At 45.0% G+C, this 72,089-nt stretch overlaps 1 protein-coding gene across 7 annotated transcripts; it reads right to left on the reverse strand.

The window, feature by feature from the left end:
• Positions 1-28,180: 28,180 nt before the first annotated feature.
• On the reverse strand, positions 28,181-33,846 carry LOC125555853 (uncharacterized). 7 transcript variants are annotated; one of them, XM_087525747.1, is made up of 7 exons: positions 33,219-33,846; positions 33,097-33,135; positions 32,905-32,998; positions 32,713-32,799; positions 28,867-32,635; positions 28,660-28,764; positions 28,181-28,570 (listed from the first exon to the last, which is right to left on the reverse strand). In XM_087525747.1, the coding sequence occupies exons 5-7, from the start codon at positions 29,052-29,054 to the stop codon at positions 28,270-28,272; spliced, it is 594 nt and encodes a 197-aa protein (XP_087381873.1). In that variant the 5' UTR covers positions 29,055-32,635; positions 32,713-32,799; positions 32,905-32,998; positions 33,097-33,135; positions 33,219-33,846; the 3' UTR covers positions 28,181-28,269. The 7 variants fall into 7 exon arrangements, with proteins under 7 accessions (XP_087381873.1, XP_087381872.1, XP_087381874.1 ...); XM_087525746.1 differs by having other exon boundaries at positions 32,905-33,135; XM_087525748.1 differs by lacking the exon at positions 33,097-33,135 and having other exon boundaries at positions 33,197-33,846.
• Positions 33,847-72,089: the final 38,243 nt, after the last annotated feature.

Below are 72,089 nucleotides of genomic sequence, written 5' to 3' on the forward strand. Positions count from 1 at the left end.
GAGCAGCGCCACACCTCCCTCTTCTTCCCCTGCTCCGGTCAACATCGAACCCCGTCCTCGGCTACCCCGTTCCCGCGCGCGTCGTGGCGCCCTCCAGCCGCGCCGCGCCCGTCGTTCCCGCACCACTGTAGCGCCATCTTGCTCCCTCCTGCCGCGAGCTCCGCCTCCCATGGCGCCCTCACCTGTGCCACCCACCTCCGAACGCCGTCAAGCTCTAACACCAGGACCCTCCGTGCTCTTGCCCGTTCCACCCCGCAGCCGCTTGCTAGCAGATGCTCCACCACCGTCCAGGACCCATAGCGACTCCTTGCTGCTCCCTGCATCACCCCACGTTCGCTGGCGTCTTCAACCACCCAAGGTCCTCCCCCTCGCCACCGCTGCTCCGGCGAGCACCACCCGAACGCCGTCGCCCTGCCATCTCTCTTCCCTGCTCTCGCTATCTCTCTGCTTCTCTAACCCGCAAATGTCGATGCCGTCATTTCCCTCTTTTGACAGGAGTCCGTCCATGGCGCCGCCCTTTCCCCGCGCCCGATCTGCTCTAGCCGCCGTCGGTTTATTCACTGCTGCTGCTGTTTTGTTTCTATTACTACATCTCTGGCCGTCCCCGTCGTCTGTAGGAGACCACGCCCGTAGACTCCTGCGATGCCTACTATTGCCGCTGTTTTCCTTTGTCAAATGAACGAACACCTCCACCGGAGACCACCAAGACCGTCCAGGGTTCGCAAATACCGGTTCGAGTACGACTACCGCCAATGCCCCAAGGACACCAAGTGTACGACTACGCCCGGCGATGGGACAACTATCTCTACCATCAACCCTCGAAGGCATCATGGACGTCAAGTTCCTCGCCATGTACCACTACCGTCGATGTGTACGACTACTATGTGAATGTGTAAACGACGACCTCGGGGACCGATGTTGCGCCAAGTACCATGATGGCCGGAGCCCTCGGATCCATCAAGTTCGACTACCTTCGTGTGTACCACTACCGTCGCCCTGAAGACGTTGGATTCATCAAGTACCTCTTCGAACGAACGTGAACGACTACCGTCACAAGAACGGGACCGGAAAGTCCGAAGACCCCAAGTACCACGACACCGATGACATGAACATCTACGGAAACTTGTGCTACAATAAACATGTACCACTACCATCATCAAGATCGCGAGAACCTCTATCCTCGACCCTAGAGCATGCGAGAACGACTAATTCCACTACGAACGTCCCGAGAATGTCTACTTCCCCTACACCGCATCAAACTCGAACCCCTCCGATAACACATGCTTTGAAGGTATAACCCCGAGACGACCGCCCGTGAATGAATGCATGTGTGATGTATGAGATGCTTGTGCTTGCGCCGTGCTCAAATTGTCGGTGCACGTTGCCCCTCTTTTGCCTTGTCACCGTCGTCGACCCGTGGGAACCCGGTAACCGGGATCACCCACCATCTTTTGCACGCTCCCGCCACACTTTCTTTGGCACCGATGTCTCAATGAGTTGTCGGAACCGGAACATTGCTGTGGCACCGTTTCGTTATCGTCGTCGTGGCACACCTTTTGTTTCCGCCACGATGACAAATGCCTCATATCTTATCATGTCAACTTTTCCTTAAAACTTGCATAAACTTGCACATGTCATCCGCATCATGATAACATGTAAAATGGTTTAAATTGTTGTTTGCATTAATTTGCTAAATGTATATGGGGATTTACCGGAATTGTTGTTTGATATTTCCGACCTCATTTAATATGCCTAACTGTGTAGTTTACTTTTGTTTCACCTCTTGCCATGTTAACCATATTTTAATTTTGTTGAGTGCCTAACCAGGAGTGAACTAAATATTCGATGTGGTGTTCCGTCAATATGCAACTCGTTGCATATTGGGCTCCACTTAACTTGTAGTTTTGTTTGTGCACTTTGCCATGCCATGCCTCTTTAAACTGGACATGCATCATACTTGGTTGTGCGTCATGCCATGTTTATGTGATGGTTGTTTTACTATATTGTTTTCTTCTTTCCGGTGTTGCTTGTTCGGGTTAGTTCCGATAACGTCGCGTTTGTGAGGATCCCTTCGTCTACGTCTGTTTGTCTTCTTCATGGACTCGTTCTTCTTCCTTGCAGGATTTCAGGCAAGATGACCATACCCTCGAAATCACTTCTATCTTTGCTTGCTAGTTGCTCGCTCTATTGCTATGCCCAATACCTACCACTTGCTTTATCGTGCCTCCCATATTTCCATGTTAAGCCTCTAACCCACCTTTCCTAGCAAACCGTTGTTTGGCTATGTTACCGCTTTGCTCAGCCCCCTCTCTTATAGCGTTGCTAGTTGCAGGTGAAGATGAAAGTTTGTTCCTTGTTGGAACATGATGTTTTTGTTGGGATATCACTATATATATTGTTTACTTTAATGAACCTATATACTTGGTAAAGGGTGGAAGTCTCGGCCTTATGCCTGGTGTTTTGTTCCACTCTTGCCGCCCTAGTTTCCGTCATACCGGTGTTATGTTCCTTGATTTTGCGTTCATTACGCGATTGGGTTATAATGGGAACCCCTTGACAGTTCGCTTTGAATAAAACTCCTCCAGCAAGGCCCAACCTTGGTTTTACCATTTGTCACCTAAGGCTTTTCCCTTGGGTTCTGCAGACTCAAGGGTCATCTTTATTTAAACCCCCGGGCCAGTGCTCCACTGAGTGTTGGTCCAAACCAGAGCACCGTGTAGGGCCATCCCTTGGCAACTTGGATTATGTCGGCTCATGTACGCTTAGCTTATCCGGTGTGCCCTAAGAACAAGATATGTGCAGCTCCTATCAGGATTTGATGTAGGGTAGAACCCTAGTGGCCCGATATTTCATGAAAGGAGCGGATCCCGCAAAGAACATGAAGAACACGACGGGAATCACGAGGGGAACACATGAGAGAAACAATCAAACCAACAAGTATGATCACACATGTGCTAGATCCTCGAAACACAAAGAGATACACGGTCCAAATCCAACAAAGCACGATACATAGGGTAGCCGGTTCTTCTCCGTAGAGGAGGTCTTGAATCCACAAGGGGATCTTCCCGTAAAGGGGTCTTGAATCCATGGGGGGATCTTCCCTTAGAAAGGGGGCTTGAATCCAAGGGGATCTTTTCCGAAGAGGCCGCGGTCTCTCGCAAGGAGGAGATCCGATATGGATGAGTGTAGCTCTATCTCTCAAATGAGCTATCACAACGCTACCCCTAACTAGGAGGAGGTGGGGGAGTATATATAGTGCTAGCCCACGAAGGGGTAAGTGAGAGGGGGGATACATGGGCCCTTGGCCCGAGTCTTTGCACGCGGGTAGGCCGGAAGTTCTGGGCTCCGGAGTTCCGAGCAGGTTCCGGCCGGGTTCCGGGCTATCCAGAGAGTTGGCGCGCTCGGGGCTGGTCTGGACTCCAGGGCCGGAGGTTCCGAGAAGGTCGGAAGGTCCGGGGGCCGGAAGTTCCGGGCGGAGGCCGGAAGTTCCGGACTTTCCAGAAGCTTGTCCTTGCTTCTTCTTCCTTCTCCTCTTCCATGCTTGGCCTTGGTCCTTGGATCCTCCATGGTCGTCTCGGTTGTACCTGAGTATATGCAAGGTCCATGCATGAGGTAGTAGCCATGTCTCATATGTGGAAAGTGACGGTTCGAAGAGGAGTGAGTTCACCTTGTGTCCAATGGCGTTTGGTCAAGGTCTCATCGTATGTCCTCTTGGGGCTTGGGGAGTAGTCGAAGTGTACATGGGATGATTGTAGGATGCTCCGCATCATCTCCCCTCCCTTGGGAAAGATCCGACATCAGATCGAAAACCTCATCACCATGGAAACAGTTGTGGTGGACGGACTTGTAGTTGGATGGAGTGGAAGACGTTGCGCAATCCAAGTACTCCAAGGTGTCGCCGGAGTGGTATACATGCAAAAAGAGCAAACACAAAGGACACTCAGAAATACAATGGTTAGAGCACACAAAGTGTCCATCATGTAAGAATGAGTCCGTGCAACAAGATTGGGCATGACAAGGTGCATGAAGCTTATCCAAAAGAGATGGAATAGTATGGAAAGCATTCATGGGAGCGAAAACATTCATTATGCACACAATTGTGTTGTGAAAATGATAAATGCAACCACGGTGCAAAATGATGTCATAGAGAGACGGTGTATCAAAAGCATGAACATGGTAATTGGCGCTCAATGTGACTATGTGATCATGCAATTGATGGTGGGAAATATGATCATGATGTATGAATATGCCATCAAGAAAGATCACAACAAATTTGCTAAGGAAATGTACAAGCTCATATATCATGGATGACATATAAAGACAAGATGCAACATGGCAATTATAATATGAGTCAGTCCATGCATAAGGTGCAAATTTTTTATGGGGATTGTTGTACCATAGCTCGATGTCGTGGTAGAAGTGGTGGTCCGGAGGCGCATCCACTAAGTCCAAGCACTCCTCAACTTGAAGGTCCATGGGGTCCATCTCCAATATCGCTCCTCCGTTTGCAAGATGTATCATGTAGACAACAAGAAGGAGACAACAATGAAAGAGTGACCCATCCAATATGAGTAATTGAGGATTGCTCAAAGGGAAGGAGTTCACCGTTAGTAGATTATCGCAAATGTTGGTGTTGCACATCGTGTATGCCTTCACATGACCAAATTGACTCATGACGGTATCGCCTTGTGAATCCTTCAAAAGGAAAGAACATGACAAACACTCGGAAAAACAAATGAGGTTAGCGGAAATGCAAAACCAATCATTCGTGTGGTAAGATACCCAACAAGTGTATGCATCATGCTCATCATAAGAAAGGACAAGGGAGCATTTCATAGTATGGACGCATATGATGCAAGAACAACCAAATACAATAGGCGCAATCAAGAAAGCATGCATCACAAGTAAAGTGTCTAAGTCTCCAAGATCAATAAGCATATATGCAATAATTGGAGGCAAGCGACAATGAACAAGATGTATCATGTGAGAGGCACGAGCATATATGTCATCAACCCAAGAAAGCATGTAAGAGTTGAACATGGGTGATGCGACAAAGCAAGCAATCATAGTGATCAAGTCAAGCAAGCTAGTAGTGCGAAGATGCAACATACTAGAAGGAATCATGGCAAGCATGTCATGGGTGCAAATAGTGTGCATGAATAATTCACATGACATAGCACAAGCATGAAAGGAGGATATGAGCAAAATAGCATCAATAGCTTGAGGCACATGATAAACATGGTAATAGCAACAAGGATCTCCACCAAGCATGCAAATACACATAGGAGTAGCATAATGGTGAATCATGGGTAGATGCAAGCAAGGGTCACAATTGCATGGGAAAGGCATAGAAGCAGGCATAGAATGCAAAGTGAACACGATAAAATGAGCAAGAAGCCAGAAGCGGTATATAGCCCATAGACGTGTGAGAACCAATTGAGAGAGATGCGCGTAGTCGTTGCGGGAAGAGAGCGGTGGGAAGGGTAGTTCACGGGATCCCAAGTCATCTATGCTCTCAAGAGCTCTTTTCGTCAACTCTTGGGATTGAGAGGTTGATGAGTATACATGAGTACCTACACAAAACAAAGACAAAGGGAAAATTGTGTGTGCGTGATAGATGTACACATCATCCATCATGATGCGCACGTGCTTGTGTTGGTTAGCACAAAATAGCCCATGCTCAAATAAATGAGATGCGTGATATAGAAACATGTCATCCATCATGATAGGTTTGTTGTTATGTATAGCATAATGGAGACTCAAATTGTGTAATGCATCACAAGAAATATGTAGAGCATTGTTATTCATGGAATGCATACGGTGCAAGCAATTATGAGAATCATGCAATGTATGGAATGCATCAAAATCTCTTAATATGTATGAGGAAACTATGGGAGTCTCCTCATGATCTTTAATGGAAACATCACATGGAGAATATTGACAACATCCAAAACAATGCATATTTGGAACAATGTGATCATGGCATGGCATAGTAGATGAATTGCACAAATCATGTAAAGGAAGCATGGCAATATCATCACATGAAAAACAAAAGCCAATGACCATCATCTCGTCATCTATGCCGTAAGTGCAAATGGGATTTATGTGAATGGGGCATGCATAGTCACTATGTTGAGATTGAAAAGATGCAATATGGGATATCTCACGCATAGCATATGTAACGCCCTCGATGCGGCTATATCTCCCACGTGTCGAAGCACGACTTACAGGCATAACCGCATTGAAAGCAATGTCGCAAGTGAGGTAATCTTCACACAACCCATGTAATACATAAGGGAAAGAGATATGTAGTTGTCTTACAATCGCCACTTCACATAATTACATGAATAAAGAATTACATCATCCAAATACAATCAAGGACCGACTACGGAGCCAGAATAAAATAAGACTACCCCAAATGCTACACAGATCCCCGATCGTCCCGACTGGGCTCCACTACTGATCAACTAGCACAAAACAACACAAAGGACAAAATCTTCATCGAGCTCCTCCTTGAGCTTGGTTGCGTCACCTGCTCGGTTACATCGGCACCTGCAAACTGGTTTTGGAAGTAACCGTGAGCCACAGGGACTCAGAAATCTCACACCCTCGCGATCAAGACTATTTAAGCTTATAGGTAAGGATAAAAGGTATGAGGTGGAGCTGCAGCAAGCGACTAGCATATGTGGTGGCTAACCTATTCGCAAAAGAGAGCGAGAAGAGAAGGCAAAGCACGGTCGAGAAATCTATGATCAAGAAGTGATCCTAGAACAACCTACGTCAAGCATAACTCCAACACCGTGTTCACTTCCCGGACTCCGCCGAGAAGAGACCATCACGGTTACACACGCGGTTGGTGCATTTTAATTAAGGTCAACTTCAGGTTTTCTACAACTGGACATTAACAAATTCCCATCTGCCCATAACCGCGGGCACGGCTTTCGAAAGTTCAAAATCCCTGCAGGGGTGTCCCAACTTAGCCCATCACAAGCTCTCACGGTCAACGAAGGATATTCCTTCTAGCGGGAAGACTCGATCAGGCTCGGGATCCCGGTTACAAGACATTTCGACAATGGTAAAACAAGACCAGCAAAGCCACCCAGATGTGCTTACAAATCCCGATAGGAGCTGCACATATCTCGTTCTCAGGGCACACCGGATGAGCCAGACGTCGGGTGGGCCAGCCCAGAGTTGCCCCTGGTACCTCCGGACAACGCTCAGTTTGGACCAACACTCAGAGGAGCACTGGCCCAGGGGTTTAAAATAAAGATGACCCTTGAGTCTGCAGAACCCAAGGGAAAGGAAAGGCTAGGTGGCGAATGGTAAAACCAATGTTGGGCCTTGCTGGAGGAGTTTTATTCAAGGTGAACTGTCAAGGGGTTCCCATTATGACCAACCGCGTAAGGAACGCAAAATCCGGGAACATAACACCGATATGACGGAAACTAGGGCGGCAAGAGTGGAACAAAACACCAGGCATAAGGCCGAGCCTTCGACCCTTTACCAAGTATATAGATGCATTAATTAAATAAGAAATATTGTGATATCCCAATAAGTAAACATGTTCCAACAAGGAACAACATCTCCATGTTCCAACAAGGAAAAAACTTCAATCTTCACCTGCAACTAACAACGCTATAAGAGGGGCTGAGCGAAGCGGTTACATAGCCAAACAACGGTTTGCTAGGACAAGGTGGGTTAGAGGCTTGGTTCAACAATATGGGAGGCATGATAAGCAAGTGGTAGGTATCGCAGCATAGGCATAGCAAAAGAGCGAGCAACTAGCAAGCAAAGATAGAAGTGATTTCGAGGGTATGGTCATCTTGCCTGAGATCCTGCAAGGAAGAAGAACGAGTCCATGAAGAAGACAAACAGACGTAGTCGAACGGATCCTCACAAACGTGACGTTATCGGAACTAACCCGAAGAAGCAACACCGGAAAGAACCAAACAACATAGTAACAACCACCACATAAGCATGACATGATGCACAACCAAATATGATGCATGTCCGGATTAATGAGGCCTGGCATGGCAAAGTGCACAAGCAATCCTACAAATTAATTGGAGCTCAATATGCAACTCCGTGGCATATTGACGGAACACCACATCAATTATTTAGTTCACTCTCGGTTAGGTACTCAACAATATTAAAAGTTGGTTAATATGGCAAGAGGTGAAGCATAACAAAATTATACTATCTAAACAATTTAAATGGGGTCGGATATAACAAACAACAAATCCGGTAACTCCCCATATGCATTTAGCAAATTAATGCAAACAACAAATTAAACATTTTAATTGTTGTTATCATGATGCGGATGACATGAACAAGTTTATGCAATTTTTATTAAAAGTTGACAAGAGCATTATGAAGCATTTGTCACCGTGGTGGAAAGGAAAGGGGTGCCACGGCAACGGTAATGAAAACGGTGCCACGGCAACGTTCTGGTTCCGGTAACTCGATTGAGATACCGATGCAAAGGAGAAGTGTGCGGTTGCGTGCAGAAGATGGTGGGGCGCTCCCGGATACCGGGTGTCCCACGAGTTGGCGACAAGGAAACGAGTGACAAATTGGACACAGTGCAATCACAAGCATCTCAAACATCACAAGCATTCGTTCACGGACGTCGTCTCAGGGTTATACCTTCAGAGCGTGCAAAGGGGACGGTTCTCGTTCGTAAAAGGAAGTAGGCGTTCTCGCGACGACGGTAGTGGAAGTAGTCGTTCTCGCTTCGTAGATGTTCACACTCCGTAGGTGTTCGGGGTCAACAAGGAACTTGTCGTCCACGAGTCTTCGAGGGTCGACGGTACATGTTCTGTAAACGTTCGAGCGGCGGTAGTGGTACACATTCACGGAGTAGGTCATACACGTCGACGGTCTTATCAGAACCTCGTCAATGTTCGCGATCCACCCTGGCGATCCGAAGGGGTACTTGGCGTCATGGTACTTGGGTCTTCGGACTTGCCGGTCTCAGTTCTTGCGACGGTAGTTGTACAAGGTCGTCGTGGGAGGTAGAGGTACTCGCGAACTTGTCGGATCCATGGCGACGGTAGTGGAACCTCACGGCTTCGTGGTCTCCGGGCGGTCTCAGTCTTGACGATGGGGTACTTGACGCATCCCGGATATGTAGTCGTACTTGACGAATCCAAAATACTCCTGCTCGGCATGGGTGCAACGGAGGCATCGTCTTGCGTTTCGAATCTGGGTCATGTTCGTATAACCATTGGCATCAACAAAAAAAGGGATTCGTCTTGAGGTGCTCGGCCATGGGCGATGGAGCACACTGTGGACAAGGAGGCAGGGCGCGTTCATGGCGATGCAGGATGCTCGGCGAGGGGTGCCGGCCACCAGCGGGCAAGGCAGCAGAGCAGCTGCTACAGAAGACGGCGACTCCAGCCGGTTCGGGCACCCACGCCGAAACAGAGGAGGGCCGGCACAGGCAGGAGCTGCATCGGACGGCGAAGGCGCACGGGAGAAGAGCTCCAGTGAAGAAGCGGAACGGGGCTGCTCGGGTTCGAGCCTTTGCTCTCCCGAGCAAGGAGGCGGCGATGGTGGTGGTGCGCTCCGGCGCGACGGGGACGCGGGGAAGGGGTAGAGCACGGCAGGAGCCTCGGCATGACGACGGCGGAGGTAGCCAGCGGTGAAGGAGCTGCGGTGGCAGCGTCGCAGGTTTGCTGGCGACCGGGAAGGAGGTGCAGGAGAGGAGAGTCCCGCGAGGAAGACCACTGGCAGGGGCGGCGACCGCCATGGACGAAGGAGGGGAGCTGCTCGCTGGCGACGGCCGGATGCAAAGGCACGTCGAGGAAGGAGGAGAGGCCGGCGTGGTCCTGGTGGTGCTCGGCGGTGGCGTCGCAGGCCGGCATGGCAGAGCCAAGGGGAGGGTGAGGATCGAGGAGAGGGTCTCCTCTGGTGGCGCAAGAGGAGGAGGGGGAGACGTGCGGGATCGAGTGAAAGAGAGAAACGCGAGGGAGGGAAGATGGGATCGAGGTATATGGCTGCGGGCGCGGGCGCTCCTGGCAGCGCTGGGAAGATGCGAGGGAGGTGGGGGTTGGACCAGGGAGAGGTTTAGGGTTAAGTAGGAGGCTGTTGGGCCTAGGGGAGGTTGGGCCGGCGTGGGAGGTTGGCCTGGGCTCTCTTCTCCCTCTCTCTTTAAAAACTTAAACCTTAACAGAAAAGAAATTTGAGAGAGGAAAAGAAAGAGAGGGTTAGGGAAGGATTTTGAGCATGGGGATAATTTTCCCGAACTCACAAAAATACGCTTGTTTCGAGAAAATATAAAAGGCCAAGATTGGAAGATGTAAATTCAAACTCATTTGAATTTAATTCAAATGGGTTTGAACTAGGACTAGGTTTTGGAAGTGTCCAAAAATGTTGAGAATTTAGGTGGAGCTCCGGAAAATGACGAAAGGATATATGGGCAAAGTTTGGAGACCAAGAATTGAGATAACAAAGGCATGGGATATTTGCAAGTGTGTTGCGGTAATTTCCAAGGGATGGAATATTTATTATAGCCCCCTAATATTGGGAGGATATGTTATAAAGAGAAATCACCACGTGAATTCCCTCGGTTTAAATGGATCAAAGATCCATGCCATTTATTTAGTTGAGTTAAGAAAAAAATGACATGATGGCATGATGACATGATGCAATGCACATGATGCAAAGATGAATGCAACGAACCAAACAAAACACCAACGAAACTCGGAACCCATGGAAGGTATCTGAAGCCCCGGTCTTGGGGCGTTACAACACTCCACCACTATGAGAGGATCTCGTCCCGAGATCTAGAATGGCACCGGAGGGAAAACGGAAGATAAAGAGAAGAGGTAAAACTAAGTTGCTTCTTTGACAAACGAGTGAAACCACGAGCCTTGAGAGGTTGAACAAATAGAAAAGAATAATACAACGGAGATAAAGAAAGTGGAAAACACTCCGTTAGCCAAGGAGTCAGAAATACGACGAAATAGACGAGCTTAAGTGACAAGATAGACATTGAAGCCACTCGGGTCAAAACAAAATAGAGAGGGAATAAGAATGATATAATTTGGACAGCACTCTGACTGAAAATGGAAGGAATTAACTAGAACTTTACAAGACGAGAGGATACTTGATGAAATCAACAACACACTACCTTCAGAACTAATGAAAGAATGGAACAAGGGGTAAGAAAGATCTCAGACAGTACTCCGGTTGAAAAGAGGTGCAAGGCTTGATAAGGCGAGAAGAACTTGAGCAAAAAGGTCACAACACTCCGGTTAAGTAGGATAAGCATGAAAAGATCATGATCTTGGCACACCAGATGATGGATTGAAGAGAGCAACATCACCATGCCTCTGGAACAAAAGAATAGACGATAAATAATTGAAATACAAGAATGGGGAAGAAAATGCCAAGTTGTGCCGGAATTGAGCTTGAAAAGGCATCCTTAGGAGAATGGTCGAACGGAGTTATTGGAAAGCCAACAACAAAAAGAATAAGCTTGATATGGTCTTATGGAGTACATCTCAAGTTATGAGGTGACAACCTGCCACTCACGAGAAAAAGAATTGGATTGATAAGAACAAGGAGGCGAGAAGCTATCTCACCAGGAGGATAAATGAAGAACTTGGATCATTGATAAACACCATAAGAGCGACAATCCTTAGGAAAAGCTTTAGGTTAAATATAACCCAAGGTAACTCCAATGACGAGATTGATGGATTTAGAATACCTCATTCTTAATAATATGTGAATCATGAAACATGAACTCAAATTATCAAGAATGACATAATACCACCTCTGATAATATGGTAGACAGAATTTGCACTCCGGATTGCAAGATGAAGAATCTTAAGCTCCTTAGAAAAGAATCTTGATGAACGCTTCGAGAAGGAAATAAATCCTTGATGAACCATCATGTTGCCCCTTGATGAAGAACTCCGGTAAACAAAAGAATGGTCCAACAAAAGGAAAGAGAAGTTGAAAACACAAGTTGAATCCTTGTAACGATTTAGATGAATCTCCGTGGTGAAATGATTGAGAGAACTTGGGACTCCGGGAAAGAAAAGATGAAACAAATGAAACTGAGAATTTGATAAGCCTCCGGAGTAAGGAATTAATCTCTTGGATGAAACAAGAATAAGAATTACATTATGCTTATCCTTCACTAATTTAAATTGATGACAAGCAGCGGATTTGACATACTACTTATTCTCGTAGAGAGCATTAAGATAGATATAGCGCCAACTTGGGAAAATATTGAACGCACCACCGGTAGGATAGAAATAACAAATGAATCGATACAATAACAAAGGAAGAGAAATCTTGAACGAGCCACCGGTAAGAATTAAAAACGAACGAAGTAAAAGGGGTGAATCACCGGTAAGAATTTGAAAATGGAATTGGAAAAAGGCACAAATCGCTGGGAAGAATTATAAAATGAACGAAGATGCTTGAGAGGATTTAGATACATGAGAACGAAGAGATCACGAGCCGATTAGAGATCACTTGAACGAAGCACCGGTAAGAATTAGAGTTGAGAGCTGAAAGCTGGAATGAATAAATCTTAGATGGTGGGCTCCGGATAATCAAACTGAAAAGACTCCTGAATTACTCCGAATAGGTGAAAAGGATTCTCACAATCGAAACAATTATGAGAGCATGGCAATAAGCTAGAATGACGAATCTTTGAGAGAATGGATAAGATATGAAGGAAAAACTCTTCTTCGGTCTTCAATACAGAGAATGACGACGAGAAACAACACCAAGAATTGTAGAGGCACTCCGGAATTAAAATTGGAAAGTTTGAGCCAACGATGAAAAGAATTCGACAGATCTTGGAGAAAAATATGAGACTGATGATAATTCATTCTTACGTTAAACTTTGAAATGAAATTTGAAGATAGCTCCGGGAAAATAAGAAGAGTCAGGTAAGATCCTGGGAAAAGACCTGTGGGTTAGGGCCCACTCAAAAGAAACACCGTAGAACGATAGCTTGGAAGAGAGATTTGCACCCGTTGAATTAAAAGGCTTAAATGATATAACATCCTTACAAGAGTTTGAACGAAAGCAGAGTGGTAACATGAATCTTCGAAATATCTTGAGCACTCTGGAACAATTGAATAGCGAGGAGTAGATGATTAAGAGATGCACCGGTATGAGAAGGTATTGAAATGAGGAAAAGATATGAACAACACCGAAAGCTTGAATTGAATCCACCGCAGAAGAAAAAGAATGACGAATGATGAACTTGGAGCTCCATTAGAATCTTCATGAGAATCACCGGATAAAAACATTGACAGAAAAGGAATGGAGAGGCTTCCATCGATAAAATGGATAGTTGATTAAGAAATCCGAGTCCTTGAAGAAAAAGGGTGGGAGGGAAGGAAAACAAAGGCAACTTGGGAAGGATGAAACAAACACTGTTGAGAAGAACTGATACTTGATCTTGCAGGTGTTGAAAAATGGACAGGTCCGCTTGAAGAGAAGCACACCGGTTGAAAAGGTTTGGCATGACAATCTCGATTAATATGAAGGGGTTTGGTATACACATAGGAATATGAGAACACCGTTTAGAAAAGGTATGGAATCAACATTTGACTTCGAAGCAACTCGAATACCACAACTCAAAACAAAACAAAGGATTGGCTTGCAAAATAGCCGGAACAAACATATGATAGAGATTTAGTCCGAAGTTTTCGTGGTGGGGCCTACACGGGCTCGATCGTACAGCACCATCATGTACAAGGCAGTGCACATGACATACGAAGCGTCCCCGAGTCGGCATAGCCAAGGAATCTTTAAGACACAACGAGACCACTGTAAAACCAACCATGGATAGGCGGACCACTAGACGTCGAACCCCCAATTTCATATCATACATGTGTCGCAAAGATATCCTAAGAGCTACTTGAATTCCCACTTATAAACTCCTGAAATTTTCCGGTTATGCAATCAGGTGTTGGGGATACAGGGGAAGCATAATATCTCACCCAAAACTAGCAAATCCTACATCCAGTTGTATCCATCCTTCAACACATAACCAAGAAACCTTCGGAAATCGTCTACCTCAACCTTCGAAAAGCATCCGTTATAAAAGTTATGGCAATACTCCCGAACTCCCGCCCTAGTACTGGGTGGCGTCGAGGTTATCTCATCAACAACTGCACAAAAGAGATTTTTGATGTCGGCGAAACTAAACTCAGGTATTCCAGAACTGCAACGATAAAATTGTGATGACAACACCTCGGAGCTCAACTCCCCGGGACACTGCCACAATCCCTAAATGACAGGAGGCACCAAGAACAATGTTCTCGTCACAAATCGATCAGAATGATTCCAAGATACCCGCGTGATCCTAAAAAAATTTAGTGAAATTTGAGAAGAGAAGAGTCAAAACTCTACGTCAGGATGCCTTACCAGAGCGATGAAGGGACTGGGAAGTAAAAAGAATTCCTAAACTCTCAGATATATAATTCCGAAATGACTCAAAACATTTTTCTAGACTCAACTCGTCAGCTAATTCGATCAAGCAGTGGGGGCTCCTAAGGTCGGGGAAGGCTCTGATACCAACTTGTAATCCCTCGATGCGGCTATATCTCCCACATGTCGAAGCGCGACTTAGAGGCATAACCGCATTGAAAGCAATGTCGCACGTGAGGTAATCTTCACACAACCCATGTAATACATAAGGGAAAGAGATACCTAGTTGTCTTACAATCGCCACTTCACACAATTACATGAATAAAGCATTACATCATCCAAATACAATCAAGGCCCGACTACGGAGCCAAAATAAAAGAAGACTACCCCAAATGCTACACAGATCCCCGATTGTCCCGACTGGGCTCCACTACTGATCAACTAGCACAAAACAACACAAAGGACAAAATCTTCATCGAGCTCCTCCTTGAGCTTGGTTGCGTCACCTGCTCGGTTACATCGGCACCTGCAAACTGGTTTTGGAAGTAACTGTGAGCCACAGGGACTCAGAAATCTCACACCCTCGCGATCAAGACTATTTAAGCTTATAGGTAAGGATAAAAGGTATGAGGTGGAGCTGCAGCAAGCGACTAGCATATGTGGTGGCTAACCTATTCGCAAAAGAGAGCGAGAAGAGAAGGCAAAGCACGGTCGAGAAATCTATGATCAAGAAGTGATCCTAGAACAACCTACGTCAAGCATAACTCCAACACCGTGTTCACTTCCCGGACTCCGCCGAGAATAGACCATCACGGTTACACACGCGGTTGGTGCATTTTAATTAAGGTCAACTTCAGGTTTTCTACAACCGAACATTAACAAATTCCCACCTACCCATAACCGCGGGCACGGCTTTCGGAAGTTCAAAATCCCTGCAGGGTTGTCCCAACTTAGCCCATCACAAGCTCTCACGGTCAACGAAGGATATTCCTTCTAGCGGCAAGACCCGATCAGGCTCGGAATCCCGGTTACAAGACATTTCGACAATGGTAAAACAAGACCAGCAAAGCCACCCAGATGTGCTGACAAATCCCGATAGGAGCTGCACATATCTCGTTCTCAGGGCACACCGGATGAGCCAGACGTCGGGTGGGCCAGCCCAGAGTTGCCCCTGGTAGCTCCGGAAAACGCTCAGTTTGGACCAACACTCAGAGGAGCACTGGCCCAGGGGTTTAAAATAAAGATGACCCTTGAGTCTGCAAAACCCAAGGGAAAGAAAAGGCTAGGTGGCGAATGGTAAAACCAATGTTGGGCCTTGCTGGAGGAGTTTTATTCAAGGTGAACTGTCAAGGGGTTCCCATTATGACCAACCGCGTAAGGAACGCAAAATCCGGGAACATAACACCGATATGACGGAAACTAGGGCGGCAAGAGTGGAACAAAACACCAGGCATAAGGCCGAGCCTTCGACACTTTACCAAGTATATAGATGCAGTAATTAAATAAGAAATATTGTGATATCCCAATAAGTAAACATGTTCCAACAAGGAACAACATCTCCATGTTCCAACAAGGAACAAACTTCAATCTTCACCTGCAACTAACAACGCTATAAGAGGGGCTGAGCAAAGCGGTTACATAGCCAAACAACGGTTTGCTAGGACAAGGTGGGTTAGAGGCTTGGCTCAATAATATGGGAGGCATGATAAGCAAGTGGTAGGTATCGCAGCATAGGCATAGCAAAAGAGCAAGCAACTAGCAAGCAAAGATAGAAGTGATTTCGAGGGTATGGTCATCTTGCCTGAGATCCCGCAAGGAAGAAGAACGAGTCCATGAAGAAGACAAACAGACGTAGTCGAACGGATCCTCACAAACGTGACGTTATCGGAACTAACCCGAAGAAGCAACACCGGAAAGAAGCAAACAACATAGTAACAACCACCACATAAGCATGACATGATGCACAACCAAATATGATGCATGTCCGGATTAATGAGGCCTGGCATGGCAAAGTGCACAAGCAATCCTACAAATTAAGTGGAGCTCAGTATGCAACTCTGTTGCATATTGACGGAACACCACATCAATTATTTAGTTCACTCTCGGTTAGGTACTCAACAATATTAAAAGTTGGTTAACATGGCAAGAGGTGAAGCATAACAAAACTATACTATCTAAACAATTTAAATGGGGCCGGATATAACAAACACAAATCCGGTAAATCCCCATATGCATTTAGCAAATTAATGCAGACAACAAATTAAACATTTTAATTGTTGTTATCATGATGCGGTTGACCTGAACAAGTTTATGCAATTTTTATTAAAAGTTGACAAGAGAATTATGAAGCATTTGTCACCGTGATGGAAAGGAAAGGGGTGCCACGGCAATGGTAACGAAAACGGTGCCACGGCAACGTTCTGGTTCCGGTAACTCGATTGAGATACCGATGCAAAGGAGAAGTGTGCGGTTGCGTGCAGAAGATGGTGGGGCACTCCCAGATACCGGGTGTCCCACGAGTTGGCGACAAGGAAACGAGTGAAAAATTGGACACAGTGCAAACACGAGCATCTCAAACATCGCAAGCATTCATTCACGGACGTCGTCTCAGGGTTATACCTTCGGAGCGTGCAAAGGGGACGGTTCTCGTTCGTAGAGGGAAGTAGGCGTTCTCGCGACGATGGTAGTGGAAGTAGTCGTTCTCGCTTCGTAGATGTTCACACTCCATAGGTGTTCGGGGTCAACAAGGAACTTGCCGTCCACGGGTCTTCGAGGGTCGACAGTACATGTTCTGCAAACGTTCGAGCGGCGGTAGTGGTACACATTCACGGAGTAGGTCGTACACGTCGACGGTCTTATCGGAACCTTGTCAACGTTCGCGATCCACCCTAGCGATCTGAAGGGGTACTTGGCATCATGGTACTTGGGTCTTCAGACTTGCCGGTCTCGGTTCTTGCGACGGTAGTTGTACAAGGTCGTCGTGGGAGGTAGAGGTACTCGCGAACTTGTCGGATCCACGACGACGGTAGTGGAACCTCACGGCTTCGTGGTCTCCGGGCGGTCTCGGTCTTGACGGTGGGGTACTTGACGCATCCCGGATATATAGTCGTGCTTGACGAATCCAAAATACTCCTTCTCGGCATGGGTGCAACGAAGGCATCGTCTTGCGTTTCGAATCTGGGTCATGTTCGTATAACCGTTCGCATCAACGAAAAAAAGGGCTTCGTCTTGAGGTGCTCCGCCGTGGGCGACGGAGCACACTATGGACAAGGAGGCAGGGCGCGTTCATGGCGAGGCAGGATGCTTGGAGAGGGGTGCCGGCCACCAGCGGGCAAGGCAGCAGAGCAGCTGCTGCAGAAGACGGCGACTCCAGCCGGTTCGGGCACCCACGGCGAAACAGAGGAGGGCCAGCGCGGGCAGGAGCTGCATCGGATGGCGAAGGCGCACGGGAGATGAGCTCCAGTGAAGAAGCGGAGCGGGACTGCTCTGGTTCGAGCCTTTGCTCTCCCGAGCAAGGAGGCGGCGATGGTGGTGGTGCACTCCAGCGTGACGGGGACGCGGGGAAGGGGTAGAGCGCGGCAGGAGCCTCGGCATGACGACGGCGGAGGTAGCCAGCGGGGAAGGAGCTGTGGTGGCAGCGTCGCAGGCTTTCCGGTGACCGGGAACGAGGTGTAGGAGAGGAGAGTCCCGCGAGGAAGACCGCTAGCAGGGCGGCGACCTCCATGGACGAAGGAGGGGAGCTGCTCGCTGGCGACGGCCGGATGCAGAGGCACGTCGAGGAAGGAGGAGAGGCCGGCGTGGTCCTGGTGGTGCTCGGCGGTGGCGTCATAGGCTGGCATGGCAGAGCCAAGGGGAGGGTGAGGATCGAGGAGAGGGTCTCCTCTGGTGGTGCAAGAGGAGGAGGGGGAGACGTGCGGGATCGAGTGAAAGAGAGAAACGCAAGGGAGGGAAGATGGGATCGAGGTATATGGCTGCGGGCGCGGGCGCTCCTGGCAGCGCTGGGAAGATGCGAGGGAGGTGGGGGTTGGGCCAGGGAGAGGTTTAGGGTTAGGTAGGAGGCTGTTGGGCCTAGGGGAGGTTGGGCCGGCGTGGGAGGTTGGCCTGGGCTCTCTTCTCCCTCTCTCTTTAAAAACTTAAACCTTCACAGAAAAGAAATTTGAGAGAGGAAAAGAAAGAGAGGGTTAGGGAAGGATTTTGAGCATGGGGATAATTTTCCCGAACTCACAAAAATACGCTTATTTCGAGAAAATATAAAAGGCCAAGATTGGAAGATGTAAATTCAAACTCATTTGAATTTAATTCAAATGGGTTTGAACTAGGACTAGGTTTTGGAAGTGTCCAAAAATGTTGAGAATTTAGGTGGAGCTCCGGAAAATGACGAAAGGATATATGGGCAAAGTTTGGAGACCAAGAATTGAGATAACAAAGGCATGGGATATTTGCAAGTGTGTTGCGGTAATTTCCAAGGGATGGAATATTTATTATAGCCCCCTAATATTGGGAGGATATGTTATAAAGAGAAATCACCACGTGAATTCCCTCGGTTTAAATGGATCAAAGATCCATGCCATTTATTTAGTTGAGTTAAGAAAAGAAATGACATGATGACATGATGCAATGCACATGATGCAAAGATGAATGCAACGAACCAAACAAAACACCAACGAAACTCGGAACCCAAGGAAGGTATCTGAAGCTCCGGTCTTGGGGCGTTACAGCATATGACAAGGTTAATGAATTGTCAAACATGATGTGACCAAAAGAATTTTCACATGATATCCTATGGAGCATAGCATCACAACTAGGCAAATCAACATGCTCATCATCATATTTATCATAAATAGGTAAGTCATGACATGAAGAAGTCGCACTAGCATGAAGCATGGGTATAGGTGTGTCAACATCATGCAAGCAATCATTCGTAAAATAGTCCACTAGTGGGACAAGAGAAGCACCATCACCTATGTTACCTTTGGAGCATCGCTCATGTGTTGTAGGTGAGGTGTCGAAGACCGAATCGTGGTCATCTTCATCTTGATGGAACCATGTGGGGGTGCATCATCGTCCACCATGGCCATCATTGTCTCCATTTGAGGTATGGACTCGTCGAGGGTAGGCATGTCGTCATGTAGGAGACCTAGCACCAAAGAAGAAAACACACTAGGAGTAGAGGTTAAGTCGTTAGAAATCAAAGTGGCCTCACATGTCGTGTCAACTACCTCACTCACATGTGGCTCACTCACTCCCTCTCGGATGCTCTCACTCATATGGTTGGTGGAGTCACTCAAATGGCTCTCAACCTCACATAGGATGTGTGGCATGCTCTCAAGTGTGGGGCTAGTGGTGGTCACACTCATCCTCTCATAGGAAATGCTCTCAATGTCACGTGTGGTGGAGTCACTCATGTCACTCATGTGGTGGTGGCTCTCCTCACATGGCAATTGGGGCATCTTGTCACATGTCGTTGTCGGAGAGATGTTGGTGCAAATGTCTCCATGCTCAATCATGTCGTGGTCGTAGCCGTGGATGAAGGCCGAATATGGCACATCATCACTCTCCTCGAAGACCAAAGATAAGGTCTCATGCGCGGTCTCGTAGCTTGACTCGGAGTATGAGTCCAATATGGGCGCCGTCTTCATGTTGTTGAAGCGGTTAGTGCGCGTCGCCGTGGTCGAAGGGGATGGCCCTTGCTCGACCTTCTTGTCATCGTCTTGTTGTTGGAGGTCCATATGATGTGGCACCTCATAGCTCGTCTCCATGACCGAAGGGAAATTCCCATGCTCGGCCCTCTTCCTTGAGGGGCTTCCGAAGATGGAAGTGTCGCCCTCACTTGTAGGTGGTCGCCTTGGACTTCATGAAGTCAATGTATGTGTACTCGTGGGATGTAGGCGAAGATGCCGTACGTCCAAAGGCGAAGATGCCTTGATAGCACTTGGCGAAGATGCCGAAGTGGTTGTTGTAGCCGTAGCGTGCTCTTGGTGGTGCTTGTCTCGCGGTCTTCTCTTGTGGTCACGAACTTGGCGTGAAGTAGGGCTTGTTGGGACTTTGGACTTGGCGTGCTCTTTGGACTTGGCGTGAAGTAGGGCTTGTTGGGACTTGTAGGTAGGCGCATCTCGAGCATCTTCATGTTGATGGTGGCGTTGTCGCACTTGAGCTCGTAGTAGATGTCGTTCGTCGTCGTCGTGCACATGTTGCTTGGAGGTGACATGCCCTTCATGACGAGATGGATCACGAACGTGATGGTGGTCGCCATGGAGTTGTGGACGTGGACAACTTGCGCTTGTGTCGCTTGGGCGCTCCGAAGAGGATCGATGTGCTTGCCGCCGCCTTGAAGATGACGAAAGGGAGGTAGACTTGATCAAGGCCCGAATCTCCTCCATCCTTGCATCTTGCTCCTCCTTTTGTGCGGAAAGCTTGTTGTCGATGTAGTCCCTTTTCCTCGCTTCGGAGTGGCGAATGTCAATGGAGAGGTTCTCGATGCGCTCTCGCAATCTTGATTGTGTGCCTTGCATTTGTCGTTGTAGATCGAAGATTGACGCTTTGGTGATGTCGTTGTTCACACCGTCGTTGTTGTCGAAGACCGGAGATGAAATGCCTTGCCTATCCATCACTCCAAGAGAAAAGTGTGAGTGGTAGAAAGAGAAGAACGAATACCAAATGTACCTTGACCGAAGTTGAAAGTGGATCAATGATCACTCCAATGTGGACAAGGAAATATCACAATTGGTACCAATTCTTGTCGGTTTCTCACACCTACACAAATAAGGCTTATGGCGGAGCTCGGTGAGGATAGTGGCACAAAAACTTTTATGCAAAATGTTAGCAAGATTCCATAATGTTGAAAGAGATTCACAAATTCGCAAGTGAAACAAGTAGACCAATAGCAATATGTGGCACACGGAAACACACACACGGATAGATAAACGGGGTCGTGCAACCAAGGAATGAGCTCAAAATGTGGAATTCACGAAAAATGCTCTTGTTGCACAACTCTAGAGAGACGCTAGCACGATTTCTCAATAGGCGGATACGACACTTGTGCACAACCTATAGGAGACAAAAATGCAACAACTTCTATCCCAAGTATGCTATGTATATATGGTTCCCGGTGTTATGATCCAAGATGATCTTATATGACAATGTGGTGTGATGCTATGGCACTTGCTTACAAGCTCTTTGTTCACTCTTTTTCTTTGCTTAAAAGCTTTATTCTCTTTTTTTGTATGGCCACTTTTGCACAATGCACAAACCAAGATAGCTATTGTGTATATGCGGGAACAAACTTGAGGCACACGAGATGATATGATAACAAGATGATACCTATGGTATGGTATGTATGCAATGGGAGGTGTAGCTCGATGATCACTAATGTGCACAAGTAACATTTCCGGCAATACTCAAATGGCTAGTCTCGATAGGCAAGTGACGCAAAATGGGCTAGGGGTTATCAATGCAATGGCAAAGGAATATACAATGGATGGATACCACGATACCAAGATGATATGGAGGTTACCGTCCGTGTCGATGATGAGTGGCGGTGATCTTGATGGAGATACCAAGATGATGGAGACTCGTCCCTAACTAGCCGAAACACCTTAGGAAACGGAAAAACCGCGAACTCAAAATCTCAAATGTCAAAATGGTGGTAGCGGGATACGGCGGTGGTGTTGCGGAAGCTCAATGGGATTGCGACAATGCAATGATGGGTTAAGCGAGTAGGCAATGCGGAAGTGGAGGGTTATTGGGTTATGTGAGTCGGAGTTGGAAGCACGGTCCCTAAGTAGCCGAAACACCTTAGGAGACACAACTCACAACACAAACAAAATTGGGTTAAGTTGGGGTGTAAGAAGTGTATGGTTGGTAAGCCTATGCGGAAGTTATGGTGGTGGTGGTGGTTGATGAAGAAGCAACCGTCCCTAAGTAGCCTAGACACCTTAGGAGACTCAAATCACTCCTCAAGCAACCACATATGCGACGGGGAACAAAATTGGTTAGGTTGCGGAAGTCTGCGGTGGTGTAGCGGATGATGTGGTGGAAGCCCTAGGCAAAGATGCCAAAATGCACAAAATTTGATGGTGTCAAAAGGTGGTGAAACCAAGGTGAGGTCCTCGAGCACATCGATCGCTTCAAAACGAGCCAAAGAACACTCAAATCGGAGTTCGGAGCGAAAAGTTGTGACCAAAACGGTGAAAGAGGCTGATGCTGAAATTTCAGGGAAAGTTTCTGGTTAGGCCGGAAGTTCCGGGGGTCGCAGAAAAAGTGCGGGGAGTCTGGGGTTTTTTGGGGTAAACTTTCTGCTTAGTCCGGAAGTTCCGGGGCTGGGATGGAAGTTTCGGGGAACGGAAGTTCCGGGGTCGTGGAATTTCTTCCGGGACGAACCCTAAATTCCAGATCTAAGAACGGGGGCGGAAAAACTCGATTTCCAAGGTCAAAATTGGGAAGATTTCATGGATAGAAATGGGGGAGAAGATGGTGAATGCTAGATCCACTTATAACACAGCGAATCCATGGATCAAAATCAACAAAACATCATCAAAACCAACAAATCACAAAAAAAAATTGGGGCTATTTTTGGTGGGGATTTTTGAATTTAGGACGAAATCAACAAAATTAGGCTAGCAAACAAAGAGGGGAGGCTCCGAAATCGTGATCAACGTGGCTCATGATACCAAGATGATGTAGGGTAGAACCCTAGAGGCCCGATCTTTCACGAAAGGAGCGGATCCCGCGAAGAACATGAAGAACATGAGGGGGAAAACGAGGGGAATCACGAGGGGGAACACGAGAGAAACACTCAAACCAACAAGTATGATCACACATGTGCTAGATCCTCGAAACACAAAGAGATACACGGTCCAAATCCAACAAAGCACGATACATAGGGTAGCCGGTTCTTCTCCGTAGAGGAGGTCTTGAATCCATAAGGGGATCTTCCCGTAAAGGGTTCTTGAATCCACGGGGGGATCTTCCCTTAGAAAGGGGGCTTGAATCCAAGGGGATCTTCTCCGAAGAGGCCGAGGTCTCTCGCAAGGAGGAGATCCGATATGGATGAGTGTAGCTCTATCTCTCAAATGAGCTATCACAATGCTACCCCTAACTAGGAGGAGGTGGGGGAGTATATATAGTGCTAGCCCACGAAGGGGTAAGTGAGAGGGGGGATACATGGGCCCTTGGCCCGAGTCTTTGCACGCAGGCAGGCCGGAAGTTCCGGGCTCCGGAAGTTCCGGGTAGGTTCTGGCCGGGTTCCGGGCTATCCAGAGAGTTGGCGCGCTCGGGGCTGGTCTGGACTCCGGGGCCAGAGGTTTCGGGAAGGTCGGAAGGTCCGGGGGCCGGAAGTTCCGGGCTTTCTAGAAGCTTGTCCTTGCTTCTCCTTCCTTCTCCTCTTCCATGCTTGGCCTTGGTCCTTGGATCCTCCATGGTTGTCTCGGTTGTACCTGAGTATATGCAAGGTCCATGCATGAGGTAGTAGCCATGTCTCATATGTGGAAAGTGACGGTTCGAAGAGGAGTGAGTTCACCTTGTGTCCAATGTCGTTTGGTCGAGGTCTCATCGTATGTCCTCTTGGTGCTTGGGGAGTAGTCGAAGTGTACATGGGGATGATCGTAGGATGCTCCGCATCAGGATTTGTCGGCACAGCGGGTGGTCTTGCTGGTCTTGTTTTACCATTGTCGAAATGTCTTGTAACCGAGATTCCGAGTCTGATCGGGTCTTCCTAGGAGAAGGAATATCCTTCGTTGACCGTGAGAGCTTGTGATGGGCTAAGTTGGGACACCCCTGAAGGGTTTTGAATTTTTGAAAGCCGTGCCCGCGGTTATGGGAAGATGGGAATTTGTTAATATCCGGTTGTATAGAACTTAACACTTAACTTAATTAAAATGCATCAACCGCGTGTGTAGCCATGATGGTCTCTTTCCAGCGGAGTCCGGGAAGTGAACACGGTCTCGTGTTATGTTTGAACGTAAGTAGTTTCAGGATCACTTCTAGTTCACGAACATGATTTGCCTTCTCTTCTCGCTCTCATTTGCGTAAGTTAGCCACCATATATGCTTAGTGCTTGCTGCAGCTCTACCTCACTACCTTTCCCTACCCATAAGCTTAAATAGTCTTGATCGCGAGGGTGTGAGATTGCTGAGTCCCCGTGACTCATAGATACTTCCAAAACCAGCTTGCAGGTGCCGATGATATCGTGCAGGTGACGCAACCGAGCTCAAGGAGGAGCTCGATGAAGATCGTGTTCGTTATGTTGTTCCGTTTCCAGTTGATCAGTAGTGGAGCCCAGTTGGGACGATCGGGGATCTAGCATTAGGGGTGGTCTTCTTTTATTTTGGTTCCGTAGTCGGACCTTGATTGAATTCTGGATGATGTAATGCTATTTTATGTATTGTGTGAAGTGGTGGTTGTAAGCCAACTCTTTATTCCTTTCTTATTCAGTACATGGGATGTGTAAAGATTACCCCTCTTGCGACATGCCTACTATGCGGTTATGCCTCTAAGTCGTGCTCTGACACGTGGGAGATATAGCCGCATCGTGGGTGTTACACTCGGCGCCCGCGACGCCCCTGGCGTCCCTGACCTCGACCACTCTGGCAGCTTCGCCCACCTCGCCCGCGACGGCCTCGCCCGCGGAAGTTTCGCCCGCCGCCTCGCCTGCGGCCTCCCCCATCGCGGCCTCGCCCGCCGCGGTCTCGGAGGAGGCGGGCTCTTCTTCGTCGTCGCCCATTTCCACTCCGGACCCGCTGCACCGCCCGATGACTCGCTCTCGGGCTGGCACTCTCCGATCGAGCACGCGGTACCCCAGCGATGAGTACCTTCTCGCTGCTTCTGTCTCTGAGCCGTCTCCTCTCCCATCGTCAGCTTGAGCCGCCCTTTGGGATCCTCATTGGCTCGCTGCGATGCAGGAAGAGTTCGATGCGCTCCAGCGGAACCGTACCTGGCAGCTCGTCCCTCGGCCGCCCCGTGCCAACATCATCACGGGCAGGTGGGTCTTTTGGCACAAGACTCGTCCGGATGGCACTCTCAAGCACTATAAAGCTCGCTGGGTGGTTCAGGGTTTTCGGCAACGCGCGGGCGTGGACTTCACCGACACATTGCCCCGGTTGTTAAACCGGGCACGATCCACGCCGTGTTCCAGCTAGCCGTGTCCCGAGCTTGGCCTGTGCATCAGTTGGATGTGTCCAACGCCTTCTTGCATGGCCACCTGGCTAAGCAGGTGTTCTGTGAGCAACCCACCGGCTTCGTCGACGCCACGCATCCAGATCATGTGTGCTTGCTCTCCCGTTCTCTCTACGGGTTGAAGCAGGCACCTCGGGCTTGGTACCAGCGCATCGCCGCCTTCCTGCAGACGCTCGGATTTACATCGACTCGCTCTGATGCGTCCCTCTTCGTGTATCATCACGGAGTTGGCACAGCCTACTTGCTGTTGTACGTCGATGACATCATTCTGACGGCATCCATTATCGCGCTCCTTCAGCGGCTCACTGCTCGTCTTCGTGATGAGTTTGCCCTGAAGGACTTGGGTCCTCTGCATTACTTCCTTGGCATTGAGGTCGTTCGGCGGCCAGATGGGTTCTTCCTGCATCAGCAGCGCTATGCCCATGAGCTTCTCGACCGAGCTGGCATGCTTAACTGCGAGCCCGCTCCCACGCCCGTCGACACCAAGGCCAAGGTTACCGCTTTGGAGGGTTCGCCTGCATCTGATGCAGCATTCTACCGCTCCATTGTCGGCGCCTTGCAATACCTGACCCTGATGCGTCCCGACTTGCAGTATGTTGTTCAGCAGGTCTGTCTTCACATGCATGCTCCGCGTGACTCTCACTAGACTCTGGTGAAGCATATCCTCCGATACATAAGTGACACCAGCCCTTGGGACTTACGCTGACGGCCTCCGCCTCCACCGACCTCGTCACCTACTCTGATGCGGACTGGGCCGGCTGCCCGGACACACGGCGCTCCACCTCGCGGTACTGCGTCTACCTTGGGTCGTCCCTGATCTCTTGGTCCTCCAAGCGACAGCCCACCGTCTCCCACTCGAGTGCCGAGGCTGAGTATCGAGCAGTGGCTAACGCCGTTGCTGAATGCTCTTGGCTCCGTCAGCTGCTCCAGTAGTTGCTTTGTGATGTTCACAAGGCCACGCTCGTCTACTGCGACAACGTCTCCGCCGTCTACCTCTCCGCCAACCCGGTCCACCATCGTCGAACAAAGCATATTGAGCTCGATATACACTTCGTTCGTGAGCAGGTGCCTCTTGGGCGCATCCAGGTCCTCCATGTCCCGACGGCACAGCAGTTCGTCGACGTCATGACCAAAGGACTGCCTACTTCTGTCTTCGAGGAGTTCAGGTCCAGTCTTTGTGTCTCCGGCGACGCTTCGACTGCGGGGGGTGTTGAATATATGATTTTGTGCATGTATATTGTATAGCCTGGCCCACCTCCTAGTCATTGTATAGTTGAGGTTGTGGCCCACCTTGTACTCCATATATATGTGTGTGCTTTGCACCGATCAATACATCGTGAAGCAATGCCAAACTCTCGTTTCCAACACCGCCGCGGACCCGACACGTCCAACTCGTCCGGCGCGCACCCGTACACGCGCCCGACGTGTTCGATGCATCGCCGCGGCTTATTGCCCAACAATCAAAGCCACTAAGTTTCAAACAAAATTAGATTTGGTTTGCTATTTTTTTCTAGTTTACTAGTGGGTGCAGATTGCCTGGGTGTAGCCACAACTTTTCCTAAAGGACGGGGCGGTAAATGCCATCAGAATGATGGTGTTGTGACCTAACATATCAGCATGTCCAAAAATGGATTTTATGAGTATAGTAGGCATACAAAAAATACAGTGAATCGTATAAGAATTTTCATTTACAACATTATCTTCCGGTAGACTTTTTACTCAGAACATGTGGTATATAAAAAACAATCAGGGGGACTGATTAGTGACTATAAATTTCCATATAGTACATACATATGATATATGTCGTTTGATAGATGAGTTGCCATCTTTTGAACATATCAAAAACTTCATATCTTAATTGAACCCGAGAAATTGGTTATAAATGATAGAGCAAAAAGTTAAGTATATGTTATTGGATAAGTGTCTGGTTGTTTATTCGTTTGATGCTCCTGCAGGCTCAGTAATTTGAATGACCGGAAGCTTTTAAAGATAACTAGTCAAAGCATATCTAGAAAATCAGGGATGAACAATCTGCAACGAGGGTGATCTGAATATGGCATGGCATATTTTTGGACTAAAATACGGCTATATTTCATCCACTGCAATATCAGTATGTGAGGTTTGCACCATCTTATTTTTCAAGATATTTTTTACACTACTGAGAGTTTGCAATGAAAATAAAAGGATCTAAAATAGTGGTAAATTCATATGTGGAAGTAAAATGTAAATTACAGCTGTTCTTACATGAACTATAAACCTGCCTAAGGTACAAATAGCATATCCAGAATCCATTTTTAGAAAAAGCATGAAATGGGAGTTACGATCCCTGTGAATGAGTAGTATGAAAAGTAGCTAGGCACACAACACAAGCAATATAACTTGGCACAGTTAGTCCAGGAACACAGAACATCGAAGATGCAGATCCAGATGCACATACAATATTCTTAGGGAAGGCAGAAAACATGCATGTCTAACTAGTCTCGGTGCATAGAAAACAGTGCCGTATCTCAGTCATGATTGAACCAAGGTATACGTAACAGGAACTGAAGCAGTAAACGAAAGCACTGCACTGTTTAGGATCACGAATCTGAAGCAAAACGTGAGATAAAATCATAATACTGCTGATATTTATTAAGTATTCCGAGACACAGACAGTAAAATAGTCGATTGCAATCGGCAGCTTATATATTTGGCTCAGGGACTTGCCGGGGGTGGCGGCACGTCACCTTCCACCCCCTCGGTGTCTATATCTATCTCTTGTGAGGCTTCGGGAGGAGCAGGATCGGCGGCAGGCATAGGCAGCATGGCAAGCTGGTCCAGTGCAGCCAAGATCACTTGGTGGGGCACTGGGGGAACAATCTGCATTTCTATGTCGAGCAGTGCTCCAACAGTTTCCAGCCTTTGCATAAGTGGGTCCGCATAAATTTGACCCTGTCTTAATGCCCAAGCCAATACGTCTGCTGGGTCTGGGTGTTGATCATCAACCGCTGGCACACTGGACAACGGACATTAATTAGGAATCGCAAATACCTGGTAAGTAAGAAAACAATGATGAAGAAGAAACTTGAGCATCCAGGGGCTAACCTGTTGACCTCAACGTTGGCGACATCAGGGAGTACACCCTCTGGATTACCAGCCGCACCAGCAGCACCGAGCTCTGGCTTACTTGGGGAATTATCCATCGCAAAGCTATATAATATGCATGGGATGGATCAAAAAATAAGTAAATCAAGCAGCAGGAATAAATAAGAACAAAAAGAAATCAAGGACACTTTGCGATAGGTAAATAACCTGGACAAGCCCGTGACGGAGACCAAAAGCTGGATGTTGCAGATCAAAGAGAGGAACACCAGTGTTGTAGCAGCTAATGCGCTAACGCTCTGTGGTCTCATGGAACTTTGCAAGGTTAGGGGTTCAGCTGGGTTGAGAAATGAAAGATGGAGATTTATACAGAAAATCAAGGTAGATTGTAAACGCATTTAAATGCAATTTCTAGTAGTACCAAATAAAGCACTTTATTTAGCACATTTAATACTGGTGGCATATATGTTCTAAATCCTCCTCACTGACACTGGGTGCTAGCTAGGCCATTTAATACAAAATATAATTTTCATACTTCATATAGCGATGGAACCTGCAGTTATATTTTCTACAAAGATCGCATGGTGGAGACGACTGTGGCGTTTTGGTGGCCGAGCTACCTGAAGGCCAAAATCTGTGCCATCTACTATAGCATTGCGATGTGTACTTTGTTTTTCTGTGGATATACGCTGGCTGTTAAATTGCAATACAATGGTCCCATGGGCTGCGGCGCTGCGATTGTACATGGGCCTCGGGTACACAGCGCTATGCATGCATGTCATGTGCCTGCTGGGCTGTTTTCAAACTTGGACATGTAGCTCGCGGTAGGTTGGGCTGGTGGGAAATTTTATATTTGTATTATGAACATGTGGCGCTACAGATAGATTTACTTTCACGCAGTGCAAAACTTTTTTTGTCTGGTCAGACCATTCATCGCCTTCGCGTGGTAGCTGGGCGAGCGACCGTTCGCCATGGATGGCCTGGAGTTCTTCTTTGAGGTAGCGGATTTAGGGCAAAATATTGCTGAGTCTCGCAATTTAATTTATGTTTCCCCTTGTAACACTTTCGAACAAAAAATGTGTTTAGCTTGTATTTGCCACCGGATTTTGCTGCCATTTCTTTGCCTGGTTTGTCTGCATCTTGTTGTTGGATCTGATTCTGATGAGATGATAATCTGGGATGTGTTGCAGTTTGGTTCCTAGTCCTAGGGTGGATGCCGCTGACATTTTGGGGGCTGAAATAGCTGTCGTGGAGTCCATTGTTGCTTTTATCCACGAATCTCGTTCGTCCTATGTTGATATTCAGGATCAAGAGATACTAGATTCATGAACCTCTCCAGAACATCATTTTTTTGTTTGAATGGTTCAAAACTAGCAAGTAGTGCGCGGCGGCACGCCGCGCCACTTGAACTAATTAGCTATTTATTATAATATTTGATAAGTCGGTCCAAGACCTTTTTTGGCAAGGTAGTTTATACAAAAAAAGATAGATCTATTTGGTACATAATAGGTAGGAGATTATGATAAAGTAGTTCATAAAAATGAAACAGTTCATCTAGTCGGCACATACATAGAAGAACTACAACACGTAGTAATATAGTAGATACTGGGCATAGAATTGGGAAGGTCTCGTTCTCTTCTTAAAAGAGTGATGTTGATCCTCCGATTGGGTTTGGGTGATGTGCGGCTGGGAGGCCGTGAGTGCGAGATTCGGAGACTCGTGGCAGCTGGGAGGCCTTCTATGAGCGCATTGAGCGGGAAGCGGGCACAGGATCCTCCCAGAGAGACAAATCTAGAGAACACTATGCAAAATATGTGCAAACCATCATTGTCCAGAAGGCCCGGCTAAAACGGCAACCGACCTGAAAATATAAACGTACAAAGAGGGCCACGGTCAAAGCGCCCACATGTACCTATCCATCACACACGTCATCCAAACATGAGCCGTAAAGCCATTGAGACCCTATGCAACTTGTATCTGGTGATCGTTTGGCTGGTGATAAGGGCATCTCCAGCCGTTGTGCCCCTAGGATTTCGGCCTTTTGGGAAGGCCCCGGCAAAAATTTTACACTGGAAACGAAGATTCTTCCAGCCATTCCTCATTCCAGCACTTCTTTCTCTTCTTTTCCCGTGCGCCATCTCTTCTTCCCCCGTACGCCCCTGCAACTCGCCGCGCCCGCACGCCCCTACAGCTCGTCCCGCGCGCGCCCGCTCGTCCCGTCGCGCCGGCCTGCTCGCCCTCCGCCGCCAAACTGCCTTCGAAGCCTCACGCGAGACCGCCTGGCCTCCACCACCGTCCCATCTTGCCCTGCTACATCCACGACCGTATCCCTGAGTCCCAGCTCGCGTTGACTCGAACGACGGCCGAGGCGTCTTCTGCGTTGAGCTACTTCACCCAGGCGCCACGGCCACGCGCGCCGCCTCTTCGGCGGCTACTCCTCGCCCGGCCACGCGCGCTCCTCCTCCGCCCCGGCCACGCGCGCTCCGGCCAGCGCCCGCCCCGGCCTCGCCAGCTCCCGCCAATGGCCTCCTCGAGCTCGCTGTATGGCGGCTCCAGCCAACGGCCTTCTCGAGCTCGCCCTGTGGCAGCTCCGGCACGCCCGGGCCGGCACGCGACGACCAGGGCGGCAGCGTGCAGTGCGCAGTGAGCAGAGGCCGCGCCTGCCCCGTGGCCGCGCGCGCCCGTGGCCGCCCCGGCCTTGCCTGCTCCAGCCTCGCCCGTCCCGGCCTTGCCAGCTCCGGCCACGGCCCCGCCTCGCCAGCTCCGGCCAGCGCCCGCCCCGACCGCGCACGGCGAGCTCCTGCCTCGCCCGCCCGTAGTACATGGAGAGTAGAACCAGGGAGAGAGGGAGTGTGGGCGTGGAGAAGAGAGAAGGAGTGTGCTGCACGTGGGTGGGCCTGGAGAAGAGAAAGGAGGAGAGAGAGGCTGGCAAGTGGGGCAGCGCCTGCAAAAAGCTAATGCCGGCGTCCCAGCTGCCCCCGGCGGGCTGGGTGCGTGGTGGGCGTGCCGACGCTAACTTTTGTTAAATCCGGCGTAAAACAACGTCTTGAGGCCCTGACTGGGGCATTTTTTACTCACCAGCGTCCAAAAAAGCGCCTGGGGGCTTCTTGGGGGCCTTAGTGGAGATGCCCTAACAGCATGCTATACTGGCAACTGGATATATGATATATTATGTGTCAATAGGAATATGATTGTATTTTAGAGACTGCCTTGGGCTTCATGACACGCACTACTAAAAATAGATACACACACAACCTACAGAAAGCCGAGTTCCACACACAATGCACTTGATATAGGATGAGTTTGCACTCCATACTGGGACCTCCTAATTTACTTTAAGAACTGACATTAAATAAAAATAATATACTTTTCTTCTCAGTACATGAATGCCAAAATAGATATTAATACTGCACCTACGATTGTAACTTCAGTTCCAAAGAAGTGATATCATTCCCACTTCCGGTTTGAAAAATTCAGAGCAATGCAGCGTGTATAAATTTGCATTGCATTCAGAGCAATAGCTACCTGCAAATGAAATTGATCTGAAGAAAGAACATCATTTCTTCACGACAGTCATTCAGAAAGTGTTTTTCGACAAAATATGTTTAGGGAGAGTGACATTCAAGACTGCTAGATGCTTACATGATCATCGATTCGAGGAGGCTGGTGTAGCTTCACTCAGTAAAAACAAAAAGATATTCCTAACAACTGCGGTTCTCATTCCGGTTACAATCAGCCTACAAAATCGGAACAACACTATGCAAAGAACCAGAGTGCCGACCAGAAGAGAAACAGGGACGGTACAGCACGGACATGTCAGATGCTTCTCTTAGTACATATAAAGGAACGGAGGGAGTAGATTATAAGATCACATTGCACAGGGAGCAGAGATCACCCCAGACCATCAGAACCGGAAACCAAAGACGGAAATAAAAAAATCGTCAGGTCACACTACTCGACTGCACAGCCGGTCAAATACCTGTAAAAAGGATTAAAACAAAATAAGAACCCAAATAAAGAACAGTCACATTTAAATAGAAAATAGCCCGTATTCACCACGAAAGGAACCAGCTGGTCGCTTTCCACGCCGAACTTCTTGCCATCGCCAGCGCGCTTAAATTGGAGGCATATCCAATGAAGAAACTACAAGACCATCCAAGGACAAAACAAAGAATCACCGATGAGGAACCATACTAAAACAGACACCACTAATGAAGCATTTTTCTTCAGAAAATCAGGACAGCATACCAAAAGCAGCAGCAAAATACCCACGAAGAAGGGGCGCCTCAGAGTCCCACGTCCGGAACAATCCCCGGCCACTTCAACGGACCGAAGAACGAACCTATGGTGGCCGACCAGAGCGTCGTTCAGCAGGCGAACCATATGAACTCCAAAAGGAATGAAAGCACAGGATACAAAGACAAGAAAGGCAGCATGCACCTGATTCGCTTCACAAACGCCTGTCAAAGCGGCAACCACCTAAAACAGAAGCAAGCAGCAGCGGCTGAAGCCCTATACAAAATAATATGGAGGGGCTCACCAGTGAGGACTAAAGACCGCACCCAAGGCGTTCGTGTAGCGGAAGGGGAGATGCAGACGGGGTCGGGGCATGATTTGGAAGATGAACTGCGCTCTGCTGATGACCCGCAGCAAACTGCCGGTGCTGCTGGAGCTGCACCTCGATCAGAAGCTGAGGCTGAGCCGGCCCCATGGCGGACGCCGGCGGTGGCCGGAAGGCCTCCCCCTCTCCGTCATGCTTCAACAGGCGCAACTCAGCATCGACCTCTCCCTCAAGGGGCCCTACATCTCCACCGCGTTTGCGCCGATGGCGAACGTCCTGGCCGACGTCGCCGGAGTCGCGATTAGAGAGGAGAGGCGCCGACTGCCCCTGAAAGTCACCGACGGCAACGGTGTGGACGACCCTCTTGAGAGGGCTGGCCTGCTCCTCATCGCCGCCGAGCTGCTCCAACCCTAGCTCGATGAACGACGTCGCGCAGGGGCTGGCCGGCGACCAGGTTGAGGAGGATGGGGGTGCGCGCCCGTGCAGAGATGGAGGAGAGGGAGCAGCGGCCAGCCGGCGACCAGGTTGGGGAGGATGGGGGTGCGCGCCCATGCAGAGATGGAGGAGAGGAGGCAGCGGCGGGGTAGTGCTGGGTTGGGAAAGAGAATGGTCGGATGATTTCTTGCGGGGGCGTGAATGAACACCAGGCAAACAAGTACTTATAGACAGACAAAAGAAAAGAAAAAAATGAAAATGAAGCCGCCCAGAAAAGCCTAGAAGGCAACGTGTCAATTGATGAACTGCTAGTCAATGGCTTGTGAGACAAACATAGGGACGTGTCAATTGGTGAACTGCTAGTCAATGGCTTGTGAGACAAACATGGGGACATGCATGGTCCATGCAGCATGGAGCAGAGCCAACTCAGGAAATCTAGAAGGGCCATGTGAACTGGACCAAGACATGCATGCTGACGCGTCGAATGAAGCAAACCCAAAAAATCTGGAGTGGCCACGTGACTTTGACTATGCAAAAACATGCAGTCAAACAAATATTAATAAGAAAACAAAGAAACTCTTTCATAGGATGCATTGCAGACGCAGAATAGACAAGGCACATACGTGTCGTTCAAACAACATGAGTAAAAAAATTCCAAAAAAATTAGAAAAATCGAACCCTTACGGGCCTAGTCTTCTTAGTATACTAGCCGAATTATGGATAATTCAAATTGCTCTTGTCATTACTCGGAATAACATTTGCCCTCATCTTTTACGCATGCATCATGCACATGCTTTCCCCATTATTTTTGGATCATATTTTAATATATTTAATATATATTCTTTTTGGTTTGACGGGTTAAAAACTTGCCTTCAAATTGTTTGACTTTACTTTCATATTAGCGATTTATTTGAAAAACAATAGTCTCTAGTAGTAAGAATTCTCGTACGAACTGAAGGGCACATCCTCGTTATGTTCTTCGATATCATATCATCACAGCCTCTCATGACAATGCCATGCCAATGAGTGTACTAATCAGTGTTTTCCAGAGGTGAAAACACCAAGGAACTCTCATAGCTAAAAAAACAATTACCGGAAACTCGCCAGAAACAAGATAAATCATGCATACAAAATGATATATTTTTCTATTTTTTTACCAAAGGTCGCAATCCGTATTATTATCAAGTATCAATACCCTTCAATTCTTAAACCAGCCACACTTAATATCAAGTATTTCTTAATCAGCATTTTATAATGACATTTTCCAAAAAGAATGTAAAAGGAATAAAGCCCTACCTGATGCCATCCTATTATATTTATTTTTATATAAATCGTTTACATGTATCAGCTAACTAATTGATTTTATTTTATTTTGTTTATGTCAAGCACTGTGTTATGTTGTTCAGAGATTTGCACTGGAACCCGTTTGTGTGCTTCATATCTTCACACTAGCTGTGCAAGAGCATTAGTTAGAGCATCTCCACTAACCTTCCCAAGATGCCCCCAGGACACCTTTTTAGGCTCGGTTTTAGGCTCGGACGGCACTTTTCGCCGAAAAACGGCCCAGCCACGTCCCCAACGCCTCTCAGAACGTCAAAATAGAGCCGGCAAACCCAGGCGAAACCCGGCGCGCTGGGGTCTCTTGGGGACGTCGGCACAAGTTTCGACGAGTCTTGTCTCACCATATATCCTTTTTCTTAGCCCACTTAATCATTCTCCTTACAAATTTTTGCTTGGTGTAGGATGTGACTGGGAAGACACTCTCTTTATTTTGTCGGATTTCGCCAAATGACCTCCAAAACATCAACTTTTTTGGTTCGCATAATGTTCCTGGGATGCTAACGGCTGGAGGATGCTCTTAGCTACTGGCACCTGCATGCATGACCTCACCGGCGTGAACCCTTTCCATCCTTGTTGCGCTAAAAAAACCTGCTTTGACGCACGCCGCAGTCGTACACACGATCGGTCTCTATCATGATAGTACATGTGTGGCCGGTGATGGCAAGTGTGCCCGTACTGTTGTGCCGACTCATGTACGCGTGAGCTGTAGCTGTTTATTTGCCAGCAAATACGGGCACTGTGCTCTTCGCAAAAAATAATATATAAAAAATACTGGCACTGTGCAACGGCCAAAACTGAAAATAGGGTAGCTGCATACCCGCTCGGCGCTGATCATGACGAGTACTGAGGAATGTGATAACGGCCTAGCTCGGAAACCAAAGCGCATTTTGGTGATGGAGACCCTCGAAATACTCTTTTTCTAGGAAGACCGGGAGCATATAGTGAGCAATTTTGGCTGTGCTATTAAGGTTATATATATATATATATATATATATATATATATATATATATATATATATATAGATCACTTATAGTCATTCATACAATAAGATTAGCTATAAGGCTGGCTATAAGGCTACTCTCAATGTTTCACCTTGTACATGTGCTAAGTTTGCCATATGGACAAAAAATCTGATGTGACAAGGTAATTAAGAAGAGAGTGAACTCCTCCCCTCCCCCTCCCCCCCCCCCCCCCCGCCGCCGCCCCTTGCGGGCGACTCGGGGCGACCCACCTCTCGCTGGTGTAGCTCCCTCTCCCCTCTCGACGCCACACACGGCTCGCGCTAGGCAAGCCCGTGCCGCAGCCGGGGACTGTGGCGGCGGGGCATGTGCTACCCCGGCCGCTTCGGAGGGTGTTGGATCTGGGGCGGCAGTCCCTCCGGCAAGGGCCCTCTGTGTTCCGCCGCGAGCAGCGGGGTGGGCATGGTTTCATCGATCTGGTTGGGCGACCGACAAATCCATGGTGGATTGGGGCCTGGCGTGGCAGCTCCGGCGGCTAGCGGCACCAGATCTGGCCATTGTCCTTCGTCCCAGCGCGGCGTGCTTCTCTCCTACCGGTTCCTGGCAACGCCAGGGTGGCTAGCCGGTTCCCGAACTGCGGACGGAGCTGGTTGTGGAGATCCAGACTGGGGGAATCCCCTTGGCTGACTCCGGCCGGCCGCGATGACATGACGCCCGCGGCCGCCAATTCCCTTTTCTTCTTGAAGACGTCGGTCAAGGTCTGCTCTTCAATTACCCACCTCCCTGCCGCTCAGGTGAAAACCCTACTCCGATGGGCGGCAGCGGCGTCCTTGACGCCATGACCTTCTTGAAGGCGTCGCCTTGAGGGCTAAGCGGTGGTGGGCGATGTTTGGGTCATTGACAGTTGCTGGCATTGTTGAGGAAATCGTTAACTGGTAGCTGGTCGGTTGGCTAGCGAGTAGGGGATTAATCGGCTAATCGGCATGTTAATCGGCCATTTAATCAATTAATCGGATGATTTTTCGGTTTATCGGCTACTCGGTGACCCTATGAGTAGGGATTAATCGGCAAGTTAACTGGTTAATCGGATGAATTCTTGAACAGGGGTTGCTGGTGGCGTTCTTTTCTCCGTCCAAGCCTTGCTTTTCCTCCTGCGTGTTCTAGTTGTGGTCGGTGCCGCGTGCCTTGCACTGGAAGAGCCTCGGAGGCACAGTTGGTGCATTCTGATCCGCTCCTAGGGACGGTTAGGCGGCTCCCATCCATGGTCATGGTGACTTTCCATTCTTCGACGATGCGGCGCCTGGCAATCCAGGCGAGGAGGTTGTGGCCTTCTTCGGAGATGGAGTTGGATGGGTGTGTCATGCTGAGGTCCTTAGTCTTTGGTGACGGCGTGCCATGTCGGTGCATCTTCACTCCCTCTACTATGCCAGCATCGCTTCCATCTTGGTTTAGTCGCGATGGAGGGTCTCGACTTCTTTAGCTATGTGTTCCATTGTAGATCCTTCCTGTGTGAAGTGTTTGAGGCTTTGTACGCTGCTTTCCAGCATCTCTGTATCTCACCATTTTCTCTTCTTGCTCTCTGTTGTATGTTGCTGTTGTATCCTGGCCGGTTGATGGCTTTGTTAATTCAAAGTTGGACTAGGCTAGAGCCCTACTCGGGCTTAGCTGCGTCTTTTCTCTAAAAAAATTAAGAGAGAGAGATGAGTGTGGTGACCACAAAAAGAAACAATACTAAGCGCGGGAACCTAGAAAAAACACTTGAACGAAAGAAGCCCATCAATGCATGAAGAACTTTAGTTGCAAAATCATTAAATGAAGGATGCTTAGCTACAATAAGTTAAGCACCTATGCATTGGGGATTTTAGTTGCTAAAGTTTTTAATGTGCTTAGCACCTCATGTAAGCACGGTTGCATTGGAAGAGGCCTAAGGGTACTACTTTTTCACATCTTCTCTCTATGTCTTTATTCATATTTATTTGTATCGGCCTAGAAATCCGCAAACAGCTAGGCTCTTGCATGAGAGCTCAGTGCCCTTACTTTTTCATGTCTCTCTCCTCCATATAGAGAAAATTGCCATGTAAGCAGGCTATAAGCCTACTACTGTACTTTCTCTCAGGGGCAACTGCTTTAGCGAATGCACGGGGTTGCCACCTCCGTCCCCTGCTGATGTCGGTTGAACTACGTCAGTATTTCCCCAAACAGGAAGGGATGATGCAGCACAACTATGGTAGGTATTTCCCTTAGTAATAAAGCCAAGGTATCAATCCAGTAGGAGAACCAAGCAACACTATGTAAGTGGTACCTGCACACTAAGAACAAATACTTGCAACCTAACGCGTAAGAGGGGTTCTCAATCCCTCCACGGTAAAAAGATAGATTGATTTGTGGTAGATTGGATAAATAGATCTCGATAAAACGCGAATAAAATAAGTAATAAAAATTGCAGCGAGGTATTTTTCGATTTTGGAATAATAGATCTTAAAATAAAAGTGGCGAATAATAGATCGGAAAGCAAATATGATAAAAAAATAGACCCGGGGGCCGTAGATTTCACTAGTGGCTTCTCTCAAGAAATAGCACACGGTGGGTAAACAAATTACTGTTGGGCAATTGATAGAAAATCGAATAGTTATGACGATATCCAAGGCAATGGTCAATATATAGGCAGCACGTCTAAGATTAGTAGACCGACTCCTGCCTGCATCTTCTATTATTACTCCACACATCGACCGCTATCCAGCATGCATCTAGTGTATTAAGTTCATGGAGAAACGGAGTAATGCAATAATAACAATGACATGATGTAGACGAGATCTATTCATGTAGGAATAGCCCCCATCTTTTTATCCTTAATAGCAACAATACATACATGTCTTGCCGCCCCTTCTGTCACCGGGAAAGAAAACCGCACGATCGAACCCATCACAAAGCACCTCTTCCCATGTTAAGAAAAATCAATCTAGTTGGCCTAACTAAACCAAATATTCGAAGAAGAAATACGAGGATATAAATAATCATGCATATAAGAGATCAAAAGAAGACTCAAATAATATTCATGGATATAGATCTGATCATAAACTCAAAGTTCATCGGATCCCAACAATTACACCGTAAAAAGAGTTACATCAAATAGATCTCCAAGAGATCATTGTATTGAGAATCAAGAGAGAGAGAGAGGAAGCCATCTAGCTACTGCATATGGACATGTAGGTCTATGATGAACTACTCACACATCATTGGAGAGGCACCAATGAGGATGATGAACCCCTCCATGATAGTGTTTAGATTGGATCTCATGGTTCTAAAACTTGTGGGAGCTAGAATTGTGTTTCGTCGACTCCCCTAGGATTTCTAGAATTTTGGGGATTTATAGGGAGAAGAGGCGGTGCGGGAGGCCACCGAGGTGGGCACAACCCACCTGGATGCGCCTAGGACCCCAGGCGCTCCCTAGTGGGTTGTACTCCCCTCGGAGCCTCCTCTGGTACTTCTTTGGCCCAACAGGTGTCTTCTGGTCTAGAAAAATTCTGCAAAAAGTTTCGCTGCGTTTGGACTCCGTTTGGTATTGATTTTCTGTGAAGTAAAAAACAAGCAAAAAACAGCAACTGGCACCGGGCACTATGTCAATAGTTTAGTCCCAAAAATGATATAAAGTTTCTATAAAATGATTGTAAAACATCCGAGAATGATAATATAACAGCATGGAACAAGCAAAAAATTATAGATACGTTGGAGACGTATCAGCATCCCCAAGCTTAATTCCTACTCGTCCTTGAGTAGGTAAATTATAAAAACGGAATTTTTGATGTGGAATGCTGCCTAACATGTTCATCACATATTCTTTTCTTTTGTGGCATGAACATTTGGAATTTTATATAGTTCAAAGCAATAGTCTAGTTTTGACATGAAGATTTCAATACTCAAGCATGTCAAGAAGCAACTATGTCTTTCAAAATATCAACAGTAAAGAAAGTTATCCCTAGCCCATCATGCTTAATCATTGATCCATTCATGAAACATACCCGCATATTAGCTACATCTAATGCTCAAGTACGATCATAGTGCCCCTTAGTTGGTGCTTTATATGAGAAGATGGAGACTCAAATAAAAATAAAAATTGCATAAAGTAAATAGATAGGCCCTTCACAGAGGGAAGTAGGGATTTTTAGACGTGCGAGAGCTCAAAGCTTAAATTGAGAGATAAATTTTTTGAGAGGCATACTTTTCCTGTTAAAGAAAACGTCCGAGTAATTCCCAAAAATTTCCATGCTAGATATATCATAGGTGGTTCCCAAACATAAAATAAAGTTTATTCCTTTTTCCACCATTATTTGACAATCCATGGCTAGCCGTATTCACGGGTGCCTTCCATACCAACACTTTCTAAGAAATTTATTATTTGACAACATAAAGTAAATTTATTTTTCATTTCGGGACTGGGCATCCCTATTACCGCCATACTCTCGTGCAATGACAAGTGAATACACACTCATTTTGAGAATAAAACATCTAGCATGGAAAAAATTGGCCACCCCCTGCCGCTTCATGAGCGGTACGAACACACAAAAATGAACATTTATTTTGAAATTAGAGATGACACATACAAATTTGCTTAGAACAGCACGAGAATACCGCATATAGGTAGGTATGGTGGACTCATATGGCAAAACTGGGTTTAAGGATTTTGGATGCACAAGTTGTATTTCTACTTAGTACAAGTGGGGCTAGTAAATAGATTGGGAAGCAACCAACCAAGAAACGAAAAGTCACATAAGCGAGCATTAAGCATAACTAACACCGAATAATGCACCACAAGCAGGATGTAATTTTATTGCATAACTATTGACTTTTGTGCTTGCATAGGGAATCACAAACCTTAACACCAATATTCTTACTAAAGCATAGTTACTCACTAACATGACTCACATATCACTATCCTCATATCACAAAACTATTACAAAGAATCAAGTTTATTTTTTCAACTGATCTTTAAGAAAGATTTTGTTATATCCCACTTGAATATCTATCACGTTGGGACTAATTTCATATGTTTCTTTTGATAAGCTCAAACAAGTTTAACTGAAGAACATGAGCATAAAATTTTTCATCTCTCGAATAATATAAGTGAAGCATGAGAGAATTTCTTCAAAAAATTACTAACTCTCAAATAAGTCTAAGTGAAGCATGAGAGAAATTCTTCAAGAATATTAAAGCACACAGTGCTCAAAAGATATAAGTGAAGCACTAGATCAATTACAGAGCTCAAAAAATTTAAGTGAAGCATAGAGGGCAATTCTAACAAATCATAGCACAATTTTGGCTCTCTTAAATAGGTGTGTCCAGAAAGGGTATATGGCACAAACTAAAAAGCAAAACAAGCAAAGACTCATATAATACAAGATGCTCCAATAAAAACTCATGATATGTGATATAGCTCCAAGTAAAATACCGATGGTCGTTAGAAGAAAGAGGGGATGCCTTCCGGGCATCCCCAAGCTTAGTTGCTTGTTTCTCTTTGAATAATAACTTGTGGTGCCATGGGGCATCCCCAAGCTTAGGCTCTTCTTACTCCTTATTCCTTCATCCATTGTGATCTCACCCAAAACTTGTAAACTTCAATCACACAAAACTCAACAAAACCTTCATGAGAGCCGTTAGTATAAGAAAGCTAATCACCACTCTAAGTACTATTGAAAACCCATTCATATTTTATTTTTTTATTATATCTGTATTCTAACTTTAGCATGACTTATACCCCCCTATAAAACCCATAGATTCATCAAAATAAGCACACAATGAAAATAAAATAGAATTTGTCAAAAACAAAACAGTGTGTAGTAATCTGAAAACTTCGTATACTTCTATAACTCCAAAAATTGTGAAAAATTAGGACAATGTAGGCAATTTGTGTATCAATCTTGTGTAAACAATTCAGAATTTGTCGTCGCTTCTATGATTTTTAAGAATTATTTTACTGGACGCAAAAGTTTTTGTTTTCCAACAAGATGAAATCAACTATCACCAAACATAATCCCAAAGGCTTTACTTGGCACAAACACTAATTAAAACACAAAAACACAATCATAACAGTAGCATAATTGTGTGAACATAAAAAAATAGAAAGAATTTTTTATTATTCATTGGGTTGCCTCCCAACAAGCTCTTTCTTTATAGCCATCAAGATAGGCTTAAGATTTCAATGATGCTCACACGAAAGATAAAAATTGAAACATAAAGAGAGCATCATGAAACATATGAGAAACACATTTAAGTCTAACATACATCCTATGCATAGGAATTTTATAAGCAAACAAATTATCAAGACAAATAATATCTAGCATATGCAAAGGAGAGGAACAAAACATTGAAAATCTCAACATAACGAGAGGTAATTTAGTAACATTCAAATTTCTACAACCATATTTTCCTCTCTCATAATAATTACATGTAGGGTCATAATAAAATTCAACAATATAACAATCATATAAAATTTTCTTTTCATGATCCACATGCACGCAAAGTTGACACTCTTCCACTATAGTGGGATTATCATCAAATAAAGTTATGACCTCTCTGAACCCACTTTTATCAAAAATTTCATAATTTTGAACACTCTCCAAATTTGTGGGATTATTTTTACCTAAAGTTGATGCTCTTCCAATCCCACTTCCAATATTATCACAAACATATTCATCGTGAGGCTTAAATAAATTTTCAAGATCATAAGAATCATCACCTCAATCATGATCATTGCAGCAAGTAGTGGACAAAACAAAATTAGCATCCCCAAGCTTGGGGTTTTGCATAGTATTAACACAATTGACATTAATAGAATTTATAATAACATCATTGCAATCATGCTTTTCATTGAAGGAGCTATCGTGAACCACTTTATAAATTTCTTCTTTTAACACTTCGTCACAATTTTCAGATTCACGAATCTCAAGCAAAACTTCATAAATATAATCTAGAGAACTCAATTCACTAGCAATTGGTTCATCATAATTGGATCTTTTAAAAAGATTAGCAAGTGGATGAGGATCCATATCAATAGATTTTTAGCACGCGAAGATTCAAGCAAATAGAAGGCACATGGCAACACAAGCAAACATAAGATCGAACGAGAAAAAGGCAAATGAAAAGAAGGCCAATATTTTTGTGTTTATGCAAAAAAGTTCTAGAAGTAGGGGATATGAAAATGAGAGGAAAATGACAAATAATGTAAATTGAAAGAAGATGAGATTTGTGATTAGGAACAATTACCGACGATATCGAAGGCAATGATCAATATATAGGCATCACATCCAAGATTACTAGACCGACTCCTGTCTGCATATACTACTATTACTCCAACGATGACATGATGTAGACGAGATCTTTTCATGTAGAAATAGCCCCCATCTTGTTATCCTTAATAGCAACGATACATATGTGTCTTGCTGCCCCTTCTGTCACTGGGAAAGAAAACCGCACGATCGAACCCATCACAAAGCACCTCTTCCCGTGGCAAGAAAAATCGATCTAGTTGGCCTAACTAAACAAAAGATTCGAAGAAGAAATATGAGGATACAAATAATCATGCATATAAGAGATCAAAAGAAGACTCAAGTAATATTCATGGATATAGATCTGATCATAAACTCAGAGTTCATCGGATCTGAACAAACACACCGCAAAAAGAGTTACATCAAATAGATCTCCAAGAGACCATTGTATTGAGAATCAAAAGAGAGAGAGGAAGCCATCTAGATACTGCCTACGGACCGGTAGGTCTATGATGAACTACTCAAGCATCATCAGAGAGGCACCAATGAGGATGATGAACCCCTCTGGGACGGTGTTTCGATTGGATCTCTTGGTTCTGGAACTTGCGGCGGCTGGAATTGTGTTTCTTCGACTCCCCTAGGGTTTATGGAATATTGGGGGATTTATTGGGTGAAGAGGCGGTGCGGGAGGCCACCGAGGTGGGCACAACCCACCTGGGTGCGCCTGGCCCCCAGGCACACCCTGGTGGGTTGTGCTCCCCTCGGAGCCCCCCTCTGGTACTTCATTGGCCCTACAGCTGTCTTCTGGTCTAGAAAAATTCTCCAAAAAGTTTTTTTGCGTTTGGACTCCGTTTGGTATTGATTTTCTGCGAAGTAAAAAACAAGCAAAAAACAACAACTGGCACTGGGCACTATGTCAATAGGTTAATCCCAAAAAATGATATAAAGTTGCTATAAAATGATTGTAAAACATCCAAGAATGATAATATAATAGCATGGAACAAGAAAAAAATTATATATGCATTGGAGACGTATCACCCACCCAAGCTATTGACGTGCCTATTGACTCCATCGCTATCCTCATCACCACTTCAACCACCTCATTCCCTAGTTATAAACCATTTATTCTTTTTTAGAAAGAACGATCTTGCCCGGCCTTAAACTGAGGCGCTTACAAATCCAACATGTCTGCCAAAGTGCCACAAGGTTTAGCGAGCAACAAAGCAAAAGAGATACATGTCCGAAGGCAGACACATAGCGACGCAATGCTAGAAGGGACTATAAAGTAAAAAAACTAAAGGCTATCGCGGTAGCGAGGGGCGACGATTTGCCGGTGGTGTACCCTATGTCAAACGTCGAAGCTCAATGCACCTTGCTCGCACCCTTGAGATGAGCTCCTCCACGTGCCCTTTGTCCTGTGATTTTGCCAGAAGCTTCCATAGCTGCAAGGAAGACACCAATTTGTATAACAAATCAGATGGATGTTTGATGAATTGTCCCTCTATCAAAGCTTTATTCCTCATTGTCCAATGTGACCATGCGATAGCCCCAAAGCCTAGCCACGTGATCCTCCTATCTCTCCCAGTAGTGGATGGTACCAAATGTAGAACTCTGAGAACCCACTCGGGTTCCATGAGGAGCCCATTATTGCTCATACGGCACTCGACACAAACATGGCCATGATGCATCTGAATAAGATATGATTACGATTTTAACATTCCCCACGCCAGATGCATTTTCCATCACCCGAGCCTTTTCTTTTCTACACCTGGCCAACACTCATTATTCTATAGTGTGCCACTTACCACAAAAAGATTTTTATTTTGGCACGCAACCTTGCCTTCCATACCCTGGATAGGGCACAAGGGGTCACATATTTGAAGATCTCCTTGCATAAAGAACCTGTAGAAAATTGGCTAGATGGCTACAAACGCCAAACCACCTCGTCTCTTCCCTGACTAGCTAGTACCCTTGAAGTTTATACGCATTTTCCCACTCTATGACTTCTGCATCCCCCAAGGATCGGCGGAACTATGGTGCCCATCGACTATGTTGACATACATCCGCAACCTTGGCGGTTTGGTCGTCGGTGATGGCAAACAAGGTCGGATAAAGGTCGCGGAACCTACAATCTTCATAGCAAGTATCCATCCAGAAGCACATTGCTTTGCAATTGTGCACTATAAATTTGACACCTAAACGAAGGAGACGCCACACCTTCCTAACATCCCTCGCAAATTGTGATAGTTTTATGTTCCTCATAAAATCCACAACCCCATGGACTAGATACTTTCGTCTGAATATATCTAACCATAAGTCACCCTACCCGGTTAGGATCTTCCACGCCCATTTTGTCATGAGACACCAGTTCATTATTTTGGTGTTGATTACACCTAAGCCGCACACTTCCTTAGGCTCACCATGTGGTATTTCCATTTCACGCTTTCTTTCGCCCAGAAAAAACAAGATCACACCTGGTATTTCCATTTCCCGCTTTCTTTCGCCCAGAAAAAACAGGATCACACCTTATTTAGTTTCTCATGGATGCCGTCTTGAAATAAGTAAAACCCCATATTGAACAACAGAATGTTCATTAGGCAGTCGTTAATGAGGACTAGCCGACCATCGCAAACTAATAATTTGCACTGCCATGGTTCCACCCTCGCAGATATTTTGTCCACCACCTGTTGGAAATCTCCCATAGTTAATGCTCTCGTGGATACGTGCATACCCAGATATTTCACACAGATGGACCCCAATTCACAATTGATCATATGCGCAGCCCGCAACTGGGATTCAGGTCACCACCCATGACCATGGCCTCACTCTTCTCAAAGTTTGTTTTTAACCCCGACATCTCTTCAAAGCACACCAAAAGAAATTTGAAATTTACTATCTCTTGCTCGGAGTTCTTGATGAAAATGAGCATGTCGTCGGCATATTGGATGTGGGATAACCCCCCGGGTATAATACAAGACGCCACCCAAGATATGTGACCTGCCGCATTGGCATGGTCGAGAATGGAAGCCAGGGTGTCCGCAAGAATATTAAACAATAGAGGGGAAATCGGGATCTCCCTGCCTAACCCTTCGTTTATTCCTAAAATATGGTCCAATCTCCCCATAAATATTTACCGCCGTCTGGCCACCCTGGACCAATTGCCGCATCCAGCTTATCCATAATTGATCAAAGCCTTTTGCCCTTAAGACCTCCTCTAAAAATTCCGATTGAGCCCTATTGTAGGACTTCTCGAAGTCAATCTTAAGGATAAACACCTCTTCTTTGGTTTTCTTAATCTCAAACCTAACGTAACACCGCAATGCCATCCAAAATACTTCTCCCACAAATAAAGGTCATTTGGTTCCGATCAATTATTTTGTTAGCTACTAGAACCAGGCGAGTCTCAAATCCTTTTGCCATGAGTCTAAAGCTCACATTTATGAGGTTAATTGGGTGGTACTGTCTAATGTTGTTCGCACCCTAGACCTTAGGCAGTACTGCCAGCACCCCATAAGTGAGGCACTTCACATCAATCTTTCCCATTGCAAATTCATGCACAAAAGTAAAGAATTGGGACCCACTAGATTCTAGAACTTTTTATAAAAAGAACCGGGAACCCATCATGTCTCGGTGCCGTATATAACCTCATAGCTTTTAAATTATTTGTTATTTCCAAGAACGAGAATGGGCGAATGAGTTCCTGGTTGTCTAGCATGGACACTCTCATCTCCGACTCCCACATATTAGGACCAAGGGATGCTGCTCCGCCCGAAGTGGACCCCAACATAGAAACCATCAATATGGGTCCGCAATTCCGCTGCCCTGGAATAAATATCATCCCCTCTCTTAGTACTCTAATTGCGCATCACCGACGACGCTCATTAGCAATGCATGGAAGAATTCCATGCTTGTGTCTCCTTTTAGAATCCATCATTGTTGCCCTCTTTGTCTCTAGTAAATTTTCTCACACGTCAAGACAAAAATCATTTCATCTTCCAGCGCGTACCTCCTATCCCACTCATCATGGGATAGGCCACTAGTATCCGCCTTTGTGTTAAGCAATTTTTTTCCAGGCATTATTGTGTTCTTATGCACCCTCATCTGGCTTCCCACATTTGCCCCCCATCCCTTAAGATGATGTCATGAACGATGAATACAATGTTGCCATTCATCTAGGGCATCACACAATGGTCCATACTGATGTGGTCGTTTAGCCCACGCCTCTCCCCATATGTAGTTTACCCTCTCCACAAACCCATGCTTTAAGATCCATTGCTTCCCAAAATAGAAGCGCTCTGGTATTCGGCGGTACGACTCCCTAGAGTGTAAGTGAGGGGGGAGTGTTCAGATCCCAAACGTGTCTCAGCCATGAGGGAGCACGTCAGGAATTTAGTCTCCCACCCAGTTGATACGAAGACCCGGTCCAACACACACCTAATCGGGTTTTCTTGGTTGTTGGTCAATGTGAAGTGAGCACCCACACGATGTAGCTCAATTAGCTCCAAGTCTTCCACCCACCCATTGAACATTTTAACTAGGCCCTGGTCATTTATTATCTGGTTGCTCTTGTATTCTACTAATCATAACATATTACCCCCTCCCCAATAATGATGGGTTTTAGTGAATTTGAGACCTTGACAAAAAAATTCCTCCAAAAATCGGGTGATCTAGAGTGGTCGGCTGGTCTATACACCACTAGCAGACCCCATTTAAAGTTATTGTGACATTGAATCAACTGAACACCTAGAAAAATTCTCCTTGAAGGAAGAGATAACCTCGAATTTCTCCTTGTTCACACCTAAAAGGATCCCTCGCGACCTGTCGGCTGCCCACACCCATTCCCAGTGAAATGGCATGGATCTAGCCAATGAATCCACTTCCACTTGAGAAAAAGAAGCGCGTATTATTTCTTGTAGGCTAACAAAATCAAGGGTTGATCACTACTATATTCGATCAATTGTCGCATTCGGTCTTGATGTCTGAACCCCCTTAAATTCCAGAAAATGCCCCTCATTGCGTCACCGAGGGGGATCGAGGGCCCGCCCCATTAGTCATGTAATCCACCCGGTTGGTGCCCCCCATCCGCGGCCACGACTGCGTCCATGTCCTCCACCACGCCCCTGCTAGAGGCGGCACGACTTGACGATGTTGTCGTCTCCCTGGCAGGACCGTCTGGCTCGTGTGTCCATGGTTCGGTCACCGCCATTCTTGCCAAGTCCTGACAGGCAATGGCCTCAGTGATTCTTTTGTCATGCCATCTTTTAACTTTTTCTTTAAATAACCTGGTATTTTCATAAGCTTGGGTTTTACATTCATCTAGAGAACTAATGTCAAATAACCTCTTTTCACCGGCAAGTTTAAAATCATAGTTAAGTTCTTTAATTACCCAATAAGCTCTATATTATAATGAGGTAAGTGACATGCTTTTCCATAGACCATTTATAAGGAGACATACCCATATCATTTTATAAGCAGTTCTATAAGCCCATAATGCATTATCAATTTTCTTAGACTAATTCTTTCTAGATCTATTAACGGTCCTTTGCGAGATTAATTTTATTTCTCTATTGCTCAATTCAACTTGACCACTAGACCAAGGATGATATGGGGATGCAATTCTATGGTTGATATCATATTTAGCTAGGAGTTTGCGGAATGCACCATTAATGAAATCTGAACCACCATCAGTCATTAAATATCTAGGGACTCCAAACCTCGGAAAGATAATTTCTTTAAGCATTTTAATGGATGTGTTGTGATCAGCACTACTAGTTGGAATAGCTTCTACCCACTTAGTAACATAATCAACAACAACTAAAATATGAGTGTACCCATTAGAGGAAGGAAAAGGTCCCATATAATCAAAGCCCCAAACATTAAATGGTTCAATAACAAGTGAATAACTCATAGGCATTTCCTAACGTCTACCAATATTACCAATTCTTTGTGCATCTTTGAAGAGAGTAGGTTAATAACAACTAGACTATAATAACCGATGTGTGGTTCTGTCTCCTACATGGTGCCATTCGTATACTTCGGAATGACACTTTTGTAAGATTTTCTCCTGTTCATGCTGAGGTACACCTTGTCTAATAACACCATCTACTCCTTTATATAAATATGGGTCATCCCAAAAGTAATGTCTTAAACCGAGGAAGAACTTTTTCTTTTGTTGGTATGTAAAGGTAGATGGTATATATTTAACAATAATGCAATTAGCATAGTCTGCATACCAGTGATTATTATGAGAAGTAGAAATATATATAAAAACTAATTTCTCATCAAGAAAACTATCATCAATAGGTAGTAGGTCATCAAGAACATTTTCCATTCCAGACAAGTTATGTTCTACAGGATTCTCAGCTCCTTTTCTGTGAATAATATGCAAATCAAACTCTTGTAATGAAAGGACCCACCTAATCAGTCTAGGTTTAGCATCTTTCTTTTCCATAAGATATTTAATAGCAGCATGATCAATGTGAATGGTTACTTTGGAATCAATAATATAAGGTCTGAATTTATCACATGCAAAAACAACTGCTAAAATACTTTCTTAATAGTAGCATAATTCTTTTGAGCACTATATAGAGTCTTACTAGCATAATGAATAACATTTAGTTTCCCATCAACTCTTTGACCCAGAACATCACCAATAGGATAATGACTAGCATCACATATGATTTCAAAGGGTAGGTTCCAATCACATGGTTGAATAATAGGTGTAGAAATCAAGGCTTTCTTAAGTACTTCAAAGGCTTCTATGCAATCATCATAAAAAAGAAATGGAACATCTTTTTGCAAAAGATTAGCAAGAGGCCTAGAAATTTTAGAGAAGTCTTTTATGAACTTCCTAGACAAACCAGCATGACCAAGGAAACGTCTTATACCTTTAATATCTTTAGGACATGGCAGTTTCTCAATTGCATCAAATTTAGCTTTATCTACCTCAATACCTCTTTTATAACTTTTATGCCCAAGGACTATACCTTCGTTCACCATGAAGTGGAACTTCTCCTAGTTCAAGACAACATTAGTCCCTTCACAACTCTCCAAAACTCGGTCAAGGTTGCTTAAGCAGTCATCGAAAGAAGTTCTGTAAACGAAAAAATCATCCATGAATACCTTAAAGATATTTTAAAAAAAATCAGAGAATATAGCAGCATACATCTTTTAAAGGTAGCATGTGCATTACATAAACCAAAGCCATGCGGCCATAAGCATAAGTTCCATAAGGACAAGTAAAGGTGGTTTTCTCTTGATCTTCTTGTGATACAGGTATTTGAGAGAAACCAAAATATCCATCTAGGAAGCAAAAATGTGTATGCTTAGATAATCTTTCTAACATTTGACCAATAAAAGGCAACGGATAATGATGTGTTCTAGTCGCTTTATTCAATTTTCTAAAATCAATTACCATCCTATAACTAGTTACAATTCATTGTGGGATAAGTTTACTTTTATCATTAGGCACAACAATAATGCCTCCTTTTTAGGGACACAATGAACATAACTTACCCATCTACTATCAGCTATAGGATAAATTATACTTACTTCCAGAAGCTTTATTATTTCAGTTCTTACTAGATCCTTCATTTTGGGATTCAGACAACGTTGATGATCACAACTTGTTTAGAATCAAGCTCCATATTATTCTTGTGTTGACATAAAGTGTAACTAATGCCCTTAAGATGATCAATAGTATATCCAATTGTAGCACATTGCTTCCCCAGAGTTTTAAGTAATCTCTTTTCTTCATGCTCTGCAAGGTTAGCATTGATAAAAACAGTATATATCTTCTTTTGATAAAGATAAGCATATTTCAGTGTATTAGCCAATTTATTTAATTCAAATACATGTTCACTCTTACGTGGAGAGGATCTCCCAGCGTTTCAACAGGAAAATTATGCTTCAGGATAGGTGCTTTTTTAAAGAATATCTCATCTATTTCATTTCTTTCATTCATATACATATCATTTTCATGGTCTAGCAAACATTGTTCTAATGGATTAGTAGGAGGTACAACAATAGAAGCAAGACCAATGATTTCATCTTTACTAGACATTTCTTTCTTATGTGGTTGTTTACTAAACTTGGAGAAATTAAACTCATCAACCTTGTCTTTAACACAATCAATTTCAGCATTAACCGTATTCATGAAAGGTCTACCGAATATAATGGGGCAAAAATTATCTTTTTGTGATCCAAGTACTAAGAAATTAGTAGGGTATTTGATCTTACCACACAAGACTTCAACATCTCTAACTATCCCAAGTGGTGAAATGGTATCTCTATTTGCAAGCTTAATAGTAACATCAATATCCTCAATCTCAGTAGGGTGCAATGTCATTCACAACTTATTGATATTAGATAAAACAAAATAGCACTTACAATAGCACCCATATCACATAAACCATGATAGAAATTATCTCCAATTTTAACAGAAATAGCAGGCATGCAAACTACAGGCTTATTCTTGTCTAACATATCTTGTTCATTTCTAGCAGGTTTGACAATTCTAGCAGCCTCAAAACAAAAATAAATAATATGCACATCAACATTATCGACTAGGAGATCTTTAACCATTGCAATATTAGGTTCCATCTTAATTTGTTCAGGGGGTTTAGGTGTTCTAATATTACTTCTATGAACCATAGTTGTAGCTTTATCTTGTTTCTTAATCCTAACAGGGAAAGGAGGTTTCTTAATATAAGCAATAGGCACAACTGGATTAACATTATAAATGATGGTTTCATCTTTAGCTATAACAAGTTCCTCACAATTTTCTTTAATAGGTGGATGAAAGGTAACCATTTCTCCTTAGGGAGATCAACATGAGCAGCAACAGATTCACAAAAGTGGCTACTATCTCAGAGTCAAGTCCATATTTGGCACTAAACTTATGTAAAGCAACAGTTTCTGTCATGGACTTAACACGGCAGATGTCCTAGCGAAAGGACTTAGGTGTGGAGCCATCGCAACTAGGTTAGCTTAAAGGGGTTAATCGGGACAAAGGACACAGAGAGTTTATACTGGTTCGGCCCCTCATGATGAGGTAAAAGCTTACTCCAGTTTGTGGTTGTATTGCTAGGGTTTCGATTACCGGGGAGCGAATACGCTTGACCTAGCTCTCGAATTGTTGTTTCTTGAGTTAACCCATCGCTAGGTCACCCCTTTATATACACAGGTTGATGCATGGCGGCTTACAGAGTCCCGACCAGCTCATGCACAACGTGTCCGGCTCAGAGACTAACTAATCTTGCCTTACAATACAAGTTATACATATGGCAGTTCATCCTCTTGGGCGAAAGTCTCCTCTAGGTCTTGGGCCGTCAATAGGCTTTCCATGACCCGCCATCTTCATTTATAAGTCGCTAGTGGTATGACCCGGCCCCTCCTGGGCGGGTCATACCCAATAGTTATATCCCCAACATTAGGCCCCAGGTTGATTTGAACTTGTTCACATCAATCTTCAATATCCGACTTAGCAGAATCTGTCATCAACATTTTTTATGAATTTGCTATAACCCGCCATGATGTCAGCTCCCAGAATCTTATTAACCTGCCATGACATCATTTCGCATGAGGCCCAAAACATCTTAACTAATCCTTATCTTTAATGAACATCCCGAAAATCTAGGCATCCACATAGCCACATGATGATTTCGGCCTCCTCGATTCCCGCGCATGCCTTGTATCCATCCTCTTATAAATAGGGACATGGGTCCTTTTTATTTCCCCCTCTCCTTCTCATCTTAGTCTTCCTCCTTCGCAATACCACACGCGCACTCGAGCTCCGCCGCCGTCGACCTCCGTCCGTTGTGTCAACTCAGGCCGCTGCATCAAACTGACTGGACCAGAGAACGACAGCGTGCCACCGCTGTTCATTAGTACCCGTAAAGCACTTATATCCCTGTACCTCAAATCTGTACTAGGGTTAACGTTCGTCAATGTTCTTCCCCATTCTTTGTCTTGTCCTTTAGACCGAGTAGTTTCCAATCTAAATATAGTACAAAACTTGTGCAGTAGTAGCTTAGCACTCGTTCTTAATATCAGAATACTTCCTCTCCATATAAGATCTCACCTGAGCACACGCACTTTTCTGCTGCCACCACCTTAGGTTTAGGATTTACCTCATTTTCCGAACATCAGTAGATCCAAAATTATAGCTCCAGTCTGTGAAATCTGTTTGTCCATCACTTAGAAAAAATTTCACTAATAGATTTGGAATACCATAACTGCCATGGCGGCTTATACCATAAACCATGATCCACCACATAACATTAGGCCCTGCTTAAGCCGCCATCATACGCTTTATAACCTGCATAACCTGGGAATATTCTCCGATTTAACCATGCTTGCTTATTTATCCTCATAATTTGGTTCTGCACAATGTATTTGACCTTTTAAATTTTGGCCAGCTTAACAACATAATCCTTAGTCCGGCAGGTACCATTAGTCCCCTTTTAAGCCGCCAATAGGAATACCCGCGTACTTCAGTGTTCATCTTTTGGCTTAACATATTGGCCATTTATAGCACTTTTACCTTTGAATCATTAGTCCAGCTTAGCAATTTAATCTTAAACCGGCAATATTTCTTTCCTTTAGGCCTTTATCCTCAAAATGGGCAAGACTGTCACTGCCTGCAACTGGGTCGTTTCCCGGATCACCGAGGAAGACTTAGACGAATATGTTCAGACAGGCGTTCTGGCCAAAAAAAGATGTCATCCATTGGAGGATCCCAGGTGTTGAAACCCCTCCTGAGCCCAAGGATGGTGAAGTAATTGTCTTCATTGATCACATGCTTCGAGGCTTCAGCCCTCCCAGCTCAAAATTCTTCCGTGATGTGCTGCATTTTTTCAAGCTCCATCTGCAAGATATCGGACCAAATTCCGTTTCAAATATTTGCAACTTTCAAGTATTCTGCGAGGTGTACCTTCAATAGGAGCTCACCGTAGAACTATTCAGGGAATTTTATTATTTAAACCGGCAGAACGAGTTCACAAACGGGCCCAGCCTAGAGTTAGGCGGCATTTCTATACAGTGACAGAAATAAGCCACTTTCCCAGTCGCCACTCTGCCCAGTCATCCCAAAGACTGGAACCAAACTTGGTTTTATTGCAAAGACACTTCTCCAGAAGGGTAAAATCCTTTGCCGGGTTATCACACCAGACGGCTTAGCAACAGGCATCCTCTTCCAGACCGCATCAGTACAACATAATGGGAGAAATATATGCTAATATTTTCCAAGATCAGAGCCTTGATGGCAAACAGTTTGACTGGAATCGATCTGGTTCAATGTTGGGTCGCTTGGAGAGTCTTGCCCTTAAGTCGCCGCCCCGGCTTAATGTGCGAGTACACTGGCGAGTTAAAAGATCCTCAATGCCATTGTCAGATTGAATTGACTGACGAAGACATCAACAATATGAAGAAGTCTCTATTAAATGAGAGCTTGGAAGACTGCAGTAAAATCGAATTGAATACTTCCTGCGTTCTTAACAAACCGCCAGTTGTGAGTTTTTAACCAACTGAATCATACCTTCACTTAGATTGCTTTTTCATACCCATTTAATTTTTTGTAGGCCGATTCACCTTTTTGGAGTAAGAAGCTGCAGGATAAGCCGGCTAAGAAAACTTGGACAAAGACGAACGCTACAAAAAAGCATGTCAAGAAAAAGACCAATCGCGCCGTATTATTCAACATGGATGATAATGATGATGAGTCGGAGGTAGAACTTGATTCCCTTGGCTCATTTTTTATACATCTTATTGACAATGACCACTATCAGGATGATGCGGAGGCCAGCCGTGCAGATGATGAAGAGGTAATTACTCTTTCCTCCGGCTCAAAACCTCTGCCAACAGAGAAAACTCGACAAGCATGTCGGAAAGTAAGATTTTCTCACCCTTTTAGCTTACTTAGATCCCAACTTTATTTTGAAGAAACATCAGCATGAAGCTCGTCGCACAACCTGGAATAGCGGTGGTGGGGTTTTATCCTCCGGCTTACCCAACACACCGGTTCCTCATAAGCGTCGTGCCGAGGTTTCACAAATTTCTGACTTACCTTATGCCTAGGATGTCATTTTCGTCAACCTATTAACCCTTTTGACTCAAATTATTAGGGAACATCTCACTCCTCCTCCGACGACACAATAGGAACTCAAATCCCAGTCTTCAAGATCATGCCTGGGTAAGAATGTTAAGACTATCCACTTTGAATCATGCATTTAATTGTCATATTAACTCTGTCTTGTACTTCCTTTTCAGCGCTATGGCAAAGTCCAACAAGAAGTGGAAAATAGACAAACCGACTAAAGAGCCCAAGATTAATGATCTGGAGAATCATGCCACATCCGAGACTTTGCATCAAGTTCCAGAAGATGCTATGGATGACCCCCCCTCCACAGGAACACCCTGTCACCAAAGACAACATGGACATTGACCCGGAAAATGATAAACCGCCCAGTCCTGCTCAACCAGTTCAAGAAACTGAGGAGATAATGATTACTGGGACGGCTTACAAAGCCCCATGGCAACCCCACTATCCTATCAAAACACAGTGCCAAAGAACAATTTTCTGGAGTTGATAAGGGAAAGTGGAATTTGGATTTGGAAAGCTATGCTCAATTTAATGCCCAGGAGCTTCATGCAGGCTATTTGAACCGCCTACACACCAGCCGTGACTTTGAAGCCGGCTTGGTCAACCTGATGAAGGAGCGCTTTGAGGTAAACATTATCATCTTCTCCATATGTATATATCCGTCAGCCGCCAAGTCTACTGGATATGATAAACTTGAATATGCTGTAGACTTTAAACATTCTTGTTGAACTTGATATCCATGTCATAGCCTGTTAGGACTGTAGAATCAACAAGTAGCCCCCAAGAGCCGGCTTAAGCTGTATAGCTAAAGCCGGGTCTTCAAAATACGGCTTTTAATTTCACATAAATAGCTCGCCAGGATCGACTTGCATTAACAAGTTAAGCCGGAACTTCAAGTAAAAACAATCAAATTTGTACCTGTAGTCCCCAAGGGCCGGCTTAATCATCATGAATAAGCCGGGACTTATCACCATTAGTTATGAATAAAATCCAGCTGCGTAGCCCCCATGAGTCGGCTATAGTCATGGCAGTGTAGCCGGGTCATCATAGAATTGTCTTCAAAAGAGCAATATGCATTAGCCCCCAAGTGCCAAGTAAAATACTTGTATTGTGCTTGGGACTTCAAATAATATGATCATAATGCTTCCTATCTTATTCATGTTGCAGACTAAATTAAGCATGAAGGAATCCCAAGTCAATGATCTGAGGGCCAACATTGAAACCCAACAATCTGAGACTTCAAAAGCCAAATCAGAACTGAAGACTGCATTGGGAAACATAGAGCAGTTGAAACAAAATTTCAGTACTGATAAAACCGGCTGGGAGACCGAGAAGGCAGCTCTATTAAAAAGAGCAAAGGATGCCGAAGCAGCCCTTACACCGGTAACTGACGAGTTGTCCGGTTTAAAGCATCAAATCAACAGCATGACGTCGGCCATCTTCGGTAAGTAAAAAAATACTCTCCTTTGCACCAATAGTATATCATAATCATCTGCTGGTTTACCAATATTTTTACTGATGCAGGCTCCCGAAGCGTGAAGCTAGGTTCAGACATGCACATCAAGCTTAAGGCTGTCTATACTTTGGTAGAGCAGCTATACATTGGCGCTCAATAGACAATGTCTGCTGCTATTCATAAGAAACATCCGCCCTCCCACATCAAGGAAACACTAGAGAAGTGATAGGTCTCCAACGTATCTATAATTTTTGATTGTTCCATGCTATTATATTATCTGTTTTGGATGTTTATGGGCTTTATTAGACACTTTTATATTATTTTTGGGACTAAAATATTAACCCAGAGCCCAGTGCCAGTTTCTGTTTTTTTCCTTGTTTTAGAGTATCACAGAAAAGGAAAATCAAACGGAGTCCAATTGACCTGAAACTTCACGGAACTTATTTTTGGACCAGAAGAAACCCAGAAGACTTGGAGTGCACGTCAGGGAGTCAACGAGGAAGCCACGAGGCAGGGGGCACGCGCACCCCCCTGGGCGCGCCCTCCTCCCTCGTGGGCCCCTCGTGGCTCCCCTGACGTACTTCTTCCACCTATATATCTCCATATACCCTAAAACGATCAGGGAGCACAATAGATCGGGAGTTCCGCCGCCAGAAGCCTCCGTAGCCACCGAAATCCAATCTAGACCCGTTCCGGCACCCTGCCAGAGGGGAAATCCCTCTCCGGTGGCCATCTTCATCATCCTGGTGCTCTCCATGACGAGGAGGGAGTAGTTCTCCCTCGGGGCTGAGGGTATGTACCAGTAGCTATGTGTTTGATCTCTCTCTCTCTCTCTCTCTCGTGTTCTTGATGTGATACGATCTTGATGTATCGCGAGCTTTGCTATTATATTTGGATCCTATGATGTTTCTTCCCCCCTCTACTCTCTTGTAATGGATTGAGTTTCCCCTTTGAAGTTATCTTATCGGATTGAGTCTTTAAAGATTTGAGAACACTTTATGTATGTCTTGCCATGCGTATCTGTGGTGACAATGGGATATCACGTGATTCACTTGATGTATGTTTTGGTGATCAACTTGCGGGTTCCGCCCATGAACCTATGCATAGGGGTTGGCACACATTTTCGTCGTGATTCTCCGATAGAAACTTTGGGGCACGCTTTGAGGTTCTATGTGTTGGTTGAATAGATGAATATGAGATTGTGTGATGCATATCGTATAATCATACCCACGGATACTTGAGGTGACATTGGAGTATCTAGGTGACATTAGGGTTTTGGTTGATTTGTGTCTTAAGATGTTATTCTAGTACAAACTCTAGGGCTGTTTGTGACACTTATAGGAATATCCCAACGGATTGATTGGAAAGAATAACTTTGAGGTGGTTTCATACCCTACCATAATCTCTTCATTTGTTCTCCGCTATTAGTGACTTTGGAGTGACTCTTTGTTGCATGTTGAGGGATAGTTATATGATCCAATTATGTCATTATTGTTGAGAGGACTTGCACTAGTGAAAGTATGAACCCTAGGCCTTGTTTCAACGCATTGCAATACCGTTTACGCTCACTTTTATCACTTGCTACCTTGCCGTTTTTATATTTTCAGATTACAAAAACTATTATCTACTATCCATATACCACTTGTATCACCATCTCTTCGCCGAACTAGTGCACCTATACAATTTACCATTGTATTGGGTGTGTTGGGGACACAAGAGACTCTTTGTTATTTGGTTGCAGGGCTTCTTGAGAGACCATCTTCATCCTACGCCTCCTAAGGATTGATAAACCTTAGGTCATCCACTTGAGGGAAATTTGCTACTGTCCTACAAACCTCTGCACTTGGAGGCCCAACAACGTCTAGAAGAAGAAGGTTGTGTAGTAGACATCAAGCTCTTTCTGGCGCCGTTGCCGGGGAGGTGGGTGCTTGAAGGTATATCTTTAGATCTTGCAATCAAGTCTTTTAGTTTCTTGTTTTAGCACTAGTTTAGTTTATAAAAGACAACTATAAAAAATGGAATTGAGTTTGCCTCATATGCTTCCTCTTTTTAATATCTTTCGTGAGTATGATGGAAAGGAAAATTGTGCCAAAGTGTTAGAAGAAGAATGCATTAAAATGTTTGGCACTAAATATTTGAATGATGAGCATGATTGCAATGTTGTTAGTACAAATTCTTTGAATATCCATGATACTAATGATGATTGCACTAGTTATGATGAAAATGTCTCCTATAAACATGTCAATTCTGGTGGAGTGCATTGGGTTTGTAAGTACACACCAAATAGGGAAGATAGATATTGCAAGAGACATAAGTACTTAGAAACTAAATTGTTGCAAGAAAGGCTAGATGATTGTGCTGAAAATTTAAATTTTCTTAGCCGTACTTGTGGACTTTGCAATGAAAGCGGTCATTTAGCTATCCGATGCAAATTGTTTCATGATCTAATCATGTCCAAAAATTGTGATGAGTTGATTTCCCTTGCACATTATAATGAACTTAGCTTGGTTATGAGTTGCAAAGAAATGAAACATATAACTAGGGATCTTCCAGAATTTGCTCGTTATAAACTGCTTGGCTTTGATCTAGAGGAAATTTATATGTATTTTGCGGTGAATTGCATTGAAAACCCTTATATTGCCAATTACATAAAGAAAAGAAAACAAATAGAAAATGAAGAGAATACTAATGAAAGGGAAGAGACTTCCCAATACCCTCCTATTATTTCTTATGATGAATCAGTTAACAAGGAGGAGCCTCCTCTTCAACCAATTTCATTAATAAGGAGCTCCAAAAAGAGGATTGAACCCACACATGATGTGGTGAAGAAGAAGAAAAGAAAAAGGACAAGAGGTAAAAAGATATCTCTCCCAAATAATGCTGATCCTATTACTATTGTGCCTCATGAAAATATAATTGTGGAAGATAATGATACTTCTTATGATCTTGAAAATCTTTTTGGCACTTGCTTGGAAGAATATGATAATTGCTATACTATTGGTGCTATCTATACTATTAATGATGAGAGTGATTATGCTTATGATATGAAAAGGCCCAAGCTTGGGGATGCTATGTTTGATGAAGATGATGTTTTTCAGAATATATTTGCTGCAATTAATGTTTGTCCCAAGCTTTGGGATGCTACGCTTAATGAAGATGATATTTTTAGTCTCCCAAGTTTTGATATGAAAATTTATAATGATGATAGCATGCCTCCTACTTATGATAATTATTGTGATGATACATATGCTATAAAAAGTAGTGATGATACATATGCTATAAAAAGTAGTGATGATTATATTTATAAAACTTTTCATGATTATGATTACCCTTTTTCTGAACTTTACTCTTTTAATGTGGAAACAATTTATAGTATTCAAGTCTCTTATGATACTCCCACTATTCCGAATGAGAAGAATTTTGCTTATGTGGAGAGTAATAAAAATTATATGCTTGTAGATCATGAAAAGAATGCTTTATGTGCTGGTTATATTGTTGAATTCATTCATGATGCTACTGAAAATTATTATGAGGGAGGAATATATGCTTGTAGGAATTGCAATAATATCAAGTTTCCTCTCTATGTGCTTAAAGTTTTGAAGTTATGCTTGTTTTGCCTTCCTATGCTAGTTGATTATTGTTCCCATAAGTTGTTTGCTCACAAAATCCCTATGCATAGGAAGTGGTTTAGACTTAAATGTGTTAGTCATATTCTTCATGATGCTCTCTTTATGTTTCAATTCTTATCTTTTATGTGAGCATCGTTGAAATCATCATGCCTAGCTAGGGGCGTTAAACGATAGCGCTTGTTGGGAGGCAACCCAACTTTGTTTTTCTCCCTTGCTTTTTGCTCCTGTTTAGTAATAAATAATTCATCTATCCTATGTTTAGATGTGGTTTTATGCTTTTAATTAGTGTTTGTTCCAAGTAGAACCGTTGGGAAGACTTGGGGAAAGTCTTGTTGATCATGCTGTAAAAAACAGAAACTTCGGCGCTCACGAGAATTGCTGCCTGTTTTTATTGGAGAGTGCTATTGAGTTAATTCTTTTTGCATATGATTAATAGATAAATTCCTCAGGTCCACCAATTTATTTCAGAATTTTATGAGTTCCAGAAGTATACGTGTGATCCAGATTACTACAGACTGTTCTGTTTTTGACAGATTCTGTTTTCGATGTGTTGTTTGCTTATTTTGATGAATCTATGAGTAATGTCGGAGGGTATAAACCATAAAAAAGTTGGAATACAGTATATATTACACCAATATGAATTTATAATAAGTTCAAAGCAGTACCTAGGTGGTGATTTATTTTCTTATGCTAACGGAGCTCACGAGTTTTCTGTTAAGTTTTGTGTTGTGAAGTTTTCAAGTTTTGGGTAAAGATTCGATGGACTATGGAATAAGGAGTGGCAAGAGACTAAGACTGGGGATACCCAAGGAACCCCAAGGTAATATTCAAGGACAAACAAGATCCTAAGCTTGGGGATGCCCCGGAAGGCATCCCCTCTTTCGTCTTCGTTCATCGGTAACTTTACTTGGAGCTATATTTTTATTCGCCACATGATATGTGTTTTTCTTGGAGCGTCATCTTATTTAATCTTGTTTTGCTTGCTGTTTGAATAAAATACCAAGATCTTAAATTCTTAAATGTTAGAGAGTCTTCACATATTTGCGTAATTATTCAACTACTCATTGATCTTCACTTATGTCTTTCGGAGTAGTTTGTTGTTGCTCTAGTGCTTCACTTATATCTTTTAGAGCACGGTGGTGGTATTATTTTATAGAAAATGATGAACTCTCATGCATCACTTATATTATTTTGAGAGTCCTAAACAGCATGGTAGTCTTCTTTGGTTATGAATTTAGTCCTAATATGATGGTCATCCAAGAGGGATATAATAAAAACTTTCATATAAAGTGCATTGAATACTAGGAGAGGTTTGATACTTGATGATTGTTTTGAGATATGGAGATGGTGATATTAGAGTCATGTTAGTTGAGTAGTTGTGAATTTGAGAGATACTTGTGTTAAAGTTTGTGATTCCCATAGCATGCACGTATGGTGAACCGTTATGTAATGAAGTCGGAGCATGATTTATTTATTGATTGTCTTCCTTATGAGTGGCGGTCGGGGACGAGCGATGGTATTTTCCTACCAATCTATCCCCCTAGGAGCATGCACGTAGTACTTTGTTTCGATAACTAATAAATTTTTGCAATAAGTATGTGAGTTCTTTATGACCAATGTTGAGTCCATGGATTATACGCACTCTCACCCTTCCACCATTGCTAGCCTCTCTAATACCGCGCAACTTTCGCCGGTACCATAAACCCACCATATATCTTCCTCAAAACAGCCACCATACCTACCTATTATGGCATTTCCATAGCCATTCCGAGATATATTGCGATGCAACTTTCCACCATTCCGTTTATTATGACACGCTTCATCATTATCATATTGCTTTGCATGATCATGTAGTTGACATCGTATTTGTGGCAAAGCCACCGTTCATAATTCTTTCATACATGTCACTCATGCATCATTGCACATCCCGGTACACCGCCGGAGGCATTCATATAGAGTCATATCTTGTTCTAAGTATCGAGTTGTAATTCTTGAGTTGTAAGTAAATAAAAGTGTGATGATCATCATTATTAGAGCATGGTCCCAGTGAGGAAAGGATGATGGAGACTATGATTCCCCCACAAGTCAGGATGAGACTCCAGACGAAAATAAATAAATAAAAGAGGCCAAAGAAGCCCAAATAAAAAAAGATAAAAAAAGAGGCCATAAAAAAGAGAAAGGCCCAAATACAAAAAAGAAATGAGAGAAAAGGAGAGAAGGGGCAATGCTACTATCCTTTTACCACACTTGTGCTTCAAAGTAGCACCATGATCTTCATGATAGAGAGTCTCCTATGTTGTCACTTTCATATACTAGTAGGAATCTTTCATTATAGAACTTGGCTTGTATATTCCAATGATGGGCTTCCTCAAAATGCCCTAGGTCTTCGTGAGCAAGCAAGTTGGATGCACACCCACTTAGTTTCTTGTTGAGCTTTCATATACTTATAGCTCTAGTGCATCTGTTGCATGGCAATCCCTACTCACTCACATTGATATCTATTGACGGGCATCTCCATAGCCCGTTGATACGCCTAGTTGATGTGAGACTATCTTCTCCTTTTTGTCTTCTCCACAACCACCATTCTATTCCACCTATAGTGCTATGTCCATGGCTCACGCTCATGTATTGCGTGAATATTGAAAAAGTTTGAGAAGATCAAAAGTATGAAACAATTGCTTGGCTTGTCATCGGGGTTGTGCATGATTTAAATATTTTATGTGGTGAAGATGGAGCATAGCCAGACTATATGATTTAGGATAGCTTTCTTTGGCCATGTTATTTTGAGAAGACATGATTGCTTAGTTAGTATGCTTGAAGTATTATTGTTTCTATGTCAATATTAAACTTTTGTCTTGAATCTTATGGATCTGAATGTTCTTTCCACAATAAAGAGAATTACATGGATAAATATGTTAGGTAGCATTCCACATCAAAAATTCTATTTTTTTATCATTTACCTACTCAGGGCCGAGCAGGAATTAAGCTTGGGGATGCTGATACGTCTCCAACGTATCTATAATTTTTGATTGTTCCATGCTATTATATTATCTGTTTTGAATGTTTTTGGGCTTTATTAGAAACTTTTATATTATTTTTGGGACTAACCTATTAACCCAGAGCCCAGTGCCAGTTTCTGTTTTTTCCTTGTTTTAGAGTATCGCAGAAAAGGAAAATCAAACGCAGTCCAATTGACCTGAAACTTCACGGAACTTATTTTTGGACCAGAAGAAACCCAAAAGACTTGGAGTGCACGTCAGGGAGTCAACGAGGAAGCCACGGGGTAGGGGGCACGCCCACCCCCCTGGGCGCGCCCTCCACCCTCGTGGGCCCCTCGTGGCTCCCCTGATGTACTTCTTCCGCCTATATATCTCCATATACCCTAAAACGGTCGGGGAGCACAATAGATCGGGAGTTCCGCCGCCAGAAGCCTCCGTAGCCACCGAAAGCCAATCTAGACCCATTCCGGCACCCTGCTGGAGGGGCAATCCCTCTCCGGTGGCCATCTTCATCATCCCGGTGCTCTCCATGACAAGGAGGGAGTAGTTCTCCCTCGGGGCTGAGGGTATGTACCAGTAGCTATGTGTTTGATCTTTATCTCTCTCTCTCTCGTGTCCTCGAGGTGATACGATCTTGATGTATCGCGAGCTTTGCTATTATATTTGGATCCTATGATGTTTCTTCCGCCTCTACTCTCTTGTAATGGATTGAGTTTCCCCTTTGAAGTTATCTTATCGGATTGAGACTTTAAAGATTTGAGAACACTTGATGTATGTCTTGCCATGCGTATCTGTGGTGACAATGGGATATCACATGATTCACTTGATGTATGTTTTGGTAATCAACTTGCGGGTTCCGCCCATGAACCTATGCATAGGGGTTGGCACACGTTTTTGTCGTGATTCTCCGATAGAAACTTTGGGGCACTCTTTGAGGTTCTATGTGTTGGTTGAATAGATAAATCTGAGATTGTGTGATGCATATCGTATAATCATACCCACGGATACTTGAGGTGACATTGGAGTATCTAGGTGACATTAGGGTTTTGGTTGATTTGTGTCTTAAGGTGTTATTCTAGTACGAACTCTAGGGTTGTTTGTGACACTTATAGGGATAGCCCAATAGATTGATTGGAAAGAATAAATTTGAGGTGTTTTCGTACCCTACCATAATCTCTTCTTTTGTTCTCCGCTATTAGTGACTTTGGAGTGACTCTTTGTTGCATGTTGAGGGATAGTTATATGATCCAATTATGTTACTATTGTTGAGAGGACTTGCACTAGTGAAATTATGAACCCTAGGCCTTGTTTCAATGCATTGCAATACCGTTTACGCTCACTTTTATCACTTGCTACCTTGCTGTTTTTATATTTTCAGATTACAAAAACTATTATCTACTATCCATATACCACTTGTATCACCATCTCTTCGCCGAACTAGTGCACCTATACAATTTACCATGGTATTGGGTGTGTTGGGGACACAAGAGAATCTTTGTTATTTGGTTGGAGGGTTGCTTGAGAGAGACCATCTTCATCCTACGCCTCCTACGGATTGATAAACCTTAGGTCATCCACTTGAGGGAAATTTGCTACTGTCCTACAAACCTCTGCACTTGGAGGCCCAACAACTTCTACAAGAAGAAGGTTGTGTAGTAGACATCAAGAAGCTATCGGTGCTGCCCCAAAGAATTGAGGATTTAAAGCGATCAGCCGCCAGAGCCGGTGCCATGACTGCCCTAAGCTGGGAAAAGGCCTGGCAAGCCGATCTTGATCCAGAAGATTTACCCACTGGCTGCCCTAGTGTGAAAGAAGACGGGTCTCCCTTCAGCACTGATGATTTTGCAAAAATAGCAAGGGAAATGCATCCATTAGAAAGCAAGCTGGCTGAAGACATAGATCTATCCCAATATCAGGCAGCTTATGACGCTGAGAACAAGAAGGTGAAGGTGCCGGTTCATCAGGAGGTGGATCTCATCCCGTCGACTCGTAAGCACACCTTCGCTCCTGGCATTGATCCATCAAGTCTTATAGATGACGAGGCTGTGTTTAGAGCTTTGACCGTTATCAACTGGGCTACGCCTGACTTCCAGCCAATGGGTAGCCAAGAAGAAGAAGAAGAAGAAGAAGAAGAAGAAGAAGAAGAAGAAGAAGAAGAAGAAGAAGAAGAAGAAGAAGAAGAAGAAGAAGAAGAAGAAGAAGAAGAGAAGAAGCGGCGCAGGATGATCCGGAGGCTTCAACCCGCCAAGACTAGAAGACTTAATTCATGAGCCGGTTTACCAGCCATAGCATTTGGATGTTGTATGTCTCAAAAACTCCTATCGTTTTGTGGCCATTTGATGCCTTGTAATAGGCTAGTTGAAAAAACAATGATCTGTCATGCCATCGTGCATGTTGATTTGCATGATACTCTTAAACCGCTGATCTGATGTTTGAAGATCTGACACTTATGCTTTATAATGGCCACAATTATGCAGTCCATGTGTATCATTTTTCCCGCACATAAACAGATAACAGGTGCCCTGGCGGCTTACCCCAGGGCGGGTCACAATACCCCATATAAAAACCACTGGTGACTGAATAATCCATAACCAGGGCGGGTTTATCAAAACCTCATATAATCATAACAAAATAAATACCATATCTGTGATATTTGTTCACACCGCCAGCTTATCATGCGACGTGCAGTAAGGGTAATATCCCAAAGATTGAGAGCACAGCGCCTTGTTCAATTTATTCATAATGTTGGCTTACAATGCTATATGCAGCAAGGGTTAATATCCCAGAAACATGAGTGCAGCACTCCAAGCATTGAGTGAGCATACTGGCGACTTAACGTCCAAAGCCAGCCGGGTCATCAAAACTCAGGATAGATTCAAATATGAGTTATAAAGATCAAGGCAACATGGCCTAAATCAATTTTAAACCATATATCAATATGGTACAAAAAGGTGAACCCAAACAAATTTCAAAACAAATAAAAAATCGAGGCTTTCATAGGCGGCCAGGCCTAAATCATCAAGTGCTTTTCATGGGCTTGCACAAGCCACTAAGTTAATCCTTCAGTCAAACCTTGTAAGTCCGGCCTCACATGACCAACCACCATTTTAACCTTAACAAGTTTAGGGTCTTAATAAGATTGACTATCAAGAGTTCAGTGGGGCATTCCAGGATTACCTGGGCGGAGTGGCATACGTACAAGGAAGGATCAATTGCAATTTTTTGGGTGTATACACCTGGCGTTTCAAGCCAATCAAAAGGGTTATCAAAGCTATGTTCAATGAACAGGGAGCCCCCAAGTGATATATATTGAACCATCAGGGCAAGGAACCTATGTTTGAGTTGTGCTCTGCAATAGACTCTCTTTGGTCCCTATAACCCGGGCATGAGGCCTCCAAGTAGGTTGTAGCAACGGCGTTCAAGCCGGATCAGTAGGGTAGTCATAGCTATGCTCAATGAGCAGGAAGCCCCCAAGCGACCGCATGAAGTGATAATAAAGACTCATATTCTTAGAAATGAAATGATAGAGGCCCTGAATTATCAGGGATGCCAACTTTATTATATGAATCATAATATATACAGTGATAGAGCTATGTACATCACAAGAGCTGGTGGCTCAGGTGTAATAAGGCCAAAGATGAGCAATATTCCACGGCCGGCAGGTCTCCTCCTCCGATGTGCATGAGTCCTTGTGTTCTTGAACATCGATAAGGTAGTATGACCTATTGTTCAGATTTTTGCTGGCCACAAAAGGCCCTTCCCAAGGTGGGGATAGTTTGTGCATATCGGTTTGATCCTGGATGAGCCGGAGCACCAAATCTCCTTCTTGAAAGGTCCTGGTTTTAACCCGGCGGCTATGATAACGACGCAGGTCTTGCTGATAAATCGCCAAACGAGCCGCCGCATGGTCACACTCCTCATCCAACAAATCAAGATCGTCCTGACGTGCTTTCTCATTATCCGCTTCAACATAAGCCGCCACACGGGGTGAGTCATGACGGATGTCACTAGGGAGAACCGCCTCTGCTCTGTAAACCATGAGCCGGGGTTTTATGCCTCTCACAATTTCTTGATTGGCTCCTTTAGCTTGACCATTGGACTAGAGGTGAGCCACTAATGATACATCAAGACGAATATGCTCTCGTTGACAAAATTCTTTCATAGCGCCTTTAGATAGATTAGTGCCATTATCAGTTATAATACTGTGAGGATAGCCAAATCGGAAAATAACCTTTCTGATGAATTGAACCGTTGTCGCCCCGTCACACTTACTGACAGGCTCTGCCTAAACCCACTCTGTAAACTTGTCAACCACCACCAAAAGGTGGGTCTTTTTGCCCTTGGACCTTTTGAAAGGTCCAACCATATCCAACCCCCAGACTGCAAACGACCAAGTAATTGGAATCATCCTCAATTCCTGAGCCGGTACATGAGCTCGTCTTGAAAATTTCTGACAACCATCACATTTACTGACCAAATCCTCTACATCAGCATGAGCCGTCAGCCAATAAAACCCATGACGGAAAGCCTTGGCTATGAGAGACTTAGAGCCGGCATGATGACAACAATCTCCTTCATGAATCTCTCGTAAAATCGCACAGCCTTCGTCAGGAGAAACACAATGTTGAAACACCCCTGTGACACTGCATCGATGCAACTCTCCATTGACAATAGTCATTGACTTAGACCACCGGGTTATCTGCCTGGCTAAAGTTTCATCTTCAGGTAACTCGCCCCGGGTCATATAAGCCAAATATGGAACTATCTAATCAGGAATAGCATGAAGGGCCGCAACCAACTGTGCCTCCGGGTCAGGAATAGCGAGATCTTCCTCCGTAGGCAATTTGGCTGAAGGTTTATGCAGAATATCAAGGAAAACATTAGGTGGTACCGACTTACGCTGGGACCCTAGCCGGCTCAAAGCATTAGCTGCCTCATTGTTCCTTCGATCAACATGTTCCACTTGATAACCTTTGAAATGACCAGCAATAGCATCAACCTCTCAGCGGTAAGCCGCCATGAGTGGGTCTTTAGAATCCCAAGTGCCTGAGACTTGCTGAGCCACCAAATCTGAGTCGCCAAAACACCTCACCCGGCTTAAATTCATCTCTTTAGCCATCCGAAGACTGTGGAGCAAGGCCTCATACTCAGCTGCGTTGTTAGTACAAGGGAACATCAACCTTAAAACATAACAAAATTTATCACCTCGTGGGGAAGTCAAAATAACTCCAGCCCCCGAGCCTTCTAATTGCTTGGATCCATCAAAGTGAATAGTCCAATATGTGCTATCCAGCTTCTCCTCAGGCATCTATAGCTCAGTCCAATCATTAATGAAATCCACAAGTACTTGAGACTTGATAGCTGTCCGAGGCAGATACTTCAAACCATGGTGAGGGAGTCCTGGATTAGGGGGTATCCGGACAGCCGGACTATATCCTTTGGCCAGACTGTTGGACTATGAAGATACAAGATTGAAGACTTCGTCCGTATCCGGATGGGACTCTCCTTGGCGTGGAAGGCAAGCTTGGCAGTACGGATATGCAGATCTCCTTCCTTGTAACCGACTCTGTGTAACCCTAGCCCCCCCGGTGTCTATATAAACCAGAGGGTTTAGTCCGTAGGACCAACAACAACAATCATACCATAGGCTAGCTTCTAGGGTTTAGCCTCTTCGATCTCGTGGTAGATCAACTCTTGTAATACTCATATCATCAAGATCAATCAAGCAGGAGTAGGGTTTTACCTCCATTGAGAGGGCCCGAACCTGGGTAAAAACATCGTGTCCCCCGTCTCCTGTTACCATCCGCCTAGACGCACAGTTCGGGACCCCCTACCCGAGATCCGCTAGTTTTGACGCTGACATTGGTGCTTTCATTGAGAGTTCCTCTATGTCGTCATCGTTAGGCTGGATGGCTCCTTCAATCATCGATAGCGATGCAGTCCGGGGTGAGACTTTTCTCCTCGGACAGATCTTTGTATCCGGCGGCTCGGCACTGCGGGCCAACTCGCTTGGCCATCTGGAGCAGATCGAGAGCTACGCCCTTGGCCATCAAGTCAGTTTTGGAAGCATAAACCACACGGCCGACATCCACGAAGACTTGATCTTCGACGGATTCGAGCCCTTGCCGAGTGCGCCGCACGGTCACGATGAGCATGATTTAGCTCTACCATCGGACAGTGTTCGGGAGATTGCACCGGCGACCGCTCCGACCCTCAATTCAAAGCCAGTTGCGCCATCCAAGGACGGGTGGATAGACCCCGCCACGGAGGCCGCATCTTCAACGGCGATCGAGCCAAAGACCGACCTTACCCTTCACGGGAGCCGTGACGCCGAACTGCCGGATTCTTCCCCGACCACGGACTCCGAACCGCCTGCGCCCGTGCCTATAGAACCCGGCTGGGCGCCGATCATGGAGTTCACCTCCGCGGATATCTTTCAGCACTCGCCCTTCAGTGACATACTGAACTCATTAAGGTCTCTCTCCTTGTCAGGAGAGTCCTGGCCGAACTATGTCCGGCAGGATTGGGATGCGGATGGCGAAGAAATTTGCCGCCCACCCACCACCCCCTTAGTAGCCACTGTCGACGATTTGACCGACATGCTCGACATCGACTCCGAAGACATCGACGGTATGGACGACGATGCAGGAGACGAACAGGAGCCACCGCCCACAGGGCACTGGACGCCCACTTCATCATATGATGTATACATGGTGGACACACCCAAACAAAATGACGACGAGGAATGGAAGGACGCAGCGAAGGATCGTTCCCTCAAGAAGCAGTCAAAGTGGCGGTGTAAGCGCCGCTCCAAATCCTGCCTCAGCAGAAACAACGATCATATAGACCCAGCGATAGAGCAGGGTGAGCCAGCGGACGACAAACACGGCATTGAACCACCGTCCGACCACGGCAACACGGAGAATCAGACCGAAAACCCGACTCCAGCGAAGATAACAGTCCAGATGACATCACACCGGACAGGCACCCGGAGCAACAGAATACCCATCAAAGGCTTGTTGCCACTGCGAGGAGTCTGAAAAAGCAGAAGCAAAGGCTCAGGGCTGCACAAGACACACATAGAATTAGATGGAGTGAAGTACCCAACACCGCAGCAAATTACGGCGGCAGTCGCCACACAAAGAGCTACCCGAAGAGAAAGCTGCTACCTGAATTTGATGAGGAGGCCTTAGATCCCCCGCAATCAAAAAACAAAACAGCCATCCGGTCGGATAGACGACCTCATGGACAACATAGAGCGGCAAACGACGCCGCACACAAGCTAGTACGCGATCCACGTGAGGGCTCGCATCAAAAGGAAGGAGCAACCAGATCCATCTACGGGCCAAGCAAGCGCGGTCCAGCACGCAATGCAACAAAACAAAAATCCGAACACCACGGTACACCCAAATACAGGGGTGCCGCACACCCCCTATGTTTCACCGATGAGGTGCTGGACCATGAATTTCTAGAGGGATTCAAACCCGCAAACATAGAGGCGTACGAAGGAACGACGGACCCTGGGGTCTGGATTGAGGACTATATCCTCCATATCCACATGGCTCGAGGAGAAAATCTCCATGCCATCAAGTACTTACCCCTCAAGCTCAAAGGGCCAGCTCGGCACTGGCTTAAAAGCCTCCCTAAAAACTCCATTGGAAGCTGGGAAGATCTCGAGGACGCTTTTCGAGCAAATTTTCAAGGGACCTATGTCCGTCCACCGGATGCAGACGATTTAAGTCATATAACTCAACAGCCCGGAGAGTCAGCTCGAATGCTTTGGAACATGTTTCTCACTAAAAAGAACCAAATAGTAGACTATCCAGACGCCGAAGCCTTAGCAGCTTTTAAGCACAGCGTTCGAGATGAATGGCTTGCTAGACACCTCGGCCAAGAAAAGCTGAGAAAATGGAAGCATTAACAAGCCTCATGACCCGCTTTTGCGCAGGCGAGGACAGCTGGTTAGCCCGATGCAGCACCAGCGACCCAAGTACATCCGAAGTCAGGGACGGAAACGGGAAGTCACGATGCAGCAAAAACAAGCACCGGAGTAAAGAAGACAACCCGAAGAGCACGGCGGTAAACGCCGGATTCAGAAGCTCTCGGCCAGGTCAGCAAAAGCTGCCCTCCAAAGGCAACAGAGACGAACTGTCCAGCCTGAACAAGATTTTGGAAAAACTATGTCAGATCCAAAGCACCCCCGATAAACCTGCAATTCATACCCACAAAGAATGTTAGGTCTTCAAGCAGTCCGGCAAACTTAACGCCGAACACAAGGGGCAAGATACACCAAGCGAAGACGAGGACGAGACTCGCAAGCAAAGCACTGGGGAACAGAAGAAATTCCCACCAGAAGTCAAAACAGTAAATGTGTTACACGTGATGAAGGGGAGAAACAAAGCGGCACTCCTAGAGACACATGCCCCAGGGCCTATCACCGCGGAGTTCTGCCACTGGTCGTCCAAACCGATCACCTTTGACCATCGGGATTACTCAGCAAGTATCCGACATGTAGGATGGGCTGCCCTAGTGTTAGACCCGATAATTGACGGATACCACTTCACACGAGTCCTGATGGACGATGGCAGTAGTTTAAGCCTGATATATCAGGACACAGTCCGCAAAATGGGGATAGACCCAACAAAAATCAGCCATAGCAATACTACCTTTAAAGGAGTAACGCCATGCCC

The sequence above is a fragment of the Triticum urartu genome, chromosome 5A (assembly GCF_056163025.1).
Source record: "Triticum urartu cultivar PI428250 chromosome 5A, HENAU_Tu73, whole genome shotgun sequence".
Taxonomy (NCBI): domain Eukaryota; kingdom Viridiplantae; phylum Streptophyta; class Magnoliopsida; order Poales; family Poaceae; genus Triticum; species Triticum urartu.

What these genes read in the sequence shown, in the direction of transcription:
- LOC125555853 (XM_087525747.1), bottom strand. Translation starts at nt 29,054, where the DNA reads ATGCGTTTACAATCTACCTTGATTTTCTGTATAAATCTCCATCTTTCA. An exon ending in TCCGTCACGGGCTTGTCCAG is followed by an intron (nt 28,765 to 28,866) that starts GTTATTTACCTA and finishes CATATTATATAG; the next exon opens with CTTTGCGATGGATAATTCCC. An exon ending in GCCAACGTTGAGGTCAACAG is followed by an intron (nt 28,571 to 28,659) that starts GTTAGCCCCTGG and finishes TCCGTTGTCCAG; the next exon opens with TGTGCCAGCGGTTGATGATC.